The sequence below is a fragment of the Aythya fuligula genome, chromosome 5 (genome assembly GCF_009819795.1).
Source record: "Aythya fuligula isolate bAytFul2 chromosome 5, bAytFul2.pri, whole genome shotgun sequence".
Classification (NCBI taxonomy): domain Eukaryota; kingdom Metazoa; phylum Chordata; class Aves; order Anseriformes; family Anatidae; genus Aythya; species Aythya fuligula.
Window position 1 is genome coordinate 4,487,056 of NC_045563.1, and position 71,442 is coordinate 4,558,497.

Genomic DNA, 71,442 nt, shown 5'->3' on the forward strand with positions numbered 1-71,442 from the left:
GTTGGTAAAAAGTCTCGCGAAAACACACAAAAGATATTTTGCGCAGTGACATCAGAGGGAGAAAATATTCTTAGAAAATTTCATGCTGTTAAATCTCTGCAGATTTACAGTTTTATCCAGTCAAATTAATGCAAAACCCCAATGCAAGCATTTGGATTTTGAAAACTTTGGAGGAGTGTCATTTCCTAATAGTAATTATTGGTTTTACATTATTTTTTCACAGGGGAGCTGATCACAGCCGCATATGAGCTTGGAGTAAGTATTAGTTTTATTGTTTAATCAATGCTCTCATTAACAGTTTTAGGAATTAAGGAAGTTTAATTAAGCATGGAGTAAAGTAGATTAATTTATTTTCAAACCACAGTTTTTACTAACTTATAAGTACAGCACGCGACAATTTACTTCAAGTTTTAAATCCAATTAAACTAAATTATAAAGCAAAGGCTTTACTGTATATACAGTAGCTGGCTTATTATCAACCCAAATTTTGTATAAGCTGGGGAGAATAAAATAAATCGGGTTAACAATTTTAATAAGTTTTATTATTTAATAAACTTTATTATGGTGCATGATCCCTTTAGGCAAGACCTTAGGACTGTCAGCGTGGTGGTAATCCGATAGCAGTGTGGTCTTTCAACTTGCTAACCAATAAAATAGTTCCGAATCTGCCTTTTTTTTTTTTTTTTCTTTTCCCAAACAGCCTTTTGAATGACCCTAATATCCCGCGAACCCAAACAAGGAGCGGTTCGAGGCGCGGTAACGCGACGTGGCACCTCTTTCCGCTCAGCCGCTCGCTGTGGCGGAGCCAGCCAGGGAAGAAATATTTGCGGGGTGAAAATTGGCACGAAACCCCTTGTTTGTTTGTTTTTCTTTTGGGGAGGAAAAAAAAAAAACAGAACCCCGCTGCTGGTGGTGGGTCGATCGAGCTCGGTGGGGTGGCCGGTGCCGGGATGCCGCCGTCCCCGCGCCGTGCCGCGCTCAGCCCCGTGTCCCTCTGTGCCCGCAGGTCGCCCACCCTCCTGGCTACCCCCTGTTCACGCTGCTGGCCCGGCTGGCCCTGGGGCTGCTGCCCGGTGGGACCCCCGCATCCCGCATCAACCTCCTCAGCAGCGTGCTGGGAGCAGCGGCCGCCTCCCTGCTCTTTTACACGGCGCTCAGGTACGGTCCCCGGGGTGCCCCCGGGTGGTCCCCTCCGTCCGGGTGCTGCCCCCGCCGGAGCTGCTTCCTCAGCAGCGGTTTAATCTGGCTTTGACCTTTTTTCCATCACAAAAGCTTCCTCTTTTTTTTTCTTTTCTATTTTTTTAATAGTAATAGCGATAATAAAAAGTGCGCCCTTCCCTTTACAAAGACGTGACAGGTTGCTCGGGCTCGTTATCGCGCGGCGGCCGTCGGGCTAACTAAGCAGAACTAATGAAGTTTGTCGTTCTCCGAAGATGCAGATGGTCCGTTTGAATTAACAAGATGAGCTTCACCTACGGCTAAACCGGGAACTCCAGTTAATTGCAGCTCCTGGCCGAGGCAGGACCCTACCCGCAGCACCCCCGGACCCGGCCGTCTCTGCACCCCTGCCCCTGGGAGGCGCGCGCGGTCCCGGCCCGGGGTTTCGGTGACCCCCCGGGGGCTGCTTTGATGCTCGAGTCCTCGCCGCTCTTAACCTCCTCCTGACCCAGATCGGAGAGGATTATCGCAACCCGCACAAACAATTTCTGATGTTCTCTGACGCAGGGAGGAGGGGGGGGACATAGGGCGCCTTTCCAGGCTGTTAGTGAAATCCGGAATTGTGTCGGGGGGCTGGGGATGCGGTCCTCAAGGACAAAGTGGGGCGCTCTGCTGGCTCGGGGAAAAGCCCTTTTCATCCTCCCAGCCAGCAGAGCCCCCTCAGGGAAGCCCCTCCAGGCGGTGGGTGCAGCTAGAAATAAAATCAGGACTCAAGGGGGGGCAGATCCTGTGCAGCCCGAGGGCCTCGAGCCCCCTTAAACCCTCTGTGGGGTCTGTCCGTGTGCATCTTCCCCAGCTAAAAGGGAGTTGCTCTTTGGGTCCCGTTGAGCACGCAGCAGCAGGTCTCGTGGACTGCTGCCTTGGAAGGGAGCGATTTTACTTTTAGGGTCTGTGTGTAATTAAAGCAGCATCTTTTAATTCAACACCCCGTATTGCAAAGCGTATTTGGTGAGCTGGGCATCGTGGTGTGGTGCCGAGCCCAGTATCAGAGCACAGTCTGGTTATATTCCAAACTCCTGCACGGAGCTGCTAAATCTCTTGAATATTTTGAATTACTGGGTGGTGATTTTTTTTATTTTTCAATTACAGTTGTTCCCACTATGACAGTCACCGTGCCCTGCTTTTTAGGTTCGAGTCGCACACGACAGTTCCCTACGTGCCCCTTTTGTGCTGGGCAAGGATGCGATCCTTGCGTTAGAGGAACGGGAGCGCACTGGGGGAATGGCAAGCCAAGTTTGAGACTTTTCTTTACGCTTCTAGAGGTTTTAATTTTATTTATTTATTTTTTTTTAATTGGATTTGGAAGGTGTTCCTTCTGTCAAATATAAAACTTGCGTGGAAGACCAGCAATCGTGGGACTGGGAGGTGACAGAAGCTGTCAGGACTTGCAGAAAATTATTTATAGGTGTAAGGCAGAGACTGGCAATCAATTATTCAGCCTCGCACTGACTGATTTTTGAAATAAATTGTAAGGTGTTGCAGGTCACTTTTATCTACAAATTACAATGTTACGGTTCTCCTGTTAAACACCTTAAAATTGATTAATGTAAGACACTCATTTGGCAAAAAAAAAAAGTTTCTTCTCTCTTGCCACTTGAAAAAAAAATCTTCCTGAAAGCCGTTTGCTGGCACTGCATGCTTGGAAGCCTTAAATATCTGAAGGCAGCCCGTTTTGTTTTTAACCAGGATTGCACGAACCCACAAAGGCTCTAAACCAGGCTATCAAATCCTGCCGCATTTGGGTGTTTTAATTAAAATTTAGCTGCCGGGGTGACCCCTGAAAGCCCTTCAGTAGCAGAGGAAAAAAAAAAAAAAAAACGAGCGGCCGCTCCTTCTGCCGCGCGAGCGCTGGGGACGTTAATATGAAAATATGTAGATGTTAGGAGCACAAATAATTGATGAAGTACACATCCTTTGGGAGCAACACGGTTCAAGTGGCAAATCTCTCTCGTCAAACAATAGACACCCTTCAGAAGGGAGGAAGCCATCTCTATGGTAATGGGGCTCACAGTGCCCTATTGATTGAGTGGAAGAAGACATTATACAATGTCACTTGGGCTGTTACAATTTCATTTGTCGTCTGACCTGAACTTAACCTCTAAAACCTTTCTTTTCTGCCTGCAAACCCACCAGCCGGGCACGGGTGCTGTTTACCAGCGCGGCGGGGCGGGGAGGGGGATTTCTCCGCGTTTCCCAGCCTCTGCGTACAGTAAATCTCTTCCTTTTAGCCCATTTATTTTTTGTGCCCGGCGTTTAAGTGCCGTTTCCCGACTTTAGTCGCTGGTGGGTCAGGACAGTTTATTTTCCCTCTTAGTTATTGCAATTTAGGGCAAGGCTGCGCGTGCGGGATTAGGACCGAACGGCGCTCGGCGCGTTTATCCCTTAACCAGCTCTCTCCTCGCCCAGGTACTCGGTGCTGGGATGCTCCGCGGGGTCAATAAGTAGCAGCCCTGGCTCCTGCTCCGTTCGTTTTTAAGCACGGCTCGTGCTTCTCAAAGCAAAGTTGCGTTGGACCTCAAAAAAAAAAAAAAAAGCCCCTTTTGTCAGTAATCCAGACTATCCCCGAACGAGCGCGTTGCTCCTTTTGAATTAGTTATCAAATATGGTTTTCCCCTCCGCGCGGTCTTAAGAAATCGCTTGTAATTATCGTAAAATGGCATTTACAAAGAGTTTGCTCAGGCTGCTTGTAACTGATGCAAATAATTCGTCTCCGCTTTGAAAGACGGGCGAGCGGCATTATGTTTGTAGGGCGCAGCGAGTGCGACTATATGATTGTTTCCTTAAACAAATATTTATTTGTTTTACTGTGGGAGGCAAAGCATAGCAAGTTTACAAAGTAAACCAATTATGTTCTTATAATATGATTGCCAAAGTGTAATTTTCTGCACAGATGATGCGTTCTTTGCATTCTCCGTTGCGGAGAGAAATAGTTTGCTTTTCCCTGCTTTACGTGCAGTTTTTCCACCTTCCATAGCTTGGCTGGTTTGCTCCACGGAACCATCCAAAGCTAAATTATTGCAGGTGCAGTGGTAGAGTAGGAGGTGGCATTTCCGAAGGACTTCTTGTAATTTTTTCCAGCTTTATTCTGAGTTGCATTTGGGATTTGAAAAGGAGAAAAATGCTGCGTGGAACGGAGCGCCTCGCTTCTCTTCTCTTGCTGTCCTGGGTATCGTGTTAAATTTGGGACCTTTATTGCGTTAAATTTGGGACCTTTATGATACATATACAAAATAGAATATATCTAGCACATCACTGCCCCCCAAACCAGTCTGTAAGCAACAAGCTGGGGCTGTGGATGAGCCGTAGCCTGCTCTTCTCCCCCCCTAACACAGAGGAGCGGTGGGGATGTGTTTGGTGGAATGACAGCGGTGTTTTGGAAGCAGCACCTCGCCGTCCTGAGCCTCCTTGCTTTGGCATTGCTATTCCTTCAGCTCCCACAGGAAGGACTGGGTGTTTAGGAGGACGTGGCTCTTCCCAGAGGGAGGTTGTGGCTGAACGGAGGAAAAACCCCGCGTGGAAGTCGCCAGCCACCCCGCAGCCAGCGTTGTGCTCCCCTAAAACCGGCGCTGGAAAAAGTTTCCTGCTGCCCGTGGGGAACTCCTCGGCATCCTTGGGATCCGTCGGGGAGCTGCACGGGTTGTCACCGGCGGCTCAACTCGCTCTCTGGGCAGGCTTTGGGGGATTGCAGGGGTGTCGGTGCCGTTCCTCGGGCAGAGCGACCCCAGAGCATCCTCTGCAGGGACCTGGGCAGCTCGAAACGCCGCGGGAAGGGGATTACGGAGCAGGGCTGTGGGTGTTCATCGAGGGGGGAAAGCCTCGAGCACGCTCCGCTGCCCCCTTGGCCGTTGGCGAAGCGTGGGGAAATGGGAACTCAGGGCTTTGGGGAGCGAGGAATCTTCTTAAGGGGCGTATTTGGATTTTCCCGATTCCAGATTATTTTAGATTATTGCCATTGTAGCAAAACGCAGTTCCGAAAGGAGCTCTGCGCGCGTAACAAGTAGTTACCAAGTTTTAGGAGGGAGAGAAGAATGGAAGGTACCGCGGCGTTAATTTGCTTTTAGACCAATATCTAGCGTGACCCCTGGCTAATTGATCGTATGTTTTTCTCCTCTCGTAGCCCTAAGAAAACGGCGTGGAGTTCAGCCTGTTCGAAGCCATTAGCAAATCTGTTCATTTGCATTTTGCTCTAAAGTACGCACATTCGGCTGAAATAACCACTTCGTTTTGAAGAGGGGGGGAGAGAAAAAGCAGGGCAAAAACTCTTTTTTTTTTTTTTTTTTTTTTTTTTAAAGACTGAAGAGTCTTTTCTGACAGCTAGTCAGAGTTAGAATTAGTTCAAGGAAATGTTAATAATGCACTGCCTGGCTTAATCCCTTTGATATCACCAGGTATCCTCCTGTTCATGGGTTAATTGCTTTAAAAGCGGAGGCAATATTCCGAGCGGTGGGCCGCTTCACCTTTTCACAGCTGTTACCATTGAGTGACAACTAAATCCCATGTGTAAGATGAGGAAGAGCTCAATCTCCAATTGGGAGAAAATTTATGTAAACCGCAATCCCTTCAGAATGTGTGGAAGTCACAGACTTTCTTGATTTACTCTGCTTTTCCCAGAAAGCTCTATTGTTCACTTCCCTAAGTCCCATCAACCCTTTGTAGCGGAATATCACAGCGGCAGCAGATAGCTTGAAATATATAAATGCTATCATAGCTCTGATTAATAGCGGCGCTTATGAGTCAAGTCTGATAACAGAGCAGCTCTCCACTCAATTTCAGATACCGCTAATGGAATCTGTCTCCTGCAATTGTAATGTGAGAAGGCCTAATTTGCCATGGAGCTTGGAGCTGTCACCAGCCGGGGATTGCGGGGTCAGATGGGAGCTGCCAGGTTTGTGCCCCGCAGCTTGTATCTCGCGCTTTGAATAGCGCAGCCCCCTGCCTGCCAGGGAGCTGATAGCCCGCCGGGGGGTTTATGCCACCCCGCACAATAGCGGAGGGCTGCATGGGCTGACTTGGTAATTGTGAAGCCAGCTCCAGTTTTTTTTTTTTTTCTATTTTTTTCTTTTTTTTTTTTTTTTTAATTTTTTTTTTTTGCCGCAGCTACCGCGGCTGCATAATTTCTAATAAGGGGTTTTAACAAATGTCAGATTAGGAAAAGTTTCTGCAATTACAAAAAAAACTTATAAAACATTTAAATTGCTAAAGCCGGTTCCTACTGAGAGGGTTTTTTTTTTTTTTTCTTTTTCTTTTTTTATTCTTTTTGGCTGCTGGAAGCAGGCACCGTTTATTATGAGCGCCCGGGATCAAGCCTACCTATTTTCTAAGGATTTCTGAGTTTGTGAATCGAGCCTAACTCAACTACTCTTTCTGGTAAAAAAGACATGGGGAGAGAAGTTTCCTCCTGGATTTGGTGGCTGGAAGCACAGTTGTTTGCAGCTTGCCTTGCTAGGAAGTGCTGAGCACTCAGCGGGGCATTTCCTAAATGCATTTATCTCGGTGTTTCCCTACAGAGCCACGGTGCTGGTGTCCTTGCCTCAAGCCCCCACTCCAGGAGGCCCTGTGCAATGGGGTGCTGGGAGGGACTGGGTCCCCATAGCCAAAATCCCCGCTGGATCAATGCTCCTTAGCCAATTCTGATCGTCCCCTTTTTTTAATTTGTGGCTTTCTTGCCTGTTTGGGTGTTAATATCTTCTGACGGCCACGAAGACTCAAGCGGGATGGGCGAGCCACGCCGAGCTCCTCACAGCCTCCTCCTCCTCCAGTGCTGGGGATGAAGGCTGCAGGCATGGTTTAAGTGCCCGTGGAGCCCCCCAAGGTGCCCGAGGCAGCAGGAAAGCTGGGTCACTGCTCCCTGCTGTCCCCCGCTGGCTCTTCGGTGCTGGGAGCAGGAGGAACCAGCTTTGGGCAATGAGTGCTTGTGGCTAAGAGGCAGCAAACTTATAGGAAATGGGATTTGGGGGGTAATTATCATCTCTTTGGTCCTCAACTTGTGTTTGGTCTTGGTTTTCTTTTTAAAAAGTAGTTCTATTTCAGCACCAATGCACAGACACACTCAGGAGAAGTCAGGTGAAAGGTCTTCGAAGTCCCTTCCTTCTTTAATCTGCATCAAAAAAGTATTTTTTTTTTTAATAAACCAAACAAGTGAAACCACTTAAAAAAATTTGAAATATTAAACCTGTAATGGTCTGGTCTATTATACCATGAAATAAACATATTCAAATGATATACCTTTGCTACAGCAGTGCAGAGGCAGAAGTTGCTGGTGATGCACCTGCAGCCTGTGCAAGTGCCACGGGAGCACCAACAGTCATGGTCATCCGCTGCATGCACAGGGGGAAATGAATTGGGGAAAAAAAAAAAATTCATTGGAGCAGGTGTTTAAAAGCAGGAGAGTTGTTTCTTGAATCACTAAATTTTTTATTTTTTTTTTAAAAAAAGATTTTGCTACCTCTAAAGTTTTGGAGGAAAAAGAAGGAAGAAATAATCAGCTTATTTTACTAGGTACAGATAGGTGTTTCCAGTGTTTAATGCGTTAGCTTCAAAGATACAGCAAGCTTTGGTTAGCTGGCTTTTCTTCTGTATGAACCCAGTACACTGAAGATTGCATTTTACTAAAACATTTCAGTTAGGCTTCAGTTCTCATCCTTCTATAGCTTTATCCAAATCATTTAATAACTTCCTGCAAATTATGAAATACAAAATGTCAGCTTTTATTTTCTAAATTAAAAAATAAAAATGCCGATCAAGTTGATCAGGTTGGTTAAATGCAGATGGATGTAACCCATGCTCTTGGCTAACAAAAAGTTTTATCAAAATTAGTACAGAGGCTAAATTTCGGATTGCATGTTGACATGTTTTAGTGTTTAGACACAAATCGGAAGCAAAAAAAAAATATTTAAATACCTTATTTGATTTTTCCTTGTTGATTTAACTCTTAACAACAAGCTGCAGCCTAAATACTGCCAACTACAGCAAGTTTGTGCTGCCCGTGCCCTTGGAGTTGAGGCCTGGGCACACGTTCTTTCACTCTGGTGCCTGAACAGGAAAACAAAATAATTTTTCTCGTCTTTTCCTTTTATGTTTAGGGATGTCATGGGAAAATACTTCCCACAAAGGGCTGTGTGACCTCTTCTTGGCTGACTGTTCTTGTCCCTCGTGAGTGCATTATAAGATGATGGGAGTTTCTGCCCATGTTCACAGGATTATAGTTAGTTGACTGATAGGAAGGGACCTTCCTCCTGCTTGTATAATTTTATTTCATTTTTTTGTTTTTTTTGAAGTGCTTCATGTGCTTCGTGCATGCCTTGCCCCAAACTGATCAGAAATGCAAGTCCCTTGGCTTCTCCTCCAAGTAAGATGAAGGAGGCCAGAAGGCAGGTTGTGTTCAAACTCTCTGCTTCACTTCTTATCAAAGCGGGCCTGACGACGTTAGCTGTAACATCCTTAGGAGAAATGATGGAGGCTTTCCCCCTGTTGCGTTGGCTGCAGACCTTTTCTTTCACGAGCCAGTTTCCGTGTGTGGAGGCTGTTCTGAAGGCAGGGTGGTGCTGCCTCAGTGCTTTCCTCTCGGGGACCCAGCCTTCCTCTGCCTAGCCCAAGTGCAGCCTCCTTCCAGCTGGATAGAGCCTTAGAATGGGGTTGTGCCCATGTTTTTCTCTTGTTCCTTGTTCCACAACCTACTCTCTTAACCAGTAAAATGTGCCTGTCTCCAAAGGAGTCATTAGGGATATGGTTTAGTGGGGACTGCTAGCGTTAGGTCAGAGGTTGGACTCAATGATCTTGAGGTCTCTTCCAACCTAGAAATTCTGTGATTCTGTGATTCTGTGATTGCCTGCTGGCTCCCTGATGTCCTTGATCCCTCTGTTTTTACCAACACTTTGTCACCAACAGCTTCTTCCATGGCAGATTGCAGGGAAGCCTCCTGCTTTGCAAACACTTTCATCCTCTCAGTTTCATGCTTCTCGACTTATGGTCCAGTCCCTGCCCCTTTTCTTTCAGTTCTTCCCTTCTCTATTTCATTCCCATCTTTGGGCCTCTTCCATTCCATTTCGTGTCTTTCTGCCTTACATGACTTAGCACCCACCAGTGTCTCCTCCACCCTGGAAATGTTCTTTGCTCTGCAGTGGGCCTCTGTTGTCTCTGCCTGAGCTGATTGTCACCTCTTTGGACAACTTTTTGAGGGCTCTCTTGGCTCTACAACAAGAGAGGGGCAGCACAGTGCCACACCGTGCTGGAGGAGCCCGAGGGGCTACCAGGAGGTGGTTGTAATGGTGTGGGGAGGTCCAATTTTGGTCACGTTAGCCCAGCCTCAAGGCAGACCTGACTTAATTCAGGCCCAGCATCGTGTATCAGAGTCATGTGGGATTCATTTCTGCCGGTGCTGCTGCGTACTGTGAGCTGCTGCTTTGAGTAGACCTGCGTGAGGTGTTATTTTCTGCTGGTCAGGCCTTCATCCTTGTCTGGGGTTACCTGGTCTTATCAATCCCATTTCTCTGAATCAGCAGAGTTGTAAGTGCATTATTGCCATCTGGAAAAAACTTTGGTTCTCCAGACTGTGTTTGCCAAACTGCATTTCCCAGCTGCTGTTGTGATGATCTCAAAGAATTCAGCCTGTTCCTATTATTATTTTTTTTAAAGCACCTGCTATACTTGTAGGAGCTCAACAACACGCTTTCCCGAGGGTTTCCCAGGCAGTGCCAGCTCTTTTTAAGAAAAGACCTGTGGATGTGTCCAGTGCTGGATCCCGACCCTGTGCAGCTCGGCGGCTGGACGGGGAGCAGAGCTGCCCCCTGCCCACACAGCCGGGATAAGTCTTTAAGTTTGGGGTTGAGTAGCTTTTGCTTAATCCTCATTTCCTAAAACTTGAAGCGCAGGTTTGAGACTTTTTATCGAGAGGGCAGGCGCTCCTTAAGCTCATTTGAACTCTGGTAAGGCGCTCGAGTCTTTTCTGGGAAAGACAAGAAGACTTGGTAAACGATCAGGAGTTGTGCCTAGTAAGCTGCTTTTCATCCCAAGGAGTTTGGGGAAGTTGTTTTACCTTTTCTGCTTTATTTCGCTGCAAGAATTTCAGAGGGATTTACAAATTTTATTTCTTTCTGAGTAAAACTCAGTGCTGTTTAAAGGAGAAGGAAGACCTGTTGTGTTTCCCACCTCTCCTGGAGGTGATGGAGATGCTGAGCTGGCTTGGTAACAAAGCCAACGGAGCAGCATCAGTGCTCGTGAACACCTTCTCAATGAGGTTGTGCAACTTTGGGATACTGCTGGTAGAAAACCTGTAATAATTAACACCTTTAATCACTTGCGAGTTTGCTGAAGATTTTAAGCAATGCCAAAAACACTTCTATAGGGATTTCTGTATCACAGTACGTGGCTTTTATTTTGCTGAGTGCCTCGTGTAGCGAGCGACAGGTCTTCTCTTGGAGATTTTCGTGCTCAATGCCTAGACCTCTATTGACGAAGCTCAAGCACTGGAAGAGTCCACCATGGTGGTGAGGCATTAGGGAGCACCCGGGAGATGTGGTGGGGCATGGGGTTCATCAGTAGTCACTTTAATTTGCAATTGATTCTGCAGTTAATGGAGCAGCAGGGTGGCTTTCCCCAGGCCACTTGGGGTGTCCGATGTCAGGAGGAAGAATGGAGATCTGGTCATCCCACGCCATTATTTCCGTCCAGTCCTTCCCATCAACAATGCCTCCCATTTTTAATGGGTTAAAATGTCCAATTCTAGCTGCACAGGTCCTCCTGTGACATCTACAGAAATGTGCTGGCTTTTCAGTGTACTGAGAGAGCTTAGGTTGTTTCAGGAAAGCGGGAAGAAAAGTGTAACCAAGGAGAGGAGCCCTTGCTCAAGAGTGCTGTGCCAGCACCTCCCTCATCTGTGTGACGTGGCTGTAGGTGTTGTTGACTTGTTTTCCATTTATCTCAGTTGTGTCCCATGAGGAACCCCATAAACAAGTCCTGTGTGGGTGCCCAAGTCTCCAACTGACCGGTTGTGGTGCCCTGCATGGTGTTCTTCAGGGCGACATCCCACGGGGGAGACCTCCCGAACCACCACGCTTCGAAAAAAAAAACAACAAAAGCAGAGCCAGAGCTGCCCTTAACACATCCAGAAGGGCAGAGCTATTATGGCAGAGCAGGTGCAATGGGTTTCCTGGGCTAAATCCCACCTCGTGGGCTCCCTGCCGATTTGGGAAGGCGGCTGCGTTGGGTGCCGTAGCCCATCCAGCTGGGGACAGCCCTCGTTTTCCCCTCTCCCTGGCTCTGGTGGGCATCTCTCCATCCCGGGGCTGGGGGCACTGCAATCCTCACCCACCCCTGAGACACTCAAACGTTCCCCCCGGGAAAGCTCTGCTAATGCTGTCCGTCGTGAATAGCTCTAATCCACTCTTTATGCAGGGGCTCGATGAATTTAAGGCTGCACCGCTGCTCGCATGTCCTCCAGCGGAGAGCATCCCGTTAGAGGCATGACTCTCTGGCTTGGCGTACCGTGACCCGCTGTGTCATTGCTCATCAAGGTTTCTGAACCGAATTGAATACTCTTTAAGTTTTTTTTTTTTGTGGTGTTTCAGGAGAAAAAGGCAGCCTGGCTCGCCAGCCGGTTGGTATTCAGCGCCTTGCGAATACACGGGACGGCTTGAGGTGCGCCCTCCCTAATTGCAATTCTCTGCAAGGAAATTATTAGGAGGATATTAACCATATAATGTTTTGGGAGGATGCTGGGTAGCAGTCAAAATTTCTGCTGCTACAGTATGTTTAAAAAAAAAAAAAAAAAAAAAGGACAATAAAGTAGGCTTTTTTGTTGGAAAAGAAGATTTCATGTTATCTGTGTTTGCAGGCTTTCTGGCTCATATGCTGGAGGAATCCTTGCTGCGGGGGTGTTTTCATTTTCTCGTCTAACATGGCAGTGGTCCATCACGGCGGAGGTTTTTAGCTTAAACAATCTGTTTGTGGGGCTGCTTATGGCTCTTACCGTGCATTTTGAGGAGGCATCCACTGCAAAAGAGAGATCAAAGGTAAAACATCTCAAGGAAAGTGAATAGTTCTTTTTTTTTTTTTTTTCAATTAGTCATCACGTGTCTGTTTAATTTCCTGTTCATTTAGTATTGATTTAGTTTACTTTACGTAGGAAAGGCCAGATTTGGGGACTGGGTTCAGCACCTGTGCTTGGTGGTGTTGATCCCTGACCTGCCTGGACTCAGAAGTGCCAAAATTTAAGGATCTGTGTGCGTTCCTTAAGGGTTGAGGTGGGATGTGCTGGATCTGCTTTGGCTTTTTGTTGTTATACACACACGGGATAGAAGAGGAAAAAGCAAAATCATTCTCATCTAAACGTTTCAGTGCAAAGTTTAATTTTCTGCATCAAAGACTCAAACCAGGCTGTGGGTGTTCGAGGGTTTGTTGTCAGAACTGTGATGTTCCCGAGGGCAAATAGATGCATCATACAGCAAAATTCATCAACTCAGAAACCCAGGTTTCTAATGAAACATGGAAACGACCAAATTTTCAATCAGTTCTGTGCAGTTCAATGTATATTCTCCTGAAATTAAATGTGTCCCTAAAATAATGCCACTATTAAATACAGAGACATTGAATTTCATGCCGTGTTCTCTACTTTGTAAACGGACTCGGCAGTCAAAAGGTGTTCTTGCTCACTGGCCTTGTTCTTTCTACTTTTATTTGCCTGAACACCTGATCTCCTCTCTTCTTACAGACTTGCCTGCTGTGACTCCTCTAAGTTGTGTGAATAAAAGGATTTTTGTCAGGCTAGCCTGGAATTTCAGGAGCACACAGTGGTAGTTTACTCAGCTTGGCAAATTCTCAAATAACGTGTTTTATCACTGGCTTATAGAGGCCTTGTTTCATCATCGGGCTTTTGTATTTTCTGGTCACTTCTGCCCCAAGACACTGGGCTCCACAAAGATGGAGTTGGGGCATTTTCCGACCTGCTCCTGTGGTTGCTGTGCTCAATTTCCATTTGGATTTTCAGGTGAGGTTTTCAGGAGCAGTCAGTGAGCTTGTTTCCATGCTCTGGGTGGCCAGCATCACACGCCTCAAAGAGGCCAGACTACAGTGAATTGGCGACACTTTTTGTAAATCTGACTTTGTCTTTCAGACATTTTCAGGAGCTTGCTTGGTTCACCAATGTACTGGAAAAATTATTCAGGTGGTCCTGAGTCCTGCAGGGCAGCTCTGAAGCCCACAAAGTTTTTCTGAAGTTCTGGCAGGTGTTCCTGGGACAAAGCAGCATCCAGTGTTGAACACCGATTAAAAACTACCTGTGATCCCATCGCCATGCCAAGGCAAGTGTTTGCACCTCACACACTTCATTGTCACCAATGACTGAAATTAGCAGGGGCAATGATCTGGTGACTGATGGGTGGTCAGCTCCTGTCCAACGATGTCTGTGGGACCCTGGTGGCTTTTTGCCCGTTGAGGAGTGTGGACAGAGTGTGGCTCCAGGGTGTGACATGGACCACATGGCCAGTGATGGAGAAGGAGGAGAAAGATTGAGCATGAGAAATGCCCTGCACCGTGCTGCAGAATCTGGATATGCTACCTTTTTTTTTTTTATCAGAAAACTTTCAGAGATGCTCAGAAAGGATCTCGGACCACTCAGTGATGCTGCATTCAATTCCCTTGGCTTAGCAAGTTCGTGTAGCCCTGACGTTAGCCCACTGTGCCTGCAAAAGAGTCAAAAATCATTCCTGTTATGTAAAATAATGTCTCTGTACATAAAAGTGGCATTATTTTTTTTTGTGGCATAAAAATATTCTGAAGTAACCCGTGTGTCTGTGTTACAATCGACCAGTGCTCACTGATGTGCTTTGCCTTCTCTAAGCGTGCTGTGGGCTGTGCTGAAGCTGCTTTGGCATCTGGGTGTTTTTGCAGGTGATAAAGAGTAACTGTGAGGTTTTGGTTTTCTCCCTTTCAGATCTCTAGACTCGGTGCCTTTTGCTGCGGGCTCAGCCTGTGCAACCAGCACACGATAGTGCTCTATGTGGCTTGTATCGTGCCCTGGGTTCTCTCCCGGCTGCTCAGGAAGACGGTACGTATTTTGCTGACCCATGCCTCTGTTTTAGCTTGTTTTAAGGCCGTTAATAATTCTTCTTTTCCAACCATTTGTTTATATGTTGATGTACGAACTGTGTTAGTAGGAATTCTGTCCAAACTCATCAGTCAACCACCTGAATTTACAGCCCATCGCAGTGTAGGGGCTTTGCTCACACCAGCGACCTGCCCGTGGCTCCTGGCACAGGAGCTCAGTGCCCTGGCTGCTTGTAAGTGCCCAGTACACAGCCACAAGGCCAATACTCTGAGCTAAAACTCCTCGGTGTGCAGGAGCTAAGTGTGTTCAGTGCAGGTACCTACCTGTTGGTGGGATGCCACGGGCGTGAGCAGCCTCTCCTGGCTGATGGCACTGCCTTTTGCATGGCTGGGGATGAGTTTTTGTGTGTCGATTCCCTGGTGGGACCACAAAACCCACTTCTGCTTGTTGCACATCATCTCATGATTGGTGTCAATAGTTGAAGACGTAGCCACAGTAGGTAGCATGGCAGGAAGGGTGCTGCAGGTGCTGATCTCTAGGAGGACTCCCCTTCAGCACCTCCCTGGGACTTAAAAGGCTTGTTGGCCTCCAGCTCTAATGCTGCCAGGACTTGTGAGTCCTACAGGAGGTCATCTTTTGGGGAGAGCACCTGGCTTCTGCCAGCTGGAACAAAGACCAAAGCAAGGCTGACCTTCAGCGAAACTACAAGCACCGAAGCTGGTCGAATATCACAATCACAGAATGGCTGAGGTTGGAAGGGAGAGCTAGAGGTCATCTGATCCAATCTTCCACCTAGAAATATGTCCCTTTCATCTAGTAGAGATCCCTTCTCAGGGTGTCCCTCACTTTACACCTCCTTATTAAGTTTGTTAATTGTATAAGAAGGTAAGAAGACGTCTTGGCACATCTGGCTCAAGAAGGTGATGTGCATCCATCTGGATGAAGCTCCCGGTGATGTCCAGGTGCCCTGCAATGCTTTTGTCACCTGTAGGTGGTCTTCTGCAAGTGGCTGTGTTGGGCTGGATGCTGACGTGTTGCAGAAGCCCTGCTTTGCTCTGAAAAGGGCTGCACATCTTGGATGGGATGCACAGCTCAGAGCTGAGCCCGGAGTGAAACCCATCAGCTGCAATAGGGGCAGCTCAGACAAGCTTGGTCCAAGAGGTCAGCATCTCCAGCAAAAGCCTTCCTGACCTCATATTTCCCTTAACAAAATGATGGAAGTGCATTTGTGTTCTTTAAACAGAGAAAAACAAATTTGTTTTTTCACAACCAGGGAGGCCTGGAGAGACATCCGTGATTTCTAGCAGGGAGAATGCTGTGCCAATATGGCATCACTGGGAAACACCCTACTTAGACACCAGCCCAGTAGACCCTGCTGCAGAACACCACCTAAAAAGAGGTTAATCGATCAAAAATGGTGGCTTCCAGTGAAACCAACAAAAAAGAGCCAGGCTTTTAAAGGAATTTTTGACCGGCGACGTTACCGAGCTACTTTCTCTGCTCTGTAGGTCGTCGATCTGAATGGGCTCTCATCCACATCACCCCAAATTCTGAAGGGAGTGCTTTGATTGGCAGGATGGTGCCTGATGAGAAAGCAAGCGTGCAATATTCCGGGGTGGGATTTTCCAAAGCACTTAAAGGAGTTAGGCACACAAGTCCCTTTGAAAGTCTTGTCTTCCTGACCCCTTAGGCAGTCTTGAAAATCCCACCCCAAAAGTTGGCCTATCCAATTTAGCCAGCGTAATCACGATAAACTAAATGGCAAAACCGACTCCTGATGATGGTGGTGATGCGTGTAGTTGTACTAGAGCAGCATTTTTTTTTTTTTTTTGCCAGATGGAATACCAGCCAACTCTTAATCGCTGCAAAGTGGGTTATCTCAGCCTTGCAGTGCTTCAGCCATCTATGCATGTCATGCCATGATTTAAATGTGAAAGATGCAATGAGTATGATACTCATGAGTCCTAGCTAATATTATTTGCTTCACTTAAATTTCACCCTGCCATGCAAAGGAGATCAGTTTGATGCAGTTTCCTAGTAATCCACAAAATCGTAAGGTTTAACATAGCATTTTGTAGGGACTTACTATAAATTGAGAGATCAGCTCTGTGTAAATATATTTGATGTTTTTTCTTTATCTGTTCTTGAAGTTCCAGCACGATTAAACTAAAATAAACATTGTTATGCAATATGACATATTTTGGTGCAGGAATTGTCCCTAGGCCATTTGCTGAAGTTGGGTTTATGCTTCTTGGCTGGTTTGCTGCCTTATCTCTATCTGCCGGCTTCGTCCTACCTCAATCGAGCCCGTTGGACATGGGGAGACCAGACGACTTTTCAAGGATTTTTGACCCACTTTCTCAGGGAGGAATATGGGACGTTCAGTCTGGTAAATACGGGTCATTTTCTAGATGGCTTTCTTTTGAGATACGCGATAGCAGGAGCTTTCTGTTCATGACATTAAATAGTTTGGCTAAGAAATGGAAAATGATTTTTTTTTTTAATGTTTATTTCTGATTTTGACCTTCTGATCTGTCACAGTTTCTGGGCATGGATCAGATGGCTGATGTCTTAGTGGTGTGAGCTGTATTATTTACTGTATGCTGTACAGAAGTCTCATATTTATAAAAGCCCAAAGAGCAAGCCTTGCTAGAGGGAATTGATGACATCAGTTTTGTGTTTTCCTTGTTGTAAGACAAATAATTGTCTTCTGTTGATTATTTTATTTTAAATAGCTATTTAAAGACAATGCAAGCAGTTTTCATTGCTTCACCTTTAAAAGAGATTCCTCTAACTTACTTCCTAGTTATATTTTATTGAAATATTTTATTGACATTGAATATTTTATCGAAATGAGTGGTAGGTTTGGGGGATCTCAGAATCCTCTGCTCTGGATAATTCTGCCTGCTTTGTGCTCTTGCAAAGGGAGGGAGGTGTGATGTGATTCTGCAGGGTGTAGGGTTTGCATCTCTCTCCTCCAGCCCTAACTCAGATGTTTGGCTCTGGCCACCCAAAGAAAGCAATGCCCAGCACCCCTTCTTTCCATCCTGCTTCAGAGATTTCAGTGCGGAGGGCTGGGAGAAGAGAAAGAGGTCTGATTTATGTATCTTGTCACTCCTTGGGGTCCTCGGCATCCTCAGAAATGAAGTCCTGTGCCTGCAGCAGCTGCCTCCAGCTGGTGACACACCATGAGCACCCCATTGCCATTCCAAGGAACGCTGCTACAGCCATCCCTGAGAGCCGTGTGGCTGTAGCATGCGAGGCAAAAGATTTGATAAATCCAAATCAAATCCTTCCAAAACTCCTCCAGAGGTAACATCCACCCTCTGAAGGGCTTCGGAGACTTCCCCTGTTGTCCTGTTCCCAGCTGTCTCCCGAGAATTAGGTTCTGCTGGGCATGCAAATCCCTTAACTCCTGTCTCCATCAGATGTGATGAATTCAAGTTGATGTTCAGGCGGCTTAGGGCTGGACCGCGTGTAATCCTGCCCCGTAAATCACATTTACGATGAACTGGTCTGAAGCTGGAGCAGTAAATGCAGCAAAATCCAAGCGTTTGGTCCCGATGCCAGCTGGGCTAATGCCAGAGCCCTGCCTGGATGGACAGACAGGTCCTAGGGAGGGGCTTTGCTTTGTTTTAGGGGCAAGCAGGGTCAAAAAAAAACCAGGGTGGCTGTGCTGGGGAGAGAGCATTTCCCTGCAGAGATCACAGCAGCAGGTGTGATGCCTGCTGGGGGTAGTGGGCTTGCACCCTGCTGGGGTTTTTGGGGCCAAACCACAGAAACCTCCCCCTCTAAGGTGAGGATCAGAAATGTCATCTCTGGCAAGGAAACCATCGTGGCTGCCATCAGCATCCAGCAAGGTGAGGCTTTGCAGGAGACAGAAAGCCAGGACATGGGAAGCAGGAGGTGGTTGGTGGTGCTCCACGGCCTGGGGGCTGGCTCTCCATCTTCTGACACTTCAATTAAAAAATAAATAAATAAATTCAAGTGACTGTTCAATTTTTATCAAGATTAAATATTCCTTCCAGACCTGCTGGATCCACTCTCCCTTATATTTGGTCGTCACCACTTTTCCAGCAAGCACCTAGGAAGGATTTCCTCATCTCCACCACGCACCACTTGTTTCCCAGGCTTGTGCCATGGAGTGCAGGTCTCTGCAATGAAAAAAAATCTCATATATCTCTACAGATCTGTGAGTGCAGAGGGGCCATGAGCAAGGCTGGTAAGCAGGCAGGAATTGAGGCCCATGTGCTTTTCTCTTTGTTTAAGCAATTCCTGTTCCCTGTGCCCACTCTGTGGCACCACCTGAAGGGGTTTTGGAGGAGCCCTGTATGCTGGGGGCTCTGCAAACTGAAAATGAAAAGCCTTTTCCTTGCCCCAGTGACACATTAGTCAGTGTGTGGGCTTCTCATGGGTTCTCTTTCTTTTTAATCCAGGCCAAGTCGGAGACTGGATCCAGTATGAGAGAGATGCTGGTGTGAGTAAAATCCTGAGTGTGCCTTGCAGTGGGGAGAAACCTGTCACCACCGCTGTGCTCTCAGCCCAGGTGGCTCCTCTCCTGCCTGTCCTCTCCTTCCAAAGCTGGGGCTGTGCATGTCCAGCACCAGGACAGTGCATGTCTGTCTGTCCTCCTATTGAGGGAACAGTGCTCGATCCCCTCCCCAGCAATTTTTTTCATCCAAAATCCTGGCGTATAAACCCAGCTTGTTCCCATTCCTGGTAGATTTAATCCCAGCAGCACAGGGATGCGTTACGCTGTCCTTCTGCCCTGCTCCTTGCTACTCTCAGAGTGTTGGCAGCGATTTCGGGGTGATGCAGACGTGCACTTCATTTCTCCACAGCTCCCAGCTGGCGCAGATGAGGTCGGAGCTCTCCCTCCCTGTCCTCGCCCTGGCACTCGTGGCCTGTCTCAGCGCAGCGCTGCCGTAAGTTGGAGGGGACTCTTTGCTCTGAGCCACTTTTCTTACCAGCCGGGTGTGAGCTTTGGCTGCTTTCTCTGCCTTGTGGCGTGTGGAGCTTCCCTGTGCAGAAATTCCAGCAGTTGTCCTGTTCTGGTTATTGATAAAGAGCAAAATAGCCCTGCACCTGGTTACGATGAGACTTTGTAGACCGCAGGCTTAAAAAGCTTGCAACCCAGATGGTTGTGTGCTTTGGAAAGGTTTCATAAATTGCAAAGGTAAAGACCCAGCAGCTGCTTGAATTAAATTCATTTAGGCATGCAGAGAGACAGTTACCTTCAAGTGCCTACAACTTTTTTCCTACTTTTTGATCACACCACTAGAGCGCTGTGTTATTTTTCATAGGAGAAGGCAACAGAAGTCCTCCGTGATCTGGCTCTTCGCTGGAATGCTGTGTGTTTATTCTGTCTTTTTTGCCTGGAGAGCAAATTTGGATGTTACAAAGCCTCTGTTTCTGGGCGTGGTAAGTTTCACTCTGAAAATCGCTCTGGGGTGTTAAATTTTGGAAGAAGCCTCCTTCAGGCTTTGTCGGCTGCTGTTGCATCCCCGGCTCATCAGGAACAGGTGGTTGTCGTGGAGCTGCACAGGGTGCGAGCATGCAGCTACATTTTCTGTTTCCTTATAGCTGAGGAAACAGAGATGTGGTCTCTGGGAATTTAGATGGATGATTTGTATTTAAAAGGAAGGAAAATAATAATAATAAAAAAACCCTCTGCGTATCTCTGTCTGCTCTTTAACTGTGAGCTTCTCAGCCCAGAGACCATCCTACCCTGAAAACCTGGACCTGCATCCCGTGGCAGGAGGTACATGCCCTGCGTTTGTGCCCTAGGTGGAGCGTTTCTGGATGCAGAGCAATGCTGTGGTGGCTGTGCTGGCAGGGCTGGGGCTGCCCGTCCTCGTGTCCCTCGCCGGTGCCGTGCTGGAGGGTGGCCGGGAGCTGCCGTGGCTGGAGTGGCTTTCTGCTGTGGCTCTCGTTGGTGCTCAAATTTGGGCAAATTACAGGTAAGGAGTCCCCAGGGCTGTGGGATGCTGTGTGGTTGGGTGCTGCTGGAACCTGCACAAGTCCAGGTGCCCATTGAAGCAGCCGTGGTCATGGACTTGGGGTGTGGAGTCTGCCCCAGTCCCTTGTCTGAACACCCTCAGAACCACCAAGCACCAACCTCAGGCTGTAAGTCAGGGCTGAAGGAAGAAAATGATGTAGATACCTAAGCTTGTTTTGGAGGAAACCCATGAATCTGTGCATTATTGCCTAATGCTTACAGAACTGATTTTGTCCCAAGCAGTCACCTTCTCCTTCCCTTGCAGATTTCCTTCTACCCAGGACTTTCTCTTACTTTTTTTTTCTTCTTTGAGTTAGATCTGTATTGTAGGGCTTCCTTATTCCATAACCACACTGAAGGTTCTGCTGTGGTCTGGGTACAAACCAGAATAGTAGTAGGGATGCTCACGTAGAGGCTGATGAGCTGGTGAAGAGTACGGTGCATGGGCAGGAGAGCGTCCTGCTCTTGAGTGTACATGCTGGTGTGCATGCACATGATGGAGTACCAAAAAGGATCCCATCTCAAGAAATGTAAATCTTCTACCTGGTGCTACAAAAACATGGGTACTTATTGCCTAATTAAAAGCAATAAAAGGGTGAGGAGGGTTTCTAATATTTAGAGCCATTGTTGTAGTGGCAATTCCAGCTCCAACTAGTAAGTCTTTAGGTTTAGCCCAGGAAAAAGTCAGAATGAAGGTGAATGCATGCAATGATTGTGTATTTTGGCAAAAATGTCATGACATGCCTCTGATGATGGTGTCTGAGGCACTGTAGTCTTAAATGCTTCGTTTTTATATCTTTATTTTTTTCTGTAAATGGAGATGATGATGTTCAGCAGGATCTGACCACATGAACGGCTTCACCTGTGGATGCCAAATGCATAAAGTTATTCTGAACATGGGCAAAGCCACGCAGATGCCTAGTTGTAAGATGCTCTTTCTCATCTGTTCTCTTAAGCACCTGTGATCAGAGCACCAATTATATTGTTGACAACTTTGCGAGAAACCTGCTGTCCTCTATGCCGATGGGTGCAGTGGTCTTGCTCAGAGGAGATTTACCCGGGAACGCCCTTCGTTACCTTCATTATTGTGAAGGAGTGAGGCCAGATGTCACCTTAGTGGACCAGGAGGTACGTTCAGAAACCGATATTGAAAGCCATTGCTGAAACGGGAGGTGACCCTTACTGTGTAAATGGAGTCATTGCTCGTACAGAAACCATTTCTACAGCTGCTGGGTGTAAAATGGATGAAAACTGCTTCTTGTTCTAACTGTGGTAATGTTTTTGGTGATAGATGATGACTTATGAATGGTATTTACCCAAGCTGGCAAAGCATTTACCCGGTGTCTCTTTTCCTGGGAACCGCTGGAATCCTGTGGAAGGAGTGTTACCTGATGGGACACGAACTTTTAATCTCCATCGTTTCCTCAAAATAAATAAACAGTAAGCATTTCTTTCGTATGTAACAGCTTTCCTAAAATCTTCAACCCTTTTTTCTTGAAATTGTTTATGGAACAGCCTGGTACTGCATCCTAAAGACCAATTTTCTCTGCTGACTTCCTCCCTGGTGGTGAGATTATTTTTACAATTAAAGCAAGTATCTCTGCAGAAGTAACTCCATCCAGATATAACATTCAGTATTGTTGAACAATATTATATCTTGTTGAGCAAGATAAAATATTCTTGTTGTATTGAGGTAGGTTTAGATTTTAGGAAGGAAAAATAAGGTGATTGGCAGAGAATATTTACAATTTTTGTTTTGATTTTACCGACAATTCATCACAAAAAAAAAAAAAAAGAAACATTCCTATATACTCAAAATGATGATAGTTGGAGAGCAAATGACTGCAGCTTCTCCTTGGTGAGCGTTGTGGCCAAGTGATTAGCATAGAATGAATGTATTCCACGAATAATCATCGTATAAAAATAGCTTAGTAAGAGTGGAGAAAGGATTAGATACTCACATGAATAAGAATAGCATCTGCATTTAGACTAGCTGGGTTGAGCCTTGCGAGTGTGGGTAGGCAGAAGAGCACGGGCAAGTGCCATCAGGAAGAAATGGGCTTCTCCTCCTGCTTCTGGCACGTGTGTGAGGTCCAGCAGAGGGGAGAGAGGACATCTCCCTTGGGGTATCTCCTGTGCTGGCTGCACAGATGTGCAATACTGGATGGGGTCCTTATCTGCAGCGTGGGATCTGTTTTGCAGCTGGACCTGGAGACGTGCACCTTCTGACATGAGAAGGTTTGGGTGGGTGTCTGTGCCCCAGAAAATGTGTGGCTTAAGTCCTGCCAGTTGCACTGATGTGGGGTGGGTGGCTTGCTTGAGCATGCGGGGTTGCCCAAGGTCTGTGGCGTGGCTTCACAATTCCCCTCTGTGTGTTTTTTTTGGCAGTAAGGAAGTGTTTGTCTGCATAGGTCTTCATGAAGGGGACTCCACCTGGAGAAGGAGTTACTCTCTTTGGCCGTGGGGTACTTGTGAAAAGTTGGTTCCTTCTGATGCTGTCTTTGACCCAGGAGAGTGGATTCGTCTCACAAGGAATCTCTATAACTGGACTGAAGACTATGGGAGGTAAGAGGCAGAGGAGCCTGTACCTTCCTGCTCGTTATTCTTCTGCCAGCAGTGTAACCACATCAGTGTTAGAGAAACTAAACATGTACCGTAATCATAATGTTTTGTGTTTTGGAACATAAAATAAATCTGCTTGTGATATTTTTGCTAGAGTTAGAATAAAGAGGACATTTCTAGTGAATTATCAGGTCCAATTCTTATTTAAAACTTGATTGGGAGCCAAAAAACACTGAGAACGTGGGACATCTAAAGCTTTAAATGTCACGGACTGAGCTGTGATGGGTGGTAAAAACCATCTCTCACTTCGTGCCTAGCTGGGATGCTGTCAAACAACCAATGTAAGCACCAGAGGCTCTCCCGGTGCAGAGAGAGGAATAAAGTTTTATGAATGACTGAGGATCAGCTCAGTTCTCTGCTGTCACAGAGCCATAGGCTTCACGAGAGGTTTTCTTCTGCCTGGGAGGTCTGTAGCTGCTTGGGTTAGAAGGACTGATTGTGTGATGGGCTAAACACAGTGACGTGGATCTGATGGCTGGATTTTATTTTAATTTTCAATTTTAGTTTCAAGCCCTCTTCCTGGGAAGCTGTCGCCAACGAGGAGATGTGGCAAGCCAGGTGATGCTCCTTTGCTCCCCTCCAACAGCTGGTGGGCAATGCCAGCTCCTTGGCATGGAAACACACACCAAAGTGGGCAGCTTGATGGTGCATGGCCTTGTTGGATCTAAACGAGCCAAGCTTCAGGAGGAAAAAATGGGCCAAATGAGATGAAGGGTGTAATGCCTCTGGCAAGCAATGGTTTTGTTCACCTGAAGGCTCTGCTCAAAGTATCTTGGAGGAACAGAGGTAGTTCACACACACCGTGGAAAGAAATTGCAGTGGTGTTACTGATTTGAAAAAAGCTTGTGTGCTGTCCCGTACAATTAAAGGGCTTTATGGACGCATTGAAGATGTGTGTAATCATGAGATGTGAGCTGGTTATGTTAAGCAGTTTGTATAATGGACCTTTTTCTTGTTCTCCTAGGATGAAAACGGCTTTCTTTATATTTGACCTTGCAGAAACTGCCAGTGTGACTGCAGAAATGAAATCACAGCTTTACACGTTGGCATACACTGTAAGTCATGTATTTTGCTACGAATGCTCCCTGCAGTCTTCATCCTTTTTTATTGTTTTTAATTTCTTGACTACATGGGAATATCACAGTGTATCTGTAGAGGTGGGTTGTCCTGTAATCTGCATTCTCTCTCATCCATCCAAACCAGGAGCGTAGCAGATTCAAAGAGATTTGTTCAGGGATATTATCCGTTCCTGCTTGCCCTCTCGGTCAGGGAAGATGCCAAAAGCTAACCAGTTGACACCCTCCTTTTGCTATAATTATGTTGTCTGTGCTGGGCTCCAAACCCATGCCAAGAGATTGCCTGTCCTGAAGTCCCCTCTATGCACTTGTCCTCTCTGTCATTACACAGTCATGCATCTGAGCCAGCAAGTGTAAAATCCGACAGTCTTCTCACTGCAAATTAATTCTGCTGCATTTCACAGCAAAGAATGACATACGTAAGCTGGTGGAGGTATCTCTGTAAATATTGTACTGCCAGAGATGCCAGCAGATGCACAAAACGATCAGTGTGTGTCAGCAGAGAGGAGGAGTGTTTTATACCCCAGCAAACAGCCTACAAATAGTTTCCTTTAAACATTTGCCTCTTGTGTTGTGATTTTTGCTGTTCTGTTCTGCAGTGTTGTCAGCATTGTGCCTGATGTTGAGCTTGTGAATATTGCCACTCAAAAGACTGCTCAAGTCCCGTTGAAGATGTCCTTATTTCTTGAAATATTGAGTAAATGTTTTTCCAGAGGCAGCAGTGAAATCTTTTTCCCCAGCCCAGTGTAACCCTTCTCCTGGGGAAGGGCATAATGTGCCCGGGGGTTATTTCGGTCATCTGTAATGTTTCTAAACATACAGCTGCTCCACAAAAGGAACTGATTCAGCTCCCAGTTGGATTTTGGATTCATTCTGTCACACATCACACAGCAAACACAGAGTGAGGTTTCAGAAATCCTCTGACTCTGGGCGTAGACATCTAAATAGCATCTGTTCCTTTATGGGCAGTTTTGAAGCACTGTTAAAAGCTGTTGGTCCCCTTTGTTTGATTAATTTGCCCTTTTTTTTCTTCCCTGTAACAGTCATACAAAGAAATTGTCAACTCTCATCCAAATCATCCGGTGAACTGGCACAAAAACTACGCGATAGCCTGCGAGAGGATGTTGCGTCTCCACCAGGTGGACGTGGATCCCGAGGTGCTGCTCTCTGAAACTGTTAAACATTTCCTCCTGTACACAGAGAGAGCAGAAGACGATCCCCAGCGGCAGGATATCCTGCAGGGTGTGAAACACCTGAAGAAGGAGCTGCAGGGGCTGAGGAAAATGAAAGCTGATCTGAAGAGGCGAGCTGGATAGCGCCTGTTCCCCCCCCCTCACGCCTTCTGAAGCACCGAGATGTTTGAAGAGAGGAGCAAAGATTTGAGTTGGGCATCGACAACTTATAAAAGGCAGCAGAAAGAGCAGTAAAGAGGACATCAAGCAGGCTTGCCACCGCAGGAACGTACTGTTATTTGTTCTTTGATGGCTGTTGCCAAATGAACAGTTTGTATTGTTTTCTATGGGGAAGAAAGCTCATCACTAAATAAAATGCTGGCTTTCAAAGGAGAATTTCCTTCTAAAGGAAACCCGTGAATCTCTAGTACTGTGGAGAGATTTTAATTTTGTTTATGAATACAGCATCCTTTATAGATGCAAAAAGTGTTTTTAGCTTTTTAATGTTTCTTCAGTCATTGAGCAAAGAGGCTTGTACAGACATTTTTCTTTAGTCTGTGCATTTTTATGGTCACGAGGCAGTGCAGTTAGGCAGGTTTCCATCAGGAGAAGTGTGTGGCCTTTGTGGGGGTGTGACCAGGTGCTGTTTCAGATATGCTCCATGCCTTGGCTGTGCCTCTACCATGGGGTGCTGCAGACATGACCCACTGGGGACACACACAGCAGCTGGCATGGGATGGTGAGTGAAACAAATCCAGTTCTTCCTGCCTGGCTTTGCAGGGAGGGTTATTTTCATTACATTGGGGTTTTATGCTGTGTTAGACTTCGTGGCACAAGTTTTGCTATAGCAGGTGATCTGTGTTTTTCTTTACAGACCACTGTAGGCAGCACCATGGCATCTCCTAAAGACACCTTGGTGTTGACATCCCTCCTGCTTTTCAACATAACCCAAATGCCAAATAACTGAGATACCAAGAGCTCAGCTACTGTTTTCCCCAAAATGACATAAAATAGCTTGTCTTTCAAAATGGAGATGATTCTTTAAAAGGCTTAAAAAAGACACCAGGCTCTGGTGGAAATGCACATTTGTCAAAATTTTTGTACTTTGCTTTGCCATTCTCTGAAATCTCGGTGCAGTGGTGTTAGGGGAGAGAAATTGCTGACAGTCCAGGACTGCATTTGGGTTAGGAAACTTTTCAGAGAAGGAAGGACTTCCATAAGGATCATGTTATCGAGCAAGATGTGCAAGCAAGATGTGCATGGGAGCGAGAGGTGCTGCACGGGGATGCTCTGTTGCAGGACTCAGTTTCTACTTTTGAGTGCTGTGTTTGTGCTCTCTGCTGTGCGTGCATGTAGGTGCAGATTTAGGCTCATGCGGTTACTAATCCTAATAGATCCCTTTAAGAGTAGATGACTTTTTTTGTTGGCCCTCTACCTCATTGTAGGAAAACTTGAGCACTTTTCATTGAGTGCTGTATGTATAAAAACCAAGCTGCTGTCTAGGATTCTTGTATTTTTCTTCATTTTTCTCCCTTTCATTCTGATTTATTTTCACAGGGTGATTTCCATAGCAGTTCTCCCCTGTTCTCCTATAAACAATTCCTGTCCAAACAGTGGATGAGAAATGAGCAATAAAAAAAAATAAAACTCTGGGTTGCAAAGCCACAAAGCAAAGGGGAGAGTGAAGAAGAGCGGCGCAGGGCTGTCATTTTAACTCTTTGTGTTGCAATTGACTACATTTCAGGTCGACTGTGCCTCACTTAAATCTCTTCCTTTTTGTCAATTCCTGCAGAAGTGTTTGTACAGAGGGAGAGAACATCATACATTCCTCCATGCAGCTTTCTCAGGGCTGGCTTTCTTCTCACTTCTCAAAATCAGCCCTTCAGTCTAGCAGAAAAGCATTAGGAATCCAATTTTTGAATGCTTTTGTTACCTGCATTATTGAAAATCCTTTCAAGCAAATATATTGAGCCAAGGGTTTTCTTTATCTTGATTAGATGCCCCTCCTCAGCTGCATAGTCTTGAAATAATTGGAAGCTTTTGTGGATTCCACTATCTGCTCGGGAGAAAAGAGGGGCTCTACAAAGGTATCTAAGCCTGCAGTCTGCTTCAAGTAACGTATCGTGGCACATTGTAATAAGCAGTGACACAAACTGTGAGCAGAACTTTCCCACTATCAAATGCCTTCCCAGGTATGAAGAGCAGTAGGAACAGGATGTTTTTTTAGGGAACAAGACCAGAAATGCTTGCGACTGTGCCATTCACCAGCACTGTGTCTGTATGAATTGTGTGCGCATGCAACACGGGTGTCTGTGCTGGGTGTTCAGCTCGGAGGTATCACCGATGGTCGACTGCAAAGGTGAAAATGTTTAACAGAAGTTAGAAAATTCCTCCTGTGAATCTGTTTAGGTTAGATTTGCCTGTGCTCTTAGATGAACCAATTGCATGCATGTTTTTAAGCCTATTCGCTACAAGGCAGTGCTGAGGGATGCTGGCAGAAGTTTAATTTTTATCAGCTCCTCTTAGGTGGCACCCCTAAGTTTATCAAACAAGCAAAGCTGATTTGCTCTTCGTTAGTCTCAGTTGCATGAATTGGTTGCCAAGTAAACAGGATTTTGCATTTTCCTAATTACTTTCATATTTGTGTTTTACCTCTATTTGTTCTCTCGCAGAACTGGTCCTAATAATTAGTCAGACTCCTGCTGCCTAGACCTTAAAAAAAAAATAAAGGGGGGGGGGAGGAGGGAGACTTCAGAGGTTTTTTCCTCCCTTATAAATTCATTTTTGTTACAAGCATCTTTTATACATATTACTAAAGGGAGTGCACTAAGAAATGCAAATAATAGTTCTTTATTTTATTATGACAGTTAATTAATAGCAACCTGTTTTAATGAATAAAGTCACTCAGAGTCCTTCAGCACTTCCTAAGTAGAGGCCAGAATCTGTAGGGATTCTTTTTTCCCCCCCATTGTATAGCTCCTAGACTCGGCGCACTATATAGGGCCTGTATAGAAATGCTCGCTAATGAAGAGGGAGGGCGAGGAACTTGTCTGCATTCAAAGATCACTGGTGAGTCATTCAGCGAGAAAAGGCCCCTTGCTAGGAATAGTCACAGTTCCGCGGCATTGTGCTAGCAAAAGGGTTTGATCAAAGGTCTCCTGCGGAGCTTGCATGGTTTCCTTTCATACGACGACCATAATTAAAACCACTAATTCTCTTTTAAAATGCTGCAGGATGCCATGTAGGCATCTGTCTGGAGTGTCCTTTGTGCTGTCGGGAGCTGTTAAGGACCAGCGCCGAGGGCTTTTCAGCGACATGCCAGTCAGGAAGGTGATTCGACATAAGGGTGCCTCTGAAGGCTTGACAGGGCCTTGACTACACAATCCGAGCTGAATTTGCCCCTTGTCAGCTGCCAGTAAATAAATCTCAAAGGGGGAAAAGCTGAAGTTTCATTACCTGATCCCCGGGGCTTTGTTGGTTTTGGCATCGCCCAGGGGGAAGCCCTCGCCCCGTGGGGCTGGGGGGCTGGAGGTGGCCATTGGCCGCGTTGGGCGCGGGGCCGTTTGAAGACCGTCAATACTTGTAACAGTTCAGCTGTTGGGAAGACAAATAAATGGAAGAGCCCATTAATCCCCTTTGGGTACTCGGTGCCTTTTGCCCTTTTATCGCAGCCTTATTAGGTTCCTACTCATCTTGAACCAGGAGGAATGAATTGAGGTTGTTGAGCGCTAATTGGCAAAGACTTTTCATCGTGGGCCAAGAACTTTCCCTGACTTGAAAGTAACTTCGCCACGGGGAGGATCAGCGAATTCTTGCCTTGCCATTAAAACAAAACCCCCAAATCCCATCGGGATTCAGCGCGGTCTTTAAAAAGAAATAAAGAGAGGCAACTGCTAAATTGTTGGGCTTGGCCTTCGTCAAGATGTTGGTAACTTACATTTGCTGTTTAAGAGGGAGTTGAGGAACCAGATGCCGAGCAGGGCGATCTGTCCTGAAATGCAGCTGAAATGTGTCTGTCCTACATGTGTACACATGCGTTACCAAACTACTTGCAGGCCAGGCTTCCCAAAAGCAGCCCGGAGATGACCTGTAAGGTGGCACAGGCATTCCTGTTGGCTTGCAGCCACTTGGGTGTCAGGCAGAGCGCTGTTAGGGTTACCATATGCCCAGGGCCAATGCTGGCTGCCCTTGATTCATCCCTAGGTTTGGTAAGAAATGATTCATAAACAGGAAATACGTCAGCATGGAGTCACTTGCACATTCTTGTTATTTTTTAATGTCGAGTTTGGTAAATGGTTTGTTAATTTAAGTGTACTTATTGCCCTTTCTCCCCATCTCTCTCTTTGCACATCTGGACTGAAGAGCAAAACTCGGGAGGTCATGAACACATTTTATCCACGGAGTGTGACACCTCAGTGTTGTGACCACCTCAGCCTGGAGGACATCAGGCAGAGGTTTTAGAGCAGAAATCCATGTTTCTGTGTTCCCCAGCCTCCACATCGGAGGAACACATGAAAGAAGGCACCCATATTACAGGTGGCATCTCCAGGGGGTGCCGATGACTGCACCCTGGTGAAGCCACCCCAGTGCGGCCCACCCCAGGGGTCTGCAGGTTCGAGAGCTTGGCACAGCACTATGTGAGCAAACAGTGGCTAAAGCTCCTGCTCCACTCATGGCACCGAATGAAGACATCATTGTCAGCACCCTGGGAAAGGCAGTTTGGTTTGGATCTGCCCGGCAAAGCCGGAGCGAGCGCTCGCGACGTTGCCCCTGCCAGGTTGCCGCATGGAGCAGCCATGTTCATGGCCACCACAGGCCGTGCAGGGAGGACAGAGAGCTTTGTGGTGGCACCATGTCCTCCACACGTTGTCCCTTCTCCAAGAGCACTTCAATGCATTGCTGCAGGTCAGCTACAGCAACAACTTTTTGAATTTTTGGGGAAAAAAATGCATAGAAAGGGAAGAGGACCATGACTTATTGTGGGATGTTTTGGGGGTCTTTTGTTTATTGCTCTTCTTTGTCTTGGCCTTTGATTTAGCAGCAAAGCCTCTTAAATAGTGTAGAGTGTAAAAAGGACATCTGAAGAACTGCTGAACCTCCTCAGGGAATACCTGCTGCCTGTTTCAGACCAGAGGAAGGACTTGTGTGCCCAAATTTTTTCAATTTTTTCCTAAAGTTTGTTATTTCTCCCTTGCTGCCTCTTGGCACTCCTGTTGTATTCAAACCTGACATTTCAGTAATGGCCTGTTCAAAATGGAGTGAAAACAAAGAATGAGGATAAATTGGAATAATTTGCTTCAGATGAGTGGTGTTGGGGGAATTTGTGCTGGTAGCAGGCAGGTTGGAGGTAGTGCACTCCAACCAGCAAGACTTCTCAGCCTGTTCCTAATGAATCTGAGAATTTGCCTTCTGTTGGGCTCAATAAACTTGATGCAAACTTATTGAATATCGGTGAATTTGTGTTTGTAAATCCATGTTGTTCAAAGTATGGCACAAGTGGATTTTTCTGGTGAGTGGGGAAGAGACACAAGGGCCTCAAGGAAGATGAAGGGCAGCCTGGGTACTTGGTGCACACGAGTGTTGTCATTGCTGGCTAAAAAATGAGGGGATGAGGTACTTCTCAAGAGAGGTTCTCCATATGAGATTACCTCTTGTCAACACTTGGGAAAGAAAAATTAAGAGATTGACTTCAAGCTGTGAATTTGGAATTGGAAAAAAAAAAAAAAAAAAAAAAAAAAAAAAAAGGACTTTTTGTTGTTTGTTTTTGCTTTTAAAGAAAAAAAGTCTTAATTTTGATCCTTAAAATTAATTGAGTTAATTCAAATAGGCCATGCTATTCTTGGATTTGAGTGAATGTTGCAGATTGGTTTTGCTAGGGGAAAAAAAAAAAAAAGTCTATTTTTACAGGTAAGAGTGAACCATGAGGAATTCTGACTACAAGAATCCTCTTTTGGGGAGCCCAGGTGGGAGATCAGAATCACCTTTGGCACCATGTATCTGCCTTGAGGTACTAAGGTATTCTTCTCACAACTTAGCTGAATTTGTTCAATGTACCCACTTATCCATGACATCAACTCTTCTCCAAACCTACCTAGTCCTGTTTTGCATCATGTAAAAATCAGAGTCAATAACATGATGTGAGGAAGGTCCAGCTTCTTCACTTGCTTAATTTAGGACCATTCGGACAACTGTAGCCCTCAAATAAACTTAATTACAGAAAATGCAGGAAACACAAGAAACATGGGCAATTTGGCCAGGCATTTTGTCCTGTATTTCTGAAGGCAGTGTCCTATTGAGGTGCCCAATTGTATAGGTGACCTCGAATATAATTGAAAATATTAGATCTTACTGCGTTTTTAAATTCAGCAACAACATTTATATCATTCTAATTTTTCTTGTTGTCCCTGGCATTAAAAGTGTCTAGTTTTAAGGAACCCCAGTGACCCCTAAATACCCTTTTTTTCTCCCAACTGGGATCTAGCTTTTTACCATTTCCTTAATGTTTGCAGCTAGAAATGCAGCTTAAGTGGCATTATGCTAAGTAATTATTCTTACAGGATGTGAAATGAAACAAATTTTGCACAGCATGAAATTATTCCTGCCACGTATGGCGTTCGGTGGCAGATTTTCGAGTTTGGACCGTAAACAAGGCTCGGCGGCAAGGAAAGAGCACGGAGGGGAGGGGGCGGGGAGGAAAACACCACCAAAGGTAAGTCCTTGTAGCAAAAATATTTTTGGCTGGATCAAATATTAAACCTGCTACTACAAATTTCACGCTTTGCATTCCTAAAGCAGATGCCAAGTGATGATGCCAAAAATTAATTGGAAATAATATTGCTTGCCTTGTGTGCCGTATCCAGCAGAGGGCACAACGGATAAGAAATGCGCCCGGTGCCGAATTCGCCCGCCGCTGATAAGGCTGTTTGTAATTGCTTCGGTAAAAATATGTAGCAACATGCTTGTGTGCTTATTTACATCTGGGGATGTGCTCTGGAATGGAGGGTTTAGATTTACAACCATCCCCCCCCATGCCCCATCAATACATAGGAGACTTTCATGTTTTGCCCGCTTTCTGTTTTCGAGGGGAAAGTGATAAATTGCTGGGTTTGCTGGTTGAAGTACTGTGAACTGTTTTGGTGTTCGGAGGTTATCTCGAATTAAAAATTCAAGCCTTGACTACTAATAGGGAGGTGATGCATCGTGCAGTGCAGTGTTCTGCTGGCAATAATTTTCATGGGTACATAAAAGGTCGTTACAGAGTGAAAAAAAAATGGATATAAAGCTAAGAAAATGAAGGTTATCCCTTTGATTCATTGAGAAATGTGAGTTGCTTGTTTATATATTACCAAATGTTAATTGGGAAGAAAAAGCTTCCCATTACTTTAATGTAATATAGACTAAAGAATCTATGATTACGTTAGGCAGGAGAGAAATGAGAAAAAGACATAAAAGCAGTCTAAAACAAGAAAAATTTAAAAATCCACTATTTGTATTCAGTGAATTTTGCAATTAGCATAACGGACTAGGAAGTTGGTGCACAGCATTGCTTTCACTAGAGCAAGATTTGCAGTTGTTCTCCTTAAGTGCAGCCCTTTGTATTCAGCAAACACATCAATCAGTAGCAAATACAGCTTAAATCATCTGTCTAATTAGGGAAGGATTTTTTTTCATAAATGATACAGATCAGAAAAAAACGTCAGCATATACTTCCTATCCAAACCTCGTTTGGACAGCCCAATACTTTAAATTACCACCACAATTTCCAGCCCCCTTCGTATAAGTACAGATGTGGATGTGGGCAGGAAAGAGAGGAAAACGTGTGCTAAAACAAATGTAACGTTGCAGTCTTTCTCCAATGACTGGAAATTATCATTTCATGCTGTTTCCTACCAGTTCCACACTATATAAATAGATGCTGCCTTGGAACAAGTCAACATTTGATGCAAACAACCTCACAGCTCAATCTGTACAAGGAAAAAAAAAAGTCTGTTTTCATGTTCTAGTCTCTCCCTATCTTCTTTCAGGGTTATTGTTTAAATCAACACTTTCCAACTGTGTAGATTTTAGCTGGAGGTTTTTTTGCTTGCTTGTTTGTTTTGGAGGGGAGGGGGTTGTAATTTCCCAACGTATGGGAGATAAATGAGATGTTTAAAGCGCCTCAGTGGAGTGGCATAAAAGCTGGGAAATCAGAGAGATTGTAAATCTATGTTTGTTTTAGAAATAAAATAAAATAAATCAAGGAAGAGCAGGTTAGAGCTGCTAAAACCGAGCTGATTAAGAGCAGCAGTTACATAAAAAGCATCTAGAGTCCATATTGTAAGTATTATTGCAGCCATGAGAAATACAGCTCCAAAGCTTTTAAGGGTTGGTGTGGCTTGGTGTGGCTTTTTTTTTTTTTTTTTTTTTTTTTTTTTAGTGAATTAAGTACTGATGAAAGGTATGGGATTGACAGCTTTGCAAACTCAGTGCTGCTGTTTAATCACATAACCCATGGTAGTGCCTACAAGACCCACAGGAGCAAGTTGTCCTGGCCTTCTGCTGCCTCTGTTTTTAGGATCGGGGGTGATCCCTGAGTTATCCAGCTTGGGCTGCTGTGCTCTGAGACCTACTTGGAGATGTCTGCTGCAAGGAGCAAGCAGCCGAGAACTCTTGCAACCCCATATCACTGTGCAATAACCATTGGGTTGGCGAGGTTGTCCCCCAGCCCACAAATGCCTTCCACACCTTCTGCTGAGCTTGAGAGTGGCGAGAATTGGAAAGCCACAGCTCTGATGAGGCAGAGGGGAGGCAAGCAGGGAAGCAGTGGGGGCTGCTGTTTTGGTGTGACTGGGCTGGGACCCCCAGAATTGGAGGTGCAGGGTCCGAGGAGGAGGCAAAACTGCTCTTGCTTTTTCCTTTGGTGGAGTTTTAACTGATATACTGGGACTTTGCAGCATGCAAGCTTCCCTATTAGCTGGCTGGCAGGTGTCTCTTTGCCTTTTTCTAAAGGAAGAAAAACCTTTAGTCTGTCTGCTTCCTCCACAGGGGACCTTCCCTCTCTGCAGCTCTTCCTCTACCACCCATAACCCAGGTGAATGTCCCAGCACTTGGGGTGTCCATCTCCCTCCAGGCATCCAGGCCAGGGCAATGGCAGTGGGCACTGCTGTCACTCACACCACAGTGACAAAAAGGAATTCCCATGGGGAATTCTGGAAATTGCTGGGTTTGGAAGGAAGTCTGAGGTCACTTAGACTTGGTCATCCTTTCTGCTCTTGAAACATTTCCTTGTGATGCTCCATTCAGCCAGCAGTGGAACAGTTTGAATCCTTTGGAGCACTGTTTCAGCATTTGGTTTTACAAGCTTCATCCTTCTAGGTCTGTTTTAAAATATTTTGTCCTTCTCCAAAATGAGAAGTCATAAGTTTTGATAACAAAAAAAAAAATCAGACCTTAATTCTAAAAATACACATTCATAGTATTTAAATGCTTGCTCTTAAGTGCTTGCTCATTTTTTTTTTTTTTTTTGGTCATTCCTGATTCATTTTTTTGTGGCTGAAATGTCCTGAAATCTACCTGAATACAGCAGTGGTTTTGGTGTCTTAGGATTACTTTTGATTCAGCCAGTGGCTATTCAACAATGCCTCATGTACTTTTACCCTCCACTTCAAACATGATTTGAGGTCCTTGCTGGGGCAGACAGATGTATTTCCCAGTCCTTTATTAATAGAGCAGAGAAATACAAAAAATGTAAGAAGATTAAGAAAAGGAGTTTATTTGCCTTATGGGCTTCTCCAGGACCACGAGCACCATGCTGGGAGTGATGGAGAGGGGCATCTACAGTGTAGGAAATCCCACACGAGGTGGCGAACCCTTCTGCAGCTGCGATTTGCATTTCCTGACCACTAGCAAATAATGCTGTTAGCTCCCTCGGCGTCCAAGGTTGTGAAATACCAGGCCTTCTCCAGCATCTGTATAGCTAAATACTGAAACGTGAGTGAAACAGCATTTTAGAGCTCAGGCCTGCTAGTATTTTCCACTCAAAACCAACATGCAGCATCAGCTGGCAGCTGCCTAGAAGAAAAGATATGAAGAAAGACAGCAGGAATAAGTTGCAGCAGACCAATCAGGCTGTCTGCAAGCTAAGAAAATAAGCACAATTACCGATTTCTTTGGCCTTATTCTCAACCGCTGTGTGCCACGACAAACCTTGTAGTAACTTGGTGTGGGCTTGGCAGCTCTGTGAGGCACAAAAAGCCTCCCCCCTCTCTGCTGTTTTGGTGTGGTGGCCTCAAGAAGCCACCTCTGCCATGTGTGGGGCTGCCCACGTCTCAGTGCCACTGAGACCTCGAGAGGAAACATCTCAGCGAACGTGTGAGGAAGGTATAATCACCATCAGCAACGAGGTGAGGGTGATTTCTGAGAGCCTCTGAGCAAACCCCGAGGGTGTCAGAGGGGACACGGAGCCAAAGCATGGAGGGGATGGTTGATGGTTGGACTTGATGGTCTTAGGGGTCTTCGCCAACCTAAATGGTTCTGTGCTGGGCTTAAACACAAAAAAGCCTGGCTGGGGTGTGCTTAGAGCACGAAGTGCTGGGTGCTGAGGGACCTGGCTGGGGCAGGCCGCTCCGTGCTCCTTCCCTCGCCTCGATTCTGAAGATGGAGGGTGCTGGAGGATGGACAACGTGCAGGATGGACTCGTCTTGGCTCAGGGCTCAGTGATTCCCCTGGTGCCCACGTGTCCTTTCCATTTGTCCTGCGGCAGGGGATGAATCCCCACCTTCCCCTGGGCACACAGGGACAGCGAGGCCTTGTCTGCCGTGAGGGCCAGCCGCTGTGTCCCCCTTCCCTTCAGTTTCAAATAGGTCTGGAGCAGGTTCAAGAGCCATCCAGGTCTCCCAAACCTTTTTGGGGCCAACTTGGCCACACGTGCTGGAAACCTTGGAGCAAGGGACGGCCGGTTATCCCGATTTTGGCATGACTGTGGGACAAGAGGGAGGGCTGTAAGCAGGCAGAAGGCATGCACCAGCGCTGCTTGCCGTTCGGCCCCTGCTTTTAAGTCCCTGACACATAATCTTGGTCCTGATTTGGTCTCCACCTCATCTGGCTTGTGTAAGCTGCTTCCCGTGACCTTTCCTCGGCGAAGGGAAGGAGGGGGAGTGATGGGGGCATGTGAATAGAGCCAGACCCTCCTGCCAGCGGGCAGAGGGTGCTCTTGCCTAGCATATCCCACTCCCTCCGGATAGCTGGGGCCGTTCCCCTATAAACCATCCCCTTCCCACTTGCTCGGGCCCAGGGATGCCCGAGCATCCCCAGCGTGCTGGCGATGGATCTGCTTCATTAATATTCCTGCTCGGGCGGGTGGGTGGAGGGAGCGCCGCATCTAACCTACTTTATTCAAATAGAAAATGTGTGTGGCGGAGTGAGAGGGAGATACAGGCTCTGCCATAATTCCAGATTTAATTGGAAATTTAGTAAATCTGCTAAAATATTTAGTGGTTTCAATTTTTTCCCCTTCTTCTGTAAGAAACAAAGGATCCCGGTTTATCATGTGTCTTTCAACAACTTTAATTTCATTTGTAGATTAAGGATGGAAGTAGCATTTCCACTCGATTGCATACTGGGCATTAAGAAGACAAAAACGTTCATTGTTTGCCTGAACTCGGAGGCTTTTTTTTTTTTCTTTTTTTTTTTTTTTTTTTTTCAGACATTAAGCTGTAGGTGGCATTCTTTATACCTGACATCAGGATGCTCTTGTCAGCTGTTCGGTTGACAGGATTTGCTGCTGACCTGTCGGAGGTGCGTGAAGCAGTGCAAACAAGGGAGGGCTTCTGCCAGGTGATAGGGACGGGTGCCGGCAGGAGTGGGACAGCCTCATCGCAGCCCACCAGGACGTGGCTGATGGCCAGATTGGTAAATTGTAGGTTTTTTGAGCAAGCATCTTGAGGGAATTAAAGAGGGAAGATTTGGTGGCCTTTCCCATAAGATATTCAAAAGTAAGGAAGTGGTCGGTGGGACAGGTTTTTTCCCAAACCATGCATTTCTTATGACTTTTTGGGTGCCAAAGGGTTTCGTGGTCACTTTGGCCTTCTTTGGTGCAGAGGTGTGGTTGGACTTGGATCCTGGATGGGGCACCCATTTTGCCATGAGGATGTTTGGCACCTGTGCAGGATGGAGTGGCTATGCTGATAACTCCACATCCATCTATAATTAGACAAATGAGTTCCTGTTCTGGCCTTAAATGTCCACCTTGGCTTTAAACAGCCACCAAGTTTTGCTGGTTTTGTGGCTTTTTTTCCCCCAACATAAAGCAGCAGGAGCTGGACCTGTGTCTCGGGCCAGAGCAGGGCTGGACAGGGTGGTTTTACTGGTTTTATTATTTTATTTTTATTTTTTAAATGATCCTTTGTTTATATTTTCTCTTGAAAATAGCCCAGTCTCTTCTGAAGCCATCGTTTTGTAATTCTCTCAACTACTTAATGTAGTGCAAGCTCACCACAAAAGCTTCTCAAGAAATCAAGGCTTTTGTGAACGCCAGGCGAAAGGAAGAAAATTGTCGCCTAACCTTTCAGCCATCCTCATTTTCAGGAGAGCAAAGGACATTCTCTGGAGACACAGAGTTTTTTTTTTATCCACGGCAGTTAAATCAGATTTATTAACATGCCATGTTATGAAGCTGGGAAGTAACATTTGTTTTCCTGATTTTTTAGGGAATTTATCCTGCAGTCATTAAACTGTATTTTAAACCACCATTTAATGTTTTGTTATTTTTCTAGTTTTTTATTTTTTTTTAGCATCCAGTGTTAATCCTGCAATTGGAAACCACTGTGGATAAAAGTACTGTGTAACTTGCTTCCAGAACAAATAAGGTACAGCAGCTAATTTTAGTTTTAGGTTTCAAGGAGGGGGAGAGGAAAGGGGCAAGACAGCACCTTCTCTTTATGCCGTGAGACAGCCTTCAAGTGTGAAAGCAAAAATTCCCAAGCTGAGATCTAGTGAATGTAGAAAAGGTTCATTTTCAAAATTGCAACAGCCTGTACTTAGGTGATATTAGAAGACACCATGACAGTAAAGTAGTTTTATGCATAGCGGCTTAGCTAACATTTTGAGAACTAGTTTAGTGAAGCTATCAGGTTTAAAAATACCAAGCCACAAAGTTTTAATGAAACTATGCTTGGATCAAAGTACCATAAAGAGCATCCAAGAACTGCTTAAAAGATCCTTGAGTGGAAATTAGAATGGATCGTCAGGATTTATTCTGTAAAGCCTGTCTATTTTGACCTTTTTTCAGTCTCATATTAAGGCTGCTGAAAGTGTGTTTTGTTTGGCTAATGCTTGGGACTTGCTGTAGCTATTAGGTCTGTTAAACTGAGGCTGCCTCTAAAGTTTTAGTATGCATTAATTGACTGATAAGGACTTGGGAATCAAATGGCTGAAGGAAAGGGCTATCATAGATTTTTTTTTTTCCTTTGCTTTATTTCTCTTTGCACTTCATTTACATCCCAAGCCCTATTGGTGATCCAGATTTGAATAAAGCCACAGCTTAAGCAGCGATTAGATCTCAATAGCTTGGATTTTCAATGAAATTGTGGCATCGTCTTTTACCATACGTATTTAGTAAGAGGTGTGAAAACTGACACCTGGTGCAACTTTATCTTTTAAAGCACTGTTTCGGTTTATGCATATACGTACGCACGCACTCATAGCGTTTGCAGACACGCATAGATATATGTATATATAAAATCCTGCTGAAATTAGGGTATTAGTTGATAGGCCTTTGACTCTGTCAATGTCAGGGGTTAGTGGGAAACAAAGACGAGGCTAAGCAAAGCTTTGCAAGAATTGAAAGAGATAAGAAGACCTTCCCCCTTCTTCAGGTTGATTTTTTAAGCATGTCATCCAAATGTTCAAAGCAATGATCCTGTAAACGCTATTAGAAGAAGAAAGCCATCAAGAATATATAATGCAGTGAGGGTTATTTTTTTTTCATTCTGATGTTATTATCATTACTGTTATTATTATTATTTGGAAGCAATATGTTTAAAGTTCACCTGCTAATCCTTAAGCTGTTGATATGACGATGTCAAAAATGATGGGATTTGGTGATTCTCATTATTGTTATGTATTGTTCTTCACTAGCATTCCATATTAATATTTATAAATGCCAGGAAAAGTAGTCTTTTTATAGACATGAGAGCTCCCAAACTCCATTTTTATTTTCTTTTTAACAAATAAACGTTGCATCCAATATAGATGATTACTTTTTGGAACAAAAATGATTTTCCAAGCAATCCACTTGATGCTGATGGTGAGTTTTTTAAACTTAATTTTCTGTAAGCAAGATGATGACCTGTAGATGTGATCTTTCCTTACCAACATTCATAAGACTGCTCGTTCAAATTAGAATAAATACTGATTGCAGTGACTGTGATCAAACTGACAGGAATGTAGAAGTGGGCTTGAAATCCTTCCAAAAGGTACTTCAAGCAGCAGTGAACTAAAGCCAATGGCTAGAAAGGAATTCAGCGATGCTTGGTCACCTTCTTAATTTGAAGCCCTGCATTTCTAGGGGTCCCGTTGTTCTCCTGAGTGAATTGGCCCAGAGGTGAAGCCTGGAGGACCAGTCCCCTCCCCTGGGTGAGTTTCCCTTTGGGACTTTGTACCAAAAAAAGAACAAATGTGTGCCCTGCAAGCAACCCAGGCCCAGACTGCTTTTGAAAGTCATCTTTAAAACACTTGCAATGACAGCAGCAATCACCTGGCCCAGCTTAAGAGATTTTCCTGAAATCACCTGCGCTGTGTGAGGCAGAAATGTTCTGTAAATGATGAACATCTTCAAGGCTGTATTTGGCTGGTATAGCCACCCCAGCAGCTGGAGGGTTCACGAGCATCTCTCTGCCCTGACTTCATCTCTGCATTAAAAAGAGACAATCTCCTTTTTGCATCTCTCTGTTTTTTGACACGGATCTTTGCATGAGTTTCTTTGGTGCTTTTGCTGGGTTTGAGACTGGGGACGTCAGGAACTGGGGACAGCTTTGAACTTGAGGCAGGAATGAGGAGTGGAGATGGTCACAGGCAGCAGGATTTAACCTGGCATGATGTGGGCTGAAGGGGACGTGGCTGCTGGCTGTGCACACGCTGGTTGTGAGAGGGGTGAGACTGGTTAGCTTTGATGGACTGCGCTGCTGCAAATACAGAGAGACATGAGCTGATGAGGAATATATTCAGGCTGGATATCAGAAGAGAGTTTGAGACTCTCAGACAACTGAGATTTGGGAATGGCCTTGGGGCAAGCGCTCCAGTTCATTTGAAGTTGATGCTCGTTCAGCCTGTGAAATGGGATTGTACGCCTTGGTTGCCGGGGAAAGTGACGGGAAGGGCTTGGTGATTAAAGGGGGCTCTTCTTGTCCTCAGATGGGTTTTAGGATGTCTTAGTTTCCTTTTTGGTGCTGGAGGTGCTTCCCAGAAAGTCCTGGAGACGCTGTCGTGTTTTGAGCATCACAGCAATTTACGCTGTGTTTCAGCCTTTCTGCAAGCAATTCTAGCAACCATGCCTTTGAATCCCCTTCCTTGAACAGTGATCTCTAATGTAACATCGCAGATATTACGAAAGACCGTTTTTATAATTTTATATTTTGTACTTGAAGTATATGGTCGAGTAGCTGCATATTCTACTTCATTTAAGACAAATTGACTCTTGGTTTGGGTAAGGGAGCGCACAACATGGCTGCAAACGGGGGTCTGGGTTTGATAGCCCAAAGGATCGGTTCCCACTTGATGCTTATTTTCTGCTGCAGGCTCACAGGAAGATGTTCTCTCCTTTTTCTTGTGCCTTTGAGCATCTCAGCTCCTCCTAAGCCACCCACATGTGGGAGTCCTGCAGATCTTTTGCTTCCTAACGAGGCTGGGTTTTCACAGAGGCTTATATGCTACAGTGTGCTATACGCAGACACAGATACCCTGAGCCTGAAGGAGTTCTTCCTTAACTGGGTTCCCTGTTATTTAGATGTCTGTAACATCAGTGTGTTTTGCACACAGCCTTCAGTAGAAGAAATAATGGATTTATCAATGCTGGGCACTTTGAAGCAGGCATCGTACTTCTCATACCTGTTGGGACGTTTTGGACCAGTCACTGTGGTGCAGGCATTCAGTTTCCAGATGCTGCTTGGTTGTTGACAGGCTTTTTGAAGATGAGGACTCGAGAACTCCTCTGTACACAAGGATTTGGTTTGAGCAGATCTCAATGTACCTGTAAAACCAGTAGATGCAGTTGCAGCTCACTGAGGAACTTGAACAAGGTGGAACAGACCTTTGCAATGGTGCTGTTGTCTTTGTGCTATGAAAGCTGGAGGTCAAATGCATCTCTGAAATGGAGAAACCCTCTCCAAGAACACACAGAAAGGTATTTTTCCTCCCTTTGCACTCTGGAGCTCTGTGTGTCTGTAGGACCGACCTTCCATATGTTGGTGGTGGTGGATGCAGCCATTCCTCACTGAAATCCAGCATTCGCAGCAGGTGGTTTGCTTCCCTAAGAGAGGACAGTGATGCATGGGATGCATTTTGCCATCTCACTTCTGCAAGGACAGTTGTTGGCTCCCTCCATCCCATGACGGAGCTTGCCCTCCAGCAGCTTTGTGGCAGATACTGCCCATACCCTTCTTCTTGTCCTTTTCTGCTGTTTTGAAAGGGTGTTTTTTAGCCCAGAAAAGACATGGTAACTCTCAGGCATTTCTCAGAGAAGAATCTGAGGATTTCCTGCAGGTGCTTTTCTCCCAAGGGACACCTTTGTCGCTGCTCTGCTAGCAGAGGAGCTTTGGAAGTCACCCAACTATCTTGTCGTTGCTCCTGGCCTGACAGCGACTGTGTGTGCTGCAGGGTGACAGGGAGGACATGGGTGTAGCAGGAGGGGAAAGAAAGCTGACATGAGTTGGGGGACGGAGGGAGCCGATGGCTGCATTGCTCAGCAGAAGGCTCATTCCCATCCCAACAGGGTCAAAGGGAAGGGAAGCGCTTAGGAAGCCTTTCCCTGGGGAAAAACAGTGCCCTGCTTGGGCAACTTTTCCTCTTGCTTTCTGTGCTTATCGCTTGTTCCGCCTGTTCACAGGAGAGACTCAAGCAAAACAGAGGGCTTTGTGCTCCTCCCGGCCCGCCCTAACGAGAGGGGAGTTTCGGGGCTGGCAGTGGGGAGGGTGCGCTCACACACCATGGCAAGGGGACGTGCACCGCCAGGCTGCAGCCGCACGGCCCGGCTGGGAAACAGAGGGCAAAAACAAAAAGGGAATTCTGTGTTTGGTCCTAAATGAGAGCTTCTCAAAGAGGACACCAGGAAATACTTTCTGTCTGTGGGGGTGTTGAAACCCTAAACTGGCTCCAAAGGATGCTGGATTCCCTCTTCAGCAGAGGCTCTGTGCAGCATCTCCCAGGGATGCTCTAGAAATGTTTCTGCCTCGCAGGCATCAGTCCCCTTCAATCCTACTTGTTTTATGGTTGGGATCCCCAAAACCTCAATGCACAGATTGCTGAAGCCTGGAGGGGAAGCACAATTACATACTTACTCTCTTCTTATTCTCAGTAGTTGCCCAAGTCAGCGATCTTGTTGATCCAAGCCAGCGTCCATCATCTGATCCGGAATGATTATTATTAACTAGATAAGGCCATCAATTCTGGCAAATAAAGTCATGTTTGAAATCAGAATCACTTCAGGTGCAGGTGAAGCTGACAGTTCAGTCCATAGCAAGGCATCTTGAATTGGTCCTACAAAAAGACCAATGTCATTTTTCTGCTGGCGGTTTGAACTTGAGTGGGTTGGATGGTTGCCTCAAACACATTTTACTCTCGCTGTTGACAATAGACATTTCAAAGGAAACAATGAGTATTTCTTGGAAGAAAATTTGCTTGAAAAAAAAAAAAAAAAGAAAAAAAAAATCTCAGAGCCATTTGCTGAGCTTTCATCATCACACTTGGGAGAAGAAAGGAAATTGGCCGTACGCTGCCTGTGAACAAAGTGCTTTTCACGCCCTTGTTGAAATCCACCCATGTTTGGCCAAGTTATCAGCCTTGTGCATGTTCTTTAGAGGTTTGCTGAAATTTGGCTGCCTCATTTCTCTGAAGGCATGGTCTGCACAACACCCGCTCTGGCCCAAGGCTCTTGAATGGGAGAGGGACTTTTTTTTTTTCATTTCCCCAGAAGGTGCCCTACTTAACTCCCTTGCATTGACTGAGCACATCCAAGGTTAGCCAGGGAGCGAATTACCAAAGGGCCTAACCACTTTGTTCCACGTGAGCAAACTGCTCTCGTTTTCCTTCTCAAGTTTATTTGCGTGTGTGTGCAATACACGGGAAAATAGTATCTTGGATAAAATCCCGCTGATTACAAATCTAGGTTACGAATGAACTTTAAATGAGCGTTGAAGTTGCAATATTGAGCACTCAGTGTCTGAGGAGCTCTCAGATGCACGCTGCCTTTGCAGGCTTAATTTGCCTTCCTACTGCCTATGGCTTATGATAATTTTTAATTACCCAATCACACGATATCTTTTCCCACAGGATCCTTGCTCCTTTGCCACACAGGTTGGACAAAGATCTTTTAACAGGTACCCAGTTAGTTTTTCTTTTCATGCTTAGCCATCACATTGTCCAAAGCCAGGAATAAATACAGGTCTACTAATTAAAAGCAGCAAAATCATTTCATTTCTGATTTATGCTGTAGCATAAGTAGGGCCCACTATGGGAGCAGGGAAGAGAGAAGGCAGCCGTAAAATCTGACTTTGACCAGGTTCTTAGCAACCATTTGTGCTGTAGATGGCCTCGACACTGTTTGCCTTTAATCGTTTAACTTTTTATAAGACTGGAATAACAATACACCGCTATCTGTCGGGAAAAAGTCAACCTCTTTCTTGCTTGAGAAGTGTTGCGATACAACGGTGATGTGGTCCTGTATAAACCGAGATAGGCAGCACAACTCTGTATTTAATACATGCCCGGCACACAAATAAAATGTGAAAAATGTTTCATTTTGCTCTTTAAGTAACAGAGAGAGGGGAGGAGGAGGAAGCGGGAAGCTTAGAATTGGAAAGCGATAGCTTTAGCAATGCGGCGCAATGATTGAAAACGGCATCTTCCACACACCCAATTAAAATTCATACCTTTTAACCTTCGCTGCCATCTGAGATCTGTATCATTAAGACTGATTCAACAAGATGCCTTGATATTCTAAATTATTTGTATGCCTGGTATTCCAAATAAACATTTGTGAAATTCATTTCAAAAGATGTTAACACTCATGAAACCCATGTGCCCCAGAGGGATTATATAAATTTCCATGTCAAATATTTGAAGCAAAGCACTTGTACAGAAACAGTGTTTTTTGTGTTTTGATGCCTTTCATTTCCATAAACTAGATTACTTTCTGAAATTACTTTCACACAGAGAACAGTTTCTATTGAATTCCAGTCAGTGAGCTCCTTGGAGTGTGATGTGAATAAAATATTACTGGGTTATGTAGCTTCCAGGATGCATATGCATCCATGCTGTAGGAGCAGGGCAAACCGAGTTTGGATTTTATCTTGAAGTGGGTCCGCACACAGCGATTTACTGTCTTAGCCTAATTGCTCAACAACTATTTCATTTAGAGCCTAACGAGGAAGCTCTCTAGATTTCTGTCTCCAGCCCCTCTACCTGTCTAACAATGACATGATCTCCCTCGGTAAGCAGAGATTTGCTGGCAGGCAGCAGTTCCTGGCTGTCGGTGCTTCTTGAACAGGAAAGTTTTATCTGCTTCTTGCAAACACTGGTTCTGCCAAAAATTCACGCGCGCGCATACACACAAAAATAGATCTGAGCAAACATTGCCTCCATTGTGCTGGTTTTGCCAGCCCGGCGAAATGATCAAATACCAGGTATTTAAGTGGGAGATGGAAGGAAAATTTTGCCGAGGGTGTAGGGGAGGGAAGCAGCTGTGAGATTAAATGTTTTTACATAAAGGACGTGTACAATCTCCATTGTTGTATAATATCCCTCTTGCGGGTGTCTTAGGTTAGCTTCTGGACGTAGTTCTAGAAAAAACGGTGAAATGCTAACTTTGGGGAAATATTTGGGGTTCAGCTGTGGCTTCTGCAGCAAACCCTGTGAGTGCACCTTGGTAAGAGCCCAGCTAAAGGTGAGTGGCCTCTGAGCAGCCAGGAGAAACATCTCACTGCTCTGATTCATACCGTGTTTTGTAGCTTTTCTGTGTACAGGGCTTTTTTTTTTTTTTTTTTTTTTTTTTTTTTTTTTTTTTTTTTGTAGCTGTTCTGTGTACGGGGCTGCCTCGTTTAGCTTAGTGGAAATTTCACATGTGGAAATTCAGGAGTCGAGTCGTTGCAGCCAAGGCTGAACGCTGGGACCGAGCTGTTCTCTCCTGCTGTGGCAGCTGTCCCTCTGCCCAAAAAGCAGATGCACTCCCTGGCTTGTGGTATGTAAAGATTCATTTGCAAACCAGTTAGCATTCGGTTTGCTTGCCTCGTGGCAGTCCTGGGGTCCTGTCCTCTCACCAGCAGCGAGCAACAGATTCCCTTACTCGAGACTGGAAGCGCAGAATTGTTGTGGGTGGCTGTTATGGGTGCAGAAGAACAGGTAGCTTGTGTGTGCCAGGCTGGGTTTTGCAAATACCATGGCCAAAATAAGCGTGCTGCACTGAGCTCAGATGCAGGAGCCCTCCTGAGAAAGGAAATTTGCCTTCAGCTCGTGAGAGGTGGGTGAGGGAGGAGTGAGCTACAGGACAGGCAGAGCAGAAGCCTGTTCTGTTACAAATTGGTGTCCTTTGCAAAACCAAAATTACAGAGATCTTTTTCTGCCCTTTGATGACATATCCTTCTCTCTGTTGCCTCAGTGCTCAGAGACATGGACTCCAGACCACCACAGTCTTGGGACAGCAGCATCTTATTTCCCTATTCATCACCTCCTGTTTTCTCTTCCCGTCTTGGCTGTGCTCAAATGCTTCATAAAGAGATCGGAGGTGAGCAGATGCTGGTGCATCCCACAGCTGAGACCAGCTGAATACAACACACCCAGTTTTATGATGTTTTAAACCTTTGGGTAGGTATGGCTGTTGTGTAGCAAAAAATTCAATTAAAAAAAAAAATCAGATGTGCTCAAAGAAGCAGGCTGAGAGCAGCGGTGCTGAAAAGCAGAGCCTCCATAGAAACATCCCAGAAAACATCAGGCTTGATTTCCCTCTGAAGTGCCTGTGTATAGGTCTAAATCTATGCTGGGAATGTGCAAGGTTTACTCTGCACACAAGCCAAGTGGGTGGTTGCCTCCACAGAGGGGAACAAGATGTTCGTGGCCCTGCTGTCTGCTTGGCTTGGGCAGAGGCTGCTGAGGGAGGAGGGCGAGAAAGAGAACAGGAGCAGGAAATCCAGCTCTCAGGTGTCTCCTGGCTCTGCTCCTCCTTCTGCTCCTCCCTGTGGCTGCAGTCATTTGGCTCTGGAAGCAAAACCTGCTTTGCCTGAGCAGCAGTGAGGCCCGTATTGCTCAGAAGAAACATCAGCCAGGATGCGGCTGCCGGCTCCCCTGTGTGTAACTTGGCGAGAGAAGGTGGAGGGATGCAGCACGTTTCCCTTCAGGAGAGTGGGTGAAAAGCTCCCATTTTACCTGTAGCCCGCAGGGCATTTTGCAACCACCTGGGTTTGTCCCTTTTTGGGCTGGAAGACTTTTTTTACCTCCTCATCCTTATCCAACAAGGACATCTGACTTGGTCAGGACAAGACGCAGCTTTGCTCTTGCTCAGGCATCGGTCCACAAACTCCCAGCAAATCATTCCTCCTTACACAGGGGTGGAGATGCAGGGAGCAGTGGGAAAGAATATAGGGCCGAGAGTTTTGGTGAGGGAATACCTTAAATACAGCCTCCCTAGCCTTTCAGTTGCTCACCTGAAGCAGCTGCAGAGAGAGGATTTTTTCACTGGTTAGTGAAAGATAAAAAGCTGATTCCCAGCAATTGCCAAAGAACATCAGACTAAGAACTAAATAGGGTAAAAAGACATGGGCTGCAATATATGCTCAGTCTTTGGTGCATTTCTTTAATGCCAGTCTTTAGGGGCAGACTTTGCAAAAATCCCCAATTATTTTAGCTGGTTAATCTGGTCCAAAGTAGGCTGTTGGCCAGCCTGTATGCTCTACGTATGATCTGGCTTAGCTAATCTGATCAATTCCAGTTTATTCTCTGGGTAGGTCCTGCAAATCCAGGACTATTTTAATTAGAGAAGCTGGGCAGCGACAGTTTATTGGGCAGCGGAGGTAAATTCGCAAGTCCTTGGGTCAGCGCTCACCAGAGATGCAGGTCATTTGGGTTAACGAGTTGCCACTGCCCTAAATGATGGCTTTTCCTTCATCTCACTGCTGTTAGGCTGTTTATAGCCTTTTTTTTTTTTTTTTTTTAAATTAATTAATTAATTTATTTTTTATTTAACAGAAAAACAGACCTGAGAATATTACTGACTTCAATCTTGACCTGTCGTTCTACCACAAAGCACCCTTTGCTTAGTCCTTTCTGTTCCCCATCCCTGGTTATGCTGGCTCTAGCGCCTCTTTGAGCTTAAATACAAAATGAGCATTGATTTCCGAGAGAGAGGATTTGGATGCTTTGTTTTTCTCTTGTTATTTCTTTTGCAGCGGAGCCTGCCGAGATAAAGCTTCCAGCCTGTAGGTACTGTATCAGCCTTGCAGAGGAGAGCTTGGGCCATGAAGATCTGTGCTCGGGGGAGATAGGATGGATGGAAAAAACCCACGGGCCATGCTTGCTCGAGGGGGAAGGTGACTGAAGAGCCACCAAGCGCTCAGCATGAGGCAGCAGAGCTGGGATGCTCTGCCTTCAGCCACCCCCTCTTCCTCATCACAGAGCAGGCAGCTTTTGTTGCACACACTATAGTAAGGGCCAAGCATGCAAAATATGGCCTCTCCAATCCCATTTGTCATTCTTTCTATCTGATGAACTTCATGCCATTAAAATTGAGGACGAGGTGCACGGAACCTGCCAATTTCCATTGCAGATCGTTTGTCGGAAAGCAAAGGCTTCTGTTCTTTTTCTTCAAAAGGATAAGTGAAATGTGCCTACCTTGGGACAAGAGACCATAAATGAAGCTGAAATAATGGGAGATCACTCAAAAATTCTCCACGCTTTGGAAATATTTCTACTCGCATTTGTAACGCTGACGAAAGGAGAGTTTTATGTAAGGAACAGGCTGCAGGATAAGGACATCGATGTCTTAGTCCTATCTCTGCTCTAAACATCTTGGGAGGAAAAAAAAAAGGTAAAAAAATGTCCTTGCCGACCTCTGTTTCCTCTCCAGTGAGATGAAATTCCCTTTCTCCCACTCCAGCAGAGCCACTCGGAGACAGCTCGTGAAAGGCATTTCAGTTGGTGTGTACGCAGTGCTGCTGAATGCATAGAAGAGTGGCCTGGTTTAGAAAGAAAAAGAGAAATATTAGAACAGGATTCCCAAAGAAAGGGAAGCAGAAATGCCGTGCAGAGCTCTGGGAGCTGCAATTCCCCAAGCACAGAGCTGATGTCCTTGCACGAAGGGTGTGGGGGAGCATCTCGGGCCCCATTGCTGCCCCCAAGGTGGGGTGTGGAGCCGGGCCCGCTCCCCAGCACACCTCCGACTGCATTTTAAGGATGGCCAAAAGTGAGCCCCGCCAGGGTTTGTTTTTCTCTCCTGACTTTGTCCCAGTGCTGGGGTATTTTGCTGATGTGGTGGAGGACAGTAACACCTTGATGGGCCCCATCTGTTCCAGGGAGGAGAGTACAGCTGAATGCTTCGAGGGTGCCGGGGTGCAGCTTGGGAACGCTCCTTGCCTTATCCATGGTGAAGCAGTTGGCATCAGCCAAGCTCCCTGGCACCCGGAGGGGGGAAATCCTGAGGTAAATTCGAGTAGACGTGATGTTAGAAAAGAACTAACCGTTAGGGCAAGTCGGGGTCGCCAGGTCTCCCAGCAGGGACAGGTGCCTGCCACTCCGCGCATGGCCGGCAGCCAAGGACTTAGCGGTGGGACTCATGCCAGTCACGCATGAAGAGCAGACACAAGGCTGGGTCTGGAGACAATGAGTAGTTTCCTCCGCTCTCCCTGCCTCTCCCGTGCATGTTTGTGTGTGAAAGTGGGGCAGCTGAGGCCCGGGGTGCTATGTGGCATCTCCAGGGCCAGCAGTGCTGGTGCTGAGGGTGCTGGAAGATGCTGTGAAGTCAGCGGTGACCCTTCACGGCACTGCTGCAGCCCGGAGAATATTCTGCATGTCCCTGTCTGGATAAGGGGGTGGGGGCAGCAGGAGGAGGGCAAAGACAGGCCTCCAAAGCCAGGACTGATTCCTTGGGCTGCGTGCAGCTATCTGCACGGACAGACCGGTATTTGCATATGCAAGTATCCAGCTGTGCATTCAATCACTTGCTATGCCGAAGCAAACGCAGGCGTGTGCATGTTTTAATGGATCCTGCTCAGTGCCCGCTCGCTGGAATCACGGTTGCTGCATCCGACGAACTCTGAGTCCAAACATCGCGGAAAGTATCTGCAAATCTGGCTGGCACGTCATGTGGTAACTGGAAGCTTTTGGTCTAGCCTTGTATTTTTGAGGCTGTTTGCTTTCTATCCCCTGAGCTTTAGACTGTAATTTTAGCAGAAATTACTGATTTTTATTTTTTTTTTATATTGCCATATAACACACAGCACCTGTGCGAGCTCTCTGCAAGTCATGCCCTATGTCCTTCAGAATGGTACAGGCCAAAAAAAAAAAAAAAAAAAAAAGGCAACTGTTCAAATCACAGTCAAAGAGAAAAAAATTTCTCTGATACCATCACTTTTCCCTCTTTATGCCTTCCTTTCTCTCATCTGCTAAATGAGATGTTTCCACAGTTTCATTCAACACAGGATGGCAGTGGTAGAGCTTGGCAGCCATGGGAGCAAATGACTTACAACCAAAGGACAGTTTGAAAGGCAAATATGCGAATTTCTGGCAATCCAGAGCCTGTCAGTGGCCCTTTCCAACTTGTGACTAAGGAGCATTAGACAGTCCCCTAAATAAAATGCATTTTGCTTTAGCATAGCAGCTGACCATGCTGACTTCTGTCATCTCTTACATCTTCTCCTATTTTCTTTTGCATTTTCCATGTGTGTTGTTCTGCTGATCCCAGTTCTGAGGGTAAGCGTAGCGATACAGCTGCTGTGCATTTCTTTGTTATTTCCTTTCCTGCCTTGGCACCTGTAGCCACTGTAACTAAGCACTTTACAGTAATCTTAAAAGCCTTCCAAAAATACTGTGACTCATTAAAACTGACTCAATAATAAAATCAATGGCAGCCTTCTATCCCTTCTGGAAAACTCATCTGCCCTGCAGTTCCAGACAAAAATAACCTAGATAGTTTTAGGGTATTTTTTCCCCAAAGCTTGACTGAGGAAACAAATAAATGTCTTATGTGATGTCAGGGCCATCAGCCTTGAATTTTTAGGTGTTATCCCGGTGTACACATGTATGGTTTCTGTGCGTCCTCACTATTGTCAATCCTAAATCCAAAATTATGGAGTTTGAGAAAAACACTGAGCCAGTGCTGTAGCAAATATTTAATAAAAGGGAGTGATAGGGAACAGCTTTGTCACAGCAGCATTTACTAGACAAAGAGCTGCAGTCTCTGCGGGTGGAACGTGCATAACCACATGCGTCATCCGTAAGTGTGCTTGCTCCAGGCAAAGGCACAAGCCTTGAAAGCATCAGGACAACTGGATGGTGCTTTTTGCTCTACTTCTACTCTATCCTATGACCTGTGGGGTGAGCATAAGCCAGCTGCTAGTAATGTGCCTACACAGCATGGTGAGGATGAGGAACAAGAGTAATCACTATATTTTGTGACCTACACACGCCTCTGTCCATGTTGCCAAGCAGTCGGTGAGGCACAAAGCATCTGCAGCACGCTAAGAAAGAGCTGGTCTTATGGTGTCTGCTGATGGACTTAGACGTGGCAAGCTTAGCTCTGCCGGGATCCAGCTGGTCTGCCCACACAGATGCACGGCGTTCCCCATCTGCAAGAAGGGGTGGGCACAGCCTGGATCTGCCTCTGAGCAGAAAAAGCAGCCCCCACGTGTGCTTACCTGGTGCTGTAGCCACTACTCAGATCTGCACACCTGCGTTCCTCAGCAAAACAGGATCTCACTGCTCACCTCCTTAGCAAAGATCTCTGAGATCAACAGAGAAAATGTTCTGTCTAAGAGCTAGAGATTATCTGGTTTAGAGTGTCTCTTTCTGCAGTCCAGAGGGGATGGAGCTATTTTATTTTATTTTATTTTTTTGTGCAAGGAAGAAACCAGAAGATTATTTTTTTCTTCGGTGTCCTAAAACTCCTCAGGGCTGCTTATCTCCAATTGTGCTTGTCAAATATGCCCTTCCGCTATGCACTCTTCAGGGGAATGCATTTAAGAGCTTAGAAGATCCAGCCAGGAGAGGGGAGCAGTGCCCATATGACTTACGTAACAAATGCACGCACAGTGAGACGATACAGTGAGACAATGGTAGGCTGAGAAAGACTACCCTTACTACTCATAAAACCAAAATATAAGGCTTAAAAGCCTCTTAGAAAGCTCTTCAGTCCATCTCTCTGTTCCAGTATCCAATAAAACCTAAATCACTTCTGCTAGCTATTTCTATAACCCATTCTTAAAGATCACTTTAAAAGAACCCGTAGCACCATTATTCTAGTTCACTGCTTTGCAATTCTCACACTGCAAAGGTTTTCCTACTAGTTCAGCTTTTCCTTTGCATCTTAAACCTGTTGCTCCTTGTTCTACCCTCCTTGTAAAAGGACAGCAAATTGGTCCCTCCTACAGACTGCACAAAAATGCCTTGCATAGCACTGAGATAATATCAGTCACAAAGCTGAATTCCAAAAGGTTTGTAAATTAGCACTTAAACACAGAGATCTTGTCCTGTAAGAAAAAGAGTTTGTTTTGTCCTCTTTAAATTTGTAGCTACTGCTAAACATGGGCTTTAACTTCCTTCCCATCTCCCCAAACACTAGATGATTTGCTGTGTCAGCCAGCAGGCACATCCTCTGCTGGTCTAAGTCTACCATCCTTGACTTCAGTGCAGCTGATGAAGGCAAGATCCAGGCTGGCTTCTGGAGCTGCAAAATCCTCCTGAAAACTTGAGCACAGGGCGATGTCTTGATCCAACAGTAAACTCAGGTGCTGAGGCTGCCAATGGTTTCCATTACTGCTGCAGGCTGTAAGCAATTAGAAAATGCCTACCACCAAAATGAGCATTTTCAGTAGTAAACTTTGTGACATGAAGACAAATGCAGAAATCACAAGACCTAATTACATCTAATTGCCAATCCATGGGAAACGCTCCAGTAAACTGGCACTCTGCAAAGGGAGGAGACAAGCGGCATTGTTTTAAAACACAAATTTACCAAACGTATAATTAGCTAAATACCCACACACTCTTCTAGCTGCTTGTTTTATTCTGAATCAGAGCTCCTCTGAGCGCTGAACATCGAGAAGGCATCCTCAAATGGCAAGCCTTTCTTCGTTAGAAGGGCTTTAAAGGACCACAATTTGCAGGTAGAGATCAAATCTAAATACTGAGGCTGGATACCATAGCACAGAACTGGGAATTGAAACCAGCGTATCTGAGGCCTCACAGTTGTTCCAAATATCTTAGTAAGAGAATAAAAAATTTGCACAGGTCACATTTTTAATCGTTTTATGATTTCCTCTGCAGTTGTCTTGATTCACTCCTCTTACTTACATATCCTTCTCTTACTTATGAACACTTCCATCCTCCTCTTACAATCCTTTTCCTCAACCAAAACATAAAAAAGACTTTTTTTTTTTTTTTCCCTAAGGATAATGTTGGGGAAGCCAAGATAGCAGGCATCTATTTTTTATTTTATTTTATTTTATTTTTTTTAGGGTAACAGCTGGGTAGAGCTGTCTCTCTGTAGCATTCACCCACTGTGGACTGTGCTCTGCCAGCCCTGCTCTGTGCTGGCATATAGTTTCCTTGCAGTATGTGTGCTAATCTAAGTTTTATAGTATATTGAAATTATAACGATATAGGTTATAATATATGCTATTAATAATGCTGTTATTAAATAATAACACTTCTGCCCTCCAGGCACTGTCCCCTCAGCCGGGAGGCTGCAGCAGCAGAAGGCACACACAAAATGGCTGCTGCTGCCCCCAGCCCTGAGGCGAGGCCTCACCACAGCTGCCTGAGGGGGAAAAGCCATCAGCCAGGGCCTTTCCTCACCCAGGACAGACCCCGCTGTGCAAGGAGCCATGCTGACTGCAGGGGAAGGAGGGAGGGAAGGACAGGAGAGGACTAGGCCCTGGCTGGGAGAACAGACTGCAATGGTGGGGGCTTACATCCTCATCTGCACAGGCACATCTCTGGCTTCTTCCACGGTACAGCCTCAGTGCCTCAGTTTCCCCACCTGTGAGGAAAATTATATGTTATTTCCCAAGTATGTGGAGGTCTGCAAGTGACAAATACAGCCCCAAAAGCACCACAGCAAGCAATGCATGGGCTGCCTCCCCATCTCTCCTCATTTTCGTGTCCCTCTCTTTTCTCTTCAGTTCAACCATAGGAAGCAAGTGGTAATGCTCCCCTGGGTGTGCTACCACCAAATGCAGGTGAAAGCAGTGAAATTAGGGCTGAATGCCTTTCTTTAATAAATATATATATATATTTGCAACCCCATTCTCTGAATGGCACACAGTTACATCTGGCTGGTTTTGCTCATTTTCAGTTTAATGTAAATACCAGCCCTAGAAGTCATTTAGGTAGCATGCATATGCTAATAATTTGCAGCTGAGTTCTTTTTTTTCTTTCTTTTTTTTTTTTTACTTTAAACAATAATATTGATATTTTCAAACACTGCATGCCAAACACTGAAATTGAATTAAGCATTGTTTAAAATAACAATAATATAAATTTGTTTTAAATGAATTTAGTGTCATTTCATTGTTTGAAATGTAATGTGGGAAAATATTACTGCTGGGGCAAGAGTAAATATCTAAGTCTATTAATTTTATTGAAGGAGTGGATAGATCCACATGAACTATTTCTGTGTGTGTTTGGTTAATATTTTATTGAAAATTGGTGTTAGCTCTAACTAATGAAAATCCAAACTCACTTCACATATGAAGGTGTAAAATGCATCCAACAACTTAATAACCCATTAACTTCACTGGATTTTTTAATGTTAAAATAGAAGAAGAAAAAAAAAGAGGAAAAAAAAAAAGAAGATAGGTGTCCCTAAGAGGTGTATAAAAAGCAGAAATCAGCCAATACGGTTGACCCTTATACTGAATTAACAGGGAAGGATGAGGAGAACATGAAACTGAGATCCGTCATTTTCTAGTAGTTGCCACCACCAGATGTTTGAAAGGCCTGGGTATGATACAAATGTGTACTTCTTAAATATAGTGCTTTTCATGCATAGCATTAGAGCATTTTACAAATGGCAGTGCAGTTAGCTCCATTTTACAGGTGGTGAAACTGAGCACAGAGAAGGGGTGTTATTTGCCTGGGCTCACCCTGTCAATGGCCAGGGGTAGAGACAGAAACAAATCCCCGTCTCTTGACAGCTAATCCAGTGCCTAAGCCAAGATGGTCTCCTGCTTCAGGAAAATGCTTCCTTTGTAGGTAGCACTTGAGCACATGTTAAAGTCAAGGGGACTTAAACGTCTGCTCGAAGTTAAGCCTATACTTAAGTACTTTCCAAACAGAGGGTAAACTTAAACCCATGTTAAAGCGCTTTCCTGAATCCAGGCAAAATCTGTCCAAAGCGCTTGATTCTTCTAACTGCCATAATTAATGGTGTGGAGAAGTTGAAATCTGGAGATTCCTGTCTCTTTCCATCTCTTTCTTTGTTTTGTTTTGTTTTTGTTTTCCCCAGGTTTTTCAAAGAGAACAGGAGGTAAGCAGGCTGCTTTCATTTTTTTTAGCACTCCTAATTCTAGTTCTGCCTGTCCTTCTTATCTTGATGAAATTTCAGTGTTTCTTTATTATTACTTTTTCATTGTGGATCCTGCTATGCTTGAGACTTCCATGCTTCTTTACGTAATTATCAAATCTCAAATCTGTGTAACATGAATAAATGTGTTTATTAGGAGAGGACCAAACTGCTGTAACAACAGAGTGAAAAATAACAGGAAGCCTAAAACACTATCATGTTAGGTTTGTTGACTTTAGCAAAAACACGTCCTCACTGCTGTGTGACTGTGTATTTCTGAAGTTATGAAATTGCAGTCATGGCAGATCAGAGCACGTATCTTGTTTGACAGAAGTGAGGATGAATATCAAAGTGGTATTCTTCCTTCCAGCAAATTAAAACTGCAGGGTTTTACGCAATGCTCCACTCAAGAATCCCATCAGAAGGCAACTTATTTCTGTGTAACACCGATAACAGTTCAGTCATGCCAGTGCAAACTTGAAGAGAGACGCGTAGCTTCAATCACACAGGCAGAGAATTTGATCTGTGGGATGATCATGGTGCAGAAGAGTTGTTACCTGCTAACCTAGGTTCAGAATTTCAGCTGGTGCTTGAGGTGTTGCCTAGGCATCAGTTGATAATTACAAAAAGCAAGTCTATATATCAGAACCCAGATAGGCAACACTTCTCACGTTCCCTGTTACTGCAAAACTACCTAGAGCTGGGAAAACAGCTTGTGTGTGCAGCCATTCAGGATTCATCTTGCCCATAACTGAGTAGCTATGAAGGGTGGAGGTAGTAACACTAGCGTAATATGTGGAATTAATGGTCTCAGCCCTCCTGTAAGAAAGGAAAAGGGGGAGTCCCCAGAAACAGTGAGCAGTAACTCATGTTGGTGTCTGAAGCAGGTAAAATTAGGAGGGCAGGACAACTCAAAGGTTTGGAGGTGTAAAATGATGGGGATTTCCTTTAAACAAGGTGTAGAAGTTACCTGGAACTTGTGTTGCTCACCAGTGAGAAAAACCTGTCAGGAGGAGTTTTAGACCTCAGCAGATTAATAGTAACCTTGAAAATGGTAGCTGGAGTAAAATGGAGTATGCAGGGAATGGATGAAAGGATAGACCAGGCATGTCTTGAAGGTTAGGAGAGGAAGGTCTAAAGCTGGGGTGTGAAACTGAGATGATCTTGTAAAATAGTGAAAAGAAACAATAAAAGGGTCGCTACCCATATGAATGGAAAGAGAAAGAATTAATGGGTTTACCATGCAGTAAGCATGGGTTAGGGAGCAGTGTGTGTCATCCAGACATTGAAGGGACGCTGTCTCAGCTGTCCTTAAGGATGAAGATGGCTAAAGGGAACAGGTGAATGGAACTGGGGAGAGTCACATGCAATGCAGAACTCAAACTGCTTCATGTGTTCAGGTCTGTAAGGATTAGATCAGGCCCGAAGAGAGACATGACACATGATATCACTGTCCCCGTAGCAAAGGTACTAAATAAACCATTCAGAGCCTGAGTACTCTGCCCCGAGCATTTGACTGAAGAGTAGTAAGCACGGTACCTGTAATCATGGATGGAACAGCTGTTGAAAAGTGATTAGGGAAACTCCTGGCCCTATCTCAGTACTGTGAAATGCTTTAAGAACAGCTTTTGAAATAACTGAGTACATAAAGGCACAGGAGAAGTGGGATAAATACAAGATGGGTTTGTGAAAGATAGATTGTGCCTTGGAGAGCTTTCACTGAGCAGAAATCAAGGCCAGTGTGATGCCCCAGTCTAGCTGGGCTCCTCTTAAGCATTGAATATATTGTGCTGTACAGGGAATTTGTGGTGGAGAAGATGAGGATTAAAACCTGTGTTCTGTTGTGTGGAAAGAGTAGTCCAAGGAGCATGGATGGAAATGTCTTAGGAAGGAGAAAAAGGAAACTGGAAAGTGTTTTTGGAGTTGCTTGAGCTAATGAAACACACTGCTGATTGGGAGCACTGTTGATTCAGATCGACTTAGAGAATTTGTGCATTGTGAAGAACAAAGTCAGTGCACATGGGAACCAATAACAGAAGTTGCTGCCCTAAGGGATGGTCTCCTCAGCTTGGAAGACAGATGTAGTGAAAGCATTGGGAGCACTAGATGCTTGGGGAAGGAAGATTGACCACTCTGCAACCTGGCTGTGAACAGAAAAAACCCATCCCTAGAGCATATGCATTTTATTGTAGAACTACAGTAGCGTTACTATCGTTGTATGAGACACCAAGGAAAACCTGTGTGGGACAGTTGTGGTTACCCATGTTTAAGAATGGCAGGGTTACTGGGGTGACTGGGGAAATGGAGAACCAATTTTATGAAAGAAGGCTGAAAGAGCAGGGCTTGTTCAGCCTAATAACACGAAGGCTGAGGAGAGATAGGCCTGCTCTCCAGAAATGCATCAGGGGGGTAAACACTAGGGAGGGGATAAGAGCTATATAAGCTGAAATGCTGGCACAAGAACAAATAGGCAGGAACTGGCTCTGAATAAATCAAGGCTGGAAGTTAGAAGGAAGCTTTTTACCGTCAGAGGAAGGGGCTCTGCAACAGACCCCACCAGTGTAACAGGGATAAAAAACTCAATGGTTTTAAGGTGCTGTTGATAAATGGATGAAATCTGTGCGGTTTTATTCTCTGTGATGTAAAGAACCAGATGTGGTGACTTAGGATGGCCCTTCAAGTTCTACAGTGGTGTTAACATCCTAAGACACGTAGAAGATAATGTATGGTGCAATTATTATGTTAGGCTCTCTGCACCTTCAGCAAACTCTGGTCACCTTGCTATAGCAGCACAAGGGGAAGGTAGAGAAGGGCAGGAATGAGTTCTTAGTCACTGCTAAATCCAGTGTAACTACACAGTTAGTCACTGTGAGCAATGGTGCTTGTGCTGGGCTGTAACCCAATATTATTTATGTTCATCAGTACCAGCTTCCTGCATAATGTGCAGTGCCCATCCTCAGATCTGTATCTCTTCCCGTGACTGCTTAGCAGGAACTGAAGCCCAACAGTTGGCAAAGCATCTGAAAATTGACACCTGAAATACTGTATTTTGCTGGTAAATCCAGCAGGTAATCTAAGCAGGGTAGAAATGGATGTTACCACAAAAGGCTGCAGAAAGATTGTGACACGTTTAACTCCAAATTTCCCTGTACCCTGTAGATGTTCCTAAGTACCCTGTAGATATTTTTACCCCCTCAGAGATTGTTTTTCAGAAAAAACGCTTCTGAGTCTGCACAAGTTTTGCAATCTTTTGTATTCTAAAATGATCAGTTAAAACCCAAAGTTTGCAGGAGGTAAAGATAATCTGATGCAAAGCACCTGAAGGTCACAGAGCCCGAATATAAGGTCACCAAGGGATCTCCAGGTTCATGTCATCAGGTGGAAGAATAATGATAGATGTGTTTTGACAATGTTTATGTTTAATTTAACAATTAACACTGGCCTCACCTATTGATCTTTAAGCAAACATTCGTTATGGTGCACAATGACATTGCAGTTAGCAACTTCGGATTGCATTAGTGGCGGTTTCGGCTGAGCTGCATTAAGAAATGCTAATTGCAACAGTCTTGAGGAAGGAAAACTGAAACAAAAGGGCATCTAAAGATCTTTGGTGAATGTTCCCAGTCTGGGCAGAGATGCCTTTAGCAGGGGTCTTAGAGGGTAAACAGCACTTTTCTCTTTCCCACCTGGGTGATATGTAATGAAGTCTTATCTCCTTGCCAGCTCTGAGTGAGGTTGATCCTTTTTTAATTTACCAAACACATCGTTTAAACCACTTTCACACTGATGTGAACGTTACCAATCTTTAACTTTCATTATTCTAGTGTACAAGAGTGAATGTTTGCTGGGAGAGAGCACTGAGGACCCTGACCAGGCAAGCTCTGTAAGAAACTCAAAGTATGACATCCCTCGAGTCTATGGACGGAGCAGCACTATCTGCAGGGTCCTGAATAAATTCTCAGAACTACAGCAGAGCTCAGAGGTGAGTCTGAAGCCACTTGCTGCTTCCATCCCCGAATGTGCATGTCTGCCTCTTCCCTTGTGCCCGCTCCTCCAGAGTCCTCGCAGCTCTGCAATGAATTGTAGCTCAACCCCGTGGATAATTGATTTCTGAGCATATCAACCAATATGAAGGGCAAGGAGGAAAAATGCAGCCCTGTCCTTTATTGACAGCAATGCACTCACAGATTGTTTTAAACCAGCCCTGAAGCTGTACCTGGAGGCTGCGCTCTATGTTGTGCTTCACAGGTTCAACGCAAGAGGAACTACCTGGGCAGATTTTGGGGGAAGGAAACAGGGGTTTGGCAAAGGGCAGGGGGAATTAAACTGCAGAACCAAGGTGATGCATCCAGTCATATGTGAAGTTGGTGGTGTTGGCAAGAGACAACCAGATCCCACTGTTTAGCAGCCTCAGCTTGGTGAGAGTGTCCTAAAAGTCCTAACCATTTAGAAAATGATGTGTATTGGTTATATCTGCTCTGGACTCATGATGGCAAGTGATTGAGTTAGGATTTCTTGGCAAGTCACCTCATCAGAAGCACCACAGTGATAGTTTTTATGAAAGAAATAGAGCTTTACAAAATTGTGCAGAAGGCTTGGAGGTAGTGTAGTGACTGGGGAGTGGGACAATGTGTGATAAATCAAAGGGACTGGCATGTGGACAGGGTGGAGGAGAAGGAGAGGAGCTAGAAAGAGAGGGAAGTCAAGTAGGTAAGAGAAGAGGTGATCAGAATAGGAATAGATATTTTAGCAAGGGAATGATAGAGGAAAGAGCTGACTTGAAAACCTTCTCTGGAAGCTTCCCGATGTACTATTTTTGTAGCCTTCCCTGACCCTTTTTTGTTGTGTCCTCAATTATTTGGGGTAAGCATTGTCCCTATCTTTGTTAGCTCATCTATACGTGCATGCAACCTAATGACATGGGTGAGCTACTTAATCCTAGTCTGTCAGTGTCATCCAGGATTAATTTACTCCCTGTTCAGCACTGACTGTCACTTGGATGAGTGTCTCCTGCACCATTTATTTCCTTCTGCTCTTTTCTTCCCCTTTGGCCGTGCCTTTGGCAAGGGGCCCTGCGGCTGAAATGCCCCCTGTGACATTCCACCAGATTCCCCCATCCACGCTAAACAGTACAGACGTGCCTGCTTTGTCTGCTACCTCCATCTTAATGCTTTATCTGCTTACACAGTTAGTGTCTCCCCCCCTCCCCATTACTGACCTTGTGGATTAATGTATAGTACGGGACCGTAAGCTTTCTTGAAGGCTGGGTGAATTGTGTCCTCAGCTCCCCATCTGTCGCCATCGTCTCTTATTGCCTTCTGCACAGTGACACAGACACAGCTGAGACTTCATAGGAAGCAGATGAAAGAGCTGGTTGGTGGTGGGTTTTTTGTTGTTGTTGTTTTTCTTTCCTCTTTCTTTGTTTTTGACCTGGAGTTTCCAGTTCGGCAACTGGTCTCTGCTAGTGCCTTCCTTTTGGGTGTCTAGTTTAATCAAGGGATTGCAAAGTCTGAATATTAATCAACTCTATTTAAAGAGGTTAGAGACAGGAGATATATAACTGTGACAATGTAGAAACCTGGGTTTAATCATTGGTGTCCTGGTTGCGTGGCTGAAATGTAAAGGCTACATATTTTGGAACAGAGCAGAGAACAGAAGATGAGACTGCAGGATGAATGAGCTTCAAGTTCTGAGGATTTGGGGGTCTCCTCCACAGCTAAATTACAGAAATTTAAATTGCACAGATATCAGGAGTCTGCCTTGGCCAGATGCAACCCCCTGGTAACAAGGCACAGAAAACAAGCTCATCCTCTGGCAAGAAAGGTGGAGCATCCCACAGAATCACGCTGTTAATTGCAACCACCAGAGCAGGTATCCCAGCACAGGGTGTCTTTTATAAGGGAAGGTTTGTGGGGTGGGGAGAAGCAGTTAGTGCCCAGACTCATGGTCAAGGAATCAAGAGAAGGTAGCCCCAAGGAGTGGTGTTTATTCACACTGCATGCGTGGGGCACTTTCTGGTGGCTTGTGGTTGTTTTTCCTGATGTCACAGTTTCTCCACAGAGCACTTGCTGAAGGTTTGCAGAGAGCTGGCCTCTCTCTTTCCTTTCCAGCCCTTACCAGTGAAAAGCTGCCTGAAAATACATTTAGCATTTTCCTTGCAGACAGCTTTGTAGCATGACTAGCATGTGCTTTGGTGCAGAGAATTACATACTGCTCTTCCTGAATGTTAACTTTTCCACTTTGCTCTGCACATACACTGGTATTTTCCCCCTGCACAGACACAACCTACAGCTCTACATGCTATAAATTCCACAACTGGGTTGTTCTCCCCACCTATGTTTGTTGTGTTATTGCATGTTTTGCTTCTAGAAATGGGCAGGAAAGTGATTTGCTATCATGTTTTCATCTGATTGAATGGAAACGGTAACAGAAGTGCCCAGGAGTCAGCCAGCCTCATCCAGACCTGGTACAAATTGGCTTGGTTTGTTTTGAAGCCCGTGGAGTTGAGGTGTGCCGGGAGTATTGTCACTCTGCTAAGAGATAGAAGATGCCATTAAAGCCGTCGTACTGTACTGCTAAGTGAAGGAAGTGCAAGAATTGAGTTCAAACACAAAACTCCTTGTCATCCATCCCTCTCACTGATTAAATATGTAATTCTGTATATGGCTTCAGGCTCTCCAGTACCAAAAGGACACCAACTGGAGTGAGTCCAGCTGAGGCCATCAAGGAGCCTGCAGCACAGGATGTGCACAGAGAGACTGGGAGTGCTGGGTTTGTTCAGCTGGAGGGAGGGAAAGCTGAGGGGGGATCTACAGGCTGGCTTCAATGAATTAATCATCATTCAGAAGACGGAGACAGATTGTTCTTGGAGGTGAAGGACAAGAGGCAACAGTCACAAATTGTGTCATAGAAAATTCCAGTTAGGTGTTAAGAAAACTTTTCCCCATGAGGGTACACTGGAACAGGGGATTGGGAAGGTTGTGGGAGCTCCATCTTTGCAGATGTACAATGCTGGATAAGTCCTTGAGGTACCTGATCCAAAACTTGAAGTTAGTCCTGCTTTGAGTGCATGTATGGGAAGGGCTTTGAAAAGTCACTTCATTTTTCTTCAATTCACTGATTATCTCACTCCCTGCCTCTGTTCTGGAGTCTTCAACTGTGTGCTCCTGTGACCAAGGTGACAGAGGAGCCAGCTGTGTGCACGGTGGAAAGCAGTGGGCCATCTATGTCTGAGAAGGGCATTTGGTTTCTGCCCATCTTTTATTTTAATTCAGGCACAGACGTAGAAAGCAATGGCTTTGTAATAAAGAAGTGACCTCTCAATAGAGATCTCTTACTGTTCACTGAAAAACCGGATTTCTGTCCCATGGGAAATTCTGGTATTTTCATATTTGTTTTCATCTCAAATTGGAACACATAGTTCCTAAAAAGAATTGATTTGCAAATGTCAGAGCATTTCATGTTGACATTTTGAGCTAAAATGAAAGAGTTTTGCTTGAATCAGGTCATCATTCACGTTCTGCCTGAACAGCCCCTTGCTCACAGGAGCTGTAGCTTTGCTTCCCGTGATCCCAGACAATCCCACCACTGCCTAAACTGCTTCTACCATAATGTGCCCTTATTTCTTCATGGAGCTGAGTTGCTTGGAGGAATCACAAGTCTCCCAGAGCGCAGTGTGCTGGCTGAGGCAGATGCAGAACAAAACAAGAACCATTGGTTTTCTCTTTGGAACGTTTCTGGCAAACATTTTTTCCCGGTGTGGGAAATCCTGCTTTGCACAAAATGTCATTTCCTGAAGGGAAAGTAGTTTGTTTCCCCTTCTTTCTAAGGGAAAACGTTCAGTCAGTTTAATGTGCAACAAATACATTCGCACACACGTGTATGAAGGTGTTTCTTTTCGACTTGAACAAATGTTGCAGCCACATTCATTTCCAACACGTGAGCTCAGACTTCCCTCCATTCATTTCAGTGGAGCTAATCCAGCCGCAGTGGCATAGATAGAACTAAATTTGGACCAAAGAGGAGATTTATTGTTTTTAATAATAACACAAGGATGGAGCCACAGCTGGTAGGAAACCAGGAAATCAGTGGAATTTGGATGGCTTACACCTGCCAAGGATCAGCCCCAAAAATATTAATAGCTAACTACCTGTAGTGCTTACAAATGTACTTACAGTCCATTTCCAGTGCTGCCTTGGGCAGAAGATAGCACATTTGCAGCCTTATTTAGTCTGGCAAGGAGGGTTTTTCACGCTTTTTGCTCTGTTAGCAGCATCCATGGTAGAACTCCTCTCCCGTTCCTTTTCTTCCCAGCCAAGACTGTTTGTCTAAAGCCTCTTCAGTATCAGCCTGCAGATCTTCTCTTGTTCCTGTGCTCTAAACCATGTGCTCTGCGAAGTCAGTGTGAGCTGCACGCAAGCATCTGAGGACAGAATTTGGGCTTAAAATTTGTAGCCCATTAGGAGCATGCTAATTGCCTAGGGTGACACCCAGCTGACAGCTGGTTTGATGGTAACTACGTCCTCATTCCTGTTTAAAATTCTGTCTCCTAAATAAATGAGTGATGGGATCGATAGCCTTGCTCTGTTAACAGGAGTGCTGCGATGCACCACTGTGACTTTGACTTCACTATTTTCTTTGCCAACTAATTATGACAAAAATGACATATCAGGCGATCTTTGCTTGTTCCTGAGACACTTTTAACACCATCTCTAAGGCTCTTTTCCCAGAACCCATGGCTTTTGTCATTTGCTTCTCTGATTTCCTGTTCATTACATTTGTTGACAAGTGCTCAGATGAATTCATCTAAGTTGTGTCCTTGCTGTTTCCTCGCCATTTCCTCTTGCATGCCAGGGTTGGGTATTTAAAAATATAGCTCACTTGATTGCTTGCACAAATGTTTGCTGATGAAGGTATCTACACAGTGAGAAAATGTCAATCAACTTAATTGCATGTGCAAATTCCACTCTGCATGTGTAAATACAGGATCTGTGTGCAGTTGAAGTGTCTATATTGAGAAATTGGGCTTTGCTATCTTTTTAAATACTTTCATTAAGAAAAGTTTTTTTGTTTTGTTTTTGTTTTTTTTTGCTCTGTGATGTTTTTCACCTTCTGATGTTTGGACCTCACCGAGATTTGAAGCCCCTTAAAGGGGATCTGCTGAGCTGTGCTGTAGCTTGAGGTGCACAGTTCCTGTGATGGAGATGGCAGAAGGAAACGTGCTGTCAGCCTGAGTGGCTTTGACTCTCAGTCCAACATCTTAGAAATAAAAGTTCAGCAGTACCTTAAATACAAAGCTTGCCCAGTTTTACCCTGGCAAGCAGGGGTGCGTGTTCCTTTCTGCCAGTGCTGTGATGGGTGCAGTAACTGCCAGCAAAAACGGTGAGATGAATTAAAACAGCAGCGATGTCTTCCTTTGGTGCAGCGAGGACAGGCAGGGCTGGGTGTCAGACCCGTTCACACAGCCTTGGGCTGTGAACACACGAAATGGACATTTAGTGAGGGTCAATGTCACATTTACATCACTGAGAATAAACAACTAGGGGAAATGCCTGGTTTGCTCAGTAAAAAGTAAAAAAAAATGTGGATTGGGAGGCTCAGGGGAACAAAAGACCCACTGATCGTTTGAAGCTGTACATCCAGAAGAGAGAACATGTATTTTACTGGCCTCTAAACATCAGAGACCTTCTATCTGTGTGTTCAAATCTCTACATAGTTGGTTAACCTGGTCATCATAAAAGAAATGCAGTGAATTTCTCTCTTCAGAATCTCTGGATGAGATTTTCTTACTTTGCCCGAGCACTTTCCTTGGGAACTTCTCTAATAAATCAAAGCAGACATCCCTCTAACTCTCTATCTGATAGGAGGCAGCACCACTTGCTTCAGAATAAGGTGAAGCAAATCCTGCAATGGGAAGCTAAGGAATAATTTGCTGCAGATAAAGTTACTTTGCTGAGAGGTTATCTTCAGCCACAAAGCAGGAGGCTTGCTATCTGATCCCAAGCAGCGTGAATCTTTACTTGCCACTCTGCAGGCGAATAAGATCTCCCCATTGTTCCTGGCCATGGTTTCCAAAATCCACGATTGCTGCAGGATGGGTGCCCCCTGTCTCTAGGTGGGGCTGTATTTCACTGGTGTGCTGGGTACAGGACCTGCAATGCCAGACCCTCTTTTTCACAGCCTGTTGTCAGGAATATCACTATTTGCTGGCTTCTCTTTTGTCTCTGCTTTTGCTTTCTCCAAAGATATTTATGCTTAAAAAAAAAAAAATTAATAGAATAGAAAAGAAAAAGAAAAGGATTGTGTAACCCCCAGTACAGAAATCTGATTAGGAAAAGGCACAGCTTTTCAAAGAGCCCTGGGAGAGATAGGGGCAAATTGTCTGTATGAGTTACTCTGAAAGTTGTCATGCATTATATTGCCATAAAATAACAATCAGGAGCTGGAAGTACGCGGATTATTCCCATAAAAGCCACTTCTCCCAAATGGCAGCCCCGCATTAAACCAGTTGTGTACATAATGTTTCATTAGAAATAATATTGTTATTAACAGATGTCCATTTTCAGCACGGCAAACGTAGCTGGGATTTTATTGTTTCTCACTTCCACATAAATGGATCTTGCATGGCGGTGGCCATGAATATGAAAAGCTGAAATTAAACGCTGAGGCAATAAGGCTCGGGTTAGCCGTCTTCCCCAGAATTTTGTGTGCCTTCCAAGGAGCAGGCAAACACAAATGCCAAGTTTTAAAGTGCTAACCTGCTGCAGTTTTGGAGGTGTTTGCTGGGTTGTGTCTGCCTCGTTTCCAGATCCATGCAAACAAACCTGCAGATTAGTGCGTGTGCTTGTGTGTCTGTGTGTGCGTGCACGAGTAACCCAATTTCTGCCTTTCTTACTTGGCCCAGATTAAAGGCCAAGCCCCGCAGTGTGGTGGTGAAACATCCAAGCTGGAGCAGGGGCTTAGCTTTTGCTATATTTGATGTAACAGGTAGATAGAAATGTTCCCTCACGGGAACAAGTTTGTTTGGTGCAGATCTCTCCTTTTACTTATTTACCCATGGTCGCAGTCTTATTTTGATGCAAAACTCTGCCTGCCTCCCCCACCCCCCTTCCCCTCCCGCCTTCCCTAGAAGTGACATGATCAAAAGCTATTTCTTCTTCAGAGTGATTTCCAGTAACCTCCGGAGCAGTTTTTTTAATTAAATAAACCTCATCTTGTCTAGCTTTCTGGTCAGCATTTTGAACCCCCTGCAGATGGGTCTGAAGGATTAACAGCAAATCCTCCTCGACCCAGCTCAAGCAGATGGGCGGCATGTGTCTGATAAATACTAGGACAAGGTCTGCTTCCTCGTGTTTCCAACAGATAGACGGTATACCCTGTAAATTAAATTTAAAATGGTGGCCCTTTCAACCCGTAGAATAGCAGAGGAAAAGGAATACAAATGATATGAATTTCCTATTTCTGGCACATTGTCACCTCGCGACCAGTGAGTCAAACATCACCTGTTGGGCAAGTGGCACCTCCAGGGAAGGCTGGGTCAGCAGTGTGCTGAACTTACTGCCAGCACAATGAGCCTGGCCCTGTGGCTGCTGCATCTCCTCGCTGATGGCTTTTATTTGCATATCAGTTTGCAGAGCATCCTCTTTCCAAATGGGTGTCTCTGGCGCTGGTGCCCATAGGGGCTGTTGCAATAGGAGGAGCAAGGCGCATTCCTGAGAAGCGTGGAAGGGTAAAAATGCCCTGTGCAAGGGAGCTGTGCTCAGGTACCTGAGAGGATACTGGGAGACCTTCCCCAGCTGTTCACTTTAATGGTCTGAACTGGAAAACTCTGCTCCTGGGGGACAAAGGCAGGCCTTAGAAATAGAGGGAGGTCTCCGTCTGAGCCCCACTTGCTTTGATAGAGATCTTCCAGGTCCATGGGTTTGCCATTTCTTTAGCATGGCTACTTTCTAAAAAAGAAGCAAACCCTTTCTCCTTCCTCTATGTTCTTATTTTCGATTTTTGGGGGGGTTTCATTGTGTTTTTTGTTTGTTTGTTTCATTTGAAAAGGACAAGTGTAGGCGTTTTTAAGTGCTTTGCTTTCCCTGTTTTTACTCTTGCTACTTCTTGCCTCCTAGGATGGTGGTCACTCCAGAACTGCTCATAGACAGAAAGATTTGGCTACGTGTGCATGGCCACTGCCCGACAGCATTAGTGGAAACTGCCTTTCCCCGGTGACCTTGCTGCTAAGCTGGAGACTGCCAGGGACTGTCACCTCCAATGACACTGCTCAGAGGGTCCTTGTCAGAACAATTACCACTGGTATGTCACTATATCGTCTTGCAGAGCCTTTGGCTCATGGGGGAAGATAGCTCTGATGTTTGGGGTAAAAAAATACTGTGTTGAGTGGCCAGATTTCAGGGATGTGACATCTCTGTAAAGTCAGTGACTGCAGCTGTGCAAAGCAGGTAAGGAGTTGGTGGGAGCAATGCAGAAGCAGCACATAAGGATGTCATCTGAAGGTTCACTTAAAACTGAAAATGGAGAGATTGGGTGTGAGGTTATCTCCATTAGAGACATCAATATGTAGTAAGGAGTGGGTTTTCCTTTTCTAAAACATTGTTTTTCTCTCTCAGATAATTTAGGCTATGATTTAAGGAAGAGAAAAATAACCAAGACTATTTGACAGTAGCAAGCAAATAAATCAGACTTTCTTCCTAGGGTATTCAAGAAGCTGCAGGGTTCTATCTTCTGGAGAGGCCTTTGTAGATAAGGCTTTGTGGGATGGATACTCTCTTGGAAGGGTGGTAGCAGTGGAAAAATGGGAGAATTAAAAAGAGTTTAAAATGCCACCACACTTGTAGACTAAACATTCAGCTGTTGGAAACCAGCTTACTGTTGACTGTGGGTAGACCTGCATCATGTTACACAGCTAAAAATCTGGTCCATGGAATCAGAAACAGGCTGGACGCCTCCCTTCTTTTATGCTATCTTCTTGCCCCTGGGCAAGTTTTGATTGTCTTTGGACTCTGTTTTTGCTAGTTCTCATTTTTAATTATCTAAATGATACTTTTCACATTGTTTCTTTCAGCAAGATCAGTGTGGGCATAAAAAACACATTTCCTCATCCAGTACTCATCCCTCAGGACTGTAAAGTGCCAAGGTAGAAGCAATTTCTTTTTTGATACATGCCCATATCAGCTCACCTTTAATCCTTGTGATGAGAAATATTTAAACTTCTTAATGATGGCCTGAAAATTTGAGTGAATGAATAAGTGAGAAACAAAACCATTCACCGACTTGCTTTTGCAATCACAATAGTTTAGAAAATGAGTTAGCATTTTTTTGACTTTCCCAAAATATTTTCCTTTTCATCACTTCAGCTATCCGTTATCTTATCTGCTTGCACAGCTATGATGTTGGACTTAGATAACTCCATGCCTTTTCATGGCTTAGCACAAGAAAGTTAAGATAAGTGGAAGTGGAAAGTTATATTGTCAGATAATGTAGGGTCCCTGACAGCACATACCTGTCTACCCACTGAAGGTTTCCTCATTTGCCTATGGGACATAAGAATATTTCAGCCAGAGGAGCCATTAAACTGCACTGTTGCGGGGCAAAGCGGGGCTCAACTGTTAATTTTAAGAAGCACAGGTCTGGTATTAGAGAACTTCTCAAAGAAAATCCCTTATTTTTTGTGGTAGGTGGAAAACTTCATGTATAAAATGCCTGTGCAAAAGATTTGTTTGTAGCTGAGTATGTAGCAGTCGAACAATTTGGACTAACACTGTATCTTTCTTTTTTTTAATCATTTTTTCTATCAGAACTGCAGTTGTTTGTTTGTTTTTCCAACATTATTTTTTCTGGGTTTTGTTAAAAACAAAATATAAATGTTTTTTTTTTAATGTTTTGTTAAAAACAAAAATATAGAGTTTTTCTGCTTTTGACATTTAAGCTTGCTTCCTTTTTCATGAAAACCATTTATATCAACATATTCCTACTGAATTTAAAGAAGGTTAAAAATTACCGGTGCAGGAAAAAGTAGAGAAAACTCCACCACCAGCCCACACCCCAAATTTTTTCTCTAGAAGTGTAAAAAAAAATAAAAAGCTATCTGTCCTGATTTGTCTTTTCAAGCAAATTTCTACGAGGGGTGTTTAGAACTGCTCCCCTTTACCTTTCCCACAGCACTTCCCTGGTGTGGGTCATTGGCTGCACTCCAGAGAGCGAAAAGGCAACCAGTCTTACTCCTCACTTAACTAAACCATGCCGAGAGAGAAAGAAGTGCCTCTCCTCTCTCCACCCTGCTGTGATCGGTGGCCGAAGGGCAGGGAACACCTTGGGAAGCAGGTGAGCAGCTGGACGGAGCTCAGGGGGGCCACGCGCTGCACCTCTTCCCCCTTCAGGACCCCGCAGCGTGGGCGAGCCTTAGGAACAACCAGGAGGAACCGTGATTTATTCTCCACTTTCAAGTGATACCATGAACCTTTTGAAGCAAAGTGAGGTGGTTATTTTTTTGTTGTTTCCTTTTTTATTTTATTTTATTTTTTTCCCAGGGATTCCCCAAGTGGATGGCTGTCAAAGATTTTAATATACTGCAGGCACAGCAGCTAATTCTCAAATCTCTTGCAGAAGGATTTTACAGAGGGAAGCTAGGATGCAAATCCTTTTGAAGGCTTTTTCCATTTTGAAACCTATAAATAGGAAAGTAGGGCAAAATGACTTTGACAAGTTTAGACCTCACCTTCTTTAATTACTCTCTTTGGATCAACAACCTGACTGCAAATGCTTATCTGCTCCAACATTACGCACAGGTTTGGAGTTTATTTTTTAAAAGCAGTGCATGACAGTTCTGCATAATATTTTTAATACCCTTGGCCACCAGAGATTTCCATATTCCAGTCAATCTTTAACTTTATAATTGATATAAATGGTGAACTGGGCTGATTGCCTGTATTGTCGTTTCAGTGCAAAAAGTCTGTCCATTTATTGTTCTTTATGAATGTAAATTTTCATGCTGCTGCCTTTTTTTGCATTTTCTTCTTCCTTTTTAATAAATGTGAAAATTTAAATGATTGTCTTGTTACCAGTCAGTAGCAATAACAGCTAACATACATCACTAATAAAATAAATCATTAATAAATTAGTTATAAGAATGTCACTTTAATAGATGTTTAAAACAATATAGCTGGTTCCTCTTATATAATGTATAAATGTTGTTTTAATAAATTAGATATTGCATATATATATATATATATATATATATATATAAAGTGTAAAGAGGAGCATAGTTTGTGTTGCTTTGCAGGGAGCACACATGAAAAATGTCATAAGTGTATCAAGTACTGGGTTTGATAATGATACAAGCATCTGCCAAAAGGCCTGAGTCTTGGATATAGTGCTTGTCTATATTTCTCTGTAGTATGAAAGGCTGTAAACATGTTAATGTGGTATGGTACTGCTCTGTGCCTCACTTATCACACCAATATCCAGCCTCGATGGATGTAGGAGAGACAATGACTGTGGGGGGAAGGTTTGAGATGTATGGAAATTAGTCTGTGTGGTGGATCCATTCATCCAAAACACCTCTCAAGATCTGCAGGGCTGGAGGATTGTTCCCTCTGTCCCACCCAGACAGGGACAAGCTTTATGGTAAGTATAGCAGGAGTGGTTTACCCAGGTTCTCAGTTACCTTTCAGCTTGGCGTGTTGCCAGTCTTTCATGCTTTCATGCATTGTGTTTCCTGAGCTTCTGTAGATGATTCATTTTGAGTCTGCCCCCTCCACATGCTACTACATCTCTCTTGTGTTCCCATCAGATCAATACTGATGTGATCCTGTTATGGGCTGGGAACTTCTTCTTCCAAAAAGAAATTTACCTGATTGAGCAAGTTTCTAGCTTCACCCATTTCCCCCATTTTTTCAGTGAGTTACATCAAACCCTTGGTGATTAGTGGAGAAACACAAAGACGTAAATAGTAAATGAGCTTGTGCCATAAATTGTGAAAAAATGTGTGCATGTAATACATGGTCTTTGGCCACAGGCTTTTTACTGTGAATGCACAGAGACCTTACACCTTGCCAGCAGAGGTGAGGGGAAAGAATTTGCAAAGCTAAGAGGAACATACACTGCCAGCTGTAATTCTATGCCATCCCATGCCATTATTCCATGTAGTTTGAGAGTTTGACCACCAAGGTGAAATTATTTCAAATTCATTGAGTGTTCTTCACACTTGGATCAATCATATTGAATTTGTTTACAGACATGTGAATAATATTGCTATTTACCTTCCATTCTTTAGAGGTTTCTAGTGCCAGCTACCACAGTCAAGGTATTAGAGTGCAAGCTCAGTCGGTGTGTTTTACCACTCATGTGGTCCA

General features: G+C 44.9%; 1 protein-coding gene across 1 annotated transcript; it reads left to right on the forward strand.

The window, feature by feature from the left end:
• Positions 1-216: 216 nt before the first annotated feature.
• TMEM260 (transmembrane protein 260) lies at positions 217-30,569 on the forward strand (the record flags this gene model as incomplete). The annotated part of the gene is made up of 15 exons (XM_032187846.1): positions 217-255; positions 1,007-1,158; positions 12,050-12,227; positions 14,147-14,260; positions 16,470-16,649; positions 18,697-18,737; positions 19,102-19,185; positions 19,564-19,681; positions 20,048-20,220; positions 21,215-21,386; positions 21,550-21,698; positions 22,647-22,823; positions 23,385-23,438; positions 23,845-23,935; positions 25,000-30,569. Coding segments are annotated over 15 exons (1,995 nt in total), but the record flags the coding sequence as incomplete, so codon positions are not given.
• Positions 30,570-71,442: the final 40,873 nt, after the last annotated feature.